The 72,089-nt window shown below is 39.7% G+C and overlaps 2 protein-coding genes across 3 annotated transcripts; one reads left to right on the forward strand and one right to left on the reverse strand.

Moving 5' to 3' along the window:
- Positions 1-11,035: 11,035 nt before the first annotated feature.
- On the forward strand, positions 11,036-23,289 carry LOC104229882 (WD repeat-containing protein 26 homolog). 2 transcript variants are annotated; one of them, XM_009782607.2, is made up of 5 exons: positions 11,036-11,123; positions 16,694-17,579; positions 20,040-20,141; positions 21,504-22,133; positions 22,929-23,289. In XM_009782607.2, the coding sequence occupies exons 2-5, from the start codon at positions 16,794-16,796 to the stop codon at positions 23,148-23,150; spliced, it is 1,740 nt and encodes a 579-aa protein (XP_009780909.1). In that variant the 5' UTR covers positions 11,036-11,123; positions 16,694-16,793; the 3' UTR covers positions 23,151-23,289. The 2 variants fall into 2 exon arrangements, with proteins under 2 accessions (XP_009780909.1, XP_009780908.1); XM_009782606.2 differs by having other exon boundaries at positions 11,069-11,325.
- Positions 23,290-28,339: 5,050 nt separating this feature from the next.
- LOC104229883 (polygalacturonase) lies at positions 28,340-33,134 on the reverse strand. Its single transcript, XM_009782608.2, has 4 exons — positions 32,936-33,134; positions 31,809-32,108; positions 30,310-30,825; positions 28,340-28,956 (listed from the first exon to the last, which is right to left on the reverse strand). The coding sequence occupies exons 1-4, from the start codon at positions 33,062-33,064 to the stop codon at positions 28,693-28,695; spliced, it is 1,209 nt and encodes a 402-aa protein (XP_009780910.1). The 5' UTR covers positions 33,065-33,134; the 3' UTR covers positions 28,340-28,692.
- Positions 33,135-72,089: the final 38,955 nt, after the last annotated feature.

The raw sequence follows: 72,089 nt of genomic DNA on the forward strand, positions 1-72,089 counted from the left end.
AGCTTTAAGGGAAGTAGTCTTTGAAGGAGGAGAATAACATATTTTTGAATGAAACACCGGAGTTATCCCCAGCAGTTTTCAGAGGAATGAAACACCAGTTTTGAGGGAAGCAGTTATGAAAGAATATGATTCAAGTTAGAAGGAAAATGGTTCAGGAGGAAGGAAGGAACAAACGGCAATAGAACACATTTTAAAAAGTAGTTGAAGTCAGGAGCCCGCCTGGAGAATGGAGGTGTTATATTTTTAAATTATAGTCGAAGTCAGGAGCCCGCCTGGAGAATGGAGGTGTTATATTTCAAATTATAGTCGAAGTCAGGAGCCCGCCTGGAGAATGGAGGTTGTTATATTTTTAAGTTATAGTCAAAGTCAGGAGCCCGCCTGGAGAATGGAGGTGTTATATTTCAAATTATAGTCGAAGTCAGGAGCCCGCCTGGAGAATGGAGGTTGTTATCTTTTCAAGTTGTAGTCGAAGTTAGGAGCCCGCCTGGAGAATGGAGGTATTATCTTTAAATTGTTTATTGAAGTCAGGTGCCCGCCTGGAGAATGAAGGTGAGAATGGAGGTATTATCTTTGAGTTGTTTACTGAAGTCAGGAGTCCGCCTGGAGAATGGAGGTGTTGTATCTTTAAGTTGTAGTTGAAGTCAGGAGCCCGCCTGGAGAACGGAGGTATTATATTTTAAGTCATAATAGAAGTCAGGAGCCCGCCTAGAGAATGGAGGTGTTATATTTTAAGAAGTTGTTGAAGTCAGGAGCCCGCCTGGAGAATGAAGGTATTATCTTGTTAAGTCATAGCATAAGTCAGGAGCCCGCCCAGAGAGCGGAGGGTTGCAACAAAGATCCCCAGCATAAATTAAAGTTCAGAAGTCGGAAGGATGGCAACATTGTTCAAAAGAAGGCAGTTCAAGCTTCGAAGGATAAATAATGCGAAGCTCACAAAAAGGAAATAAGCAGTTCAAGTTTGGTAATCAAGAGAGAATACAAGTCAAGTCAGAAGTAAAGAAACATCGGAGGAAACACAAGGCAACAAGACAGTGAGGCAACAAGTTAACAACAGTCACATGACCAAGTTTGAGAATAAACCTTTGTAATTCATAGACTATAGTTTAGTTTAACTTCTTGTTCTCTTTTAGCATGGTGTAATAAGGAAGTCAATAAGTAGCGGAAGCAGCAACAACAACAGTAACAGTAAATCCACAGCTCCATGGTAGTCCCAGCTACCAAAACTTCCCGAACTACATTGACCCGATTCCCTTTTAGCCAGGGATATGTAGGAAAACTTTGAAGCAGAGGTTCGGTCAAATCTTTCAAAAATGCTTCACACGGAGTAGCCGAACGGGCAAAAATCGCTCGTATCCGCTCACTTTATCTTTGCACGAAAACTCTTCATGTTTCCGGACAAAGAGGGACAGCTGTGAGCACGTGATTTTTGCCCTACGGGAACTACTCCCAAAAATTCAGAATAAAATGGTTTTGTGTTGTTTGTGATTTATTTGTATTTTGTTTCTGCATGTTTATTTCTACTTTAATTAAGAAAAATACAAAAATATGTGTTACATGTGCATTTAGGATTTAATTTTACAATTAGGAATTAATTAAGCAATATTTGGATTTGCGAGAATGAAAATCACAAAAATGTGTACTTTGCATTTTTTGGCATTTAATATCAAATTGTGTGATTATCCTTGTATTTAATTTTGTGTGATAATTATCATTGAGGGCTAATTAGTATTTTTCTAAGTTAATTTTGGCTTTACAATTTATTTTGGAATTTTTGGTAATTAGGAATTAAAAAGAAAATAAAAGGAAAAAAAAGAAACAAGAGAAGAAAAGAAACTCGGACCAGGCCAAGTTCCACATGCCAAATACCACACCCCCGACCAGGCCCAAATCGATGCCCTTTTACCCGGTCCAATTAGGCTGGCAATACGACCGTCCAAACGACGTCGTTTTTGTCACGATCAATCTGGCCCGTTGATCTCAATCCATCAACGACCAAGATCATCTCTCCCTTACCCGTTCCTATACCCGCCCCGACCCCATTACTACTAAATGACCCCGTTTGGTTTAAGGGAATTAATCTGGACCGTTGGTTCCCATCATCCAACGGCCCAGATTAATCAACTTATTTTTGATATACCAAACACCCCCCCCACTCGTCTCTTCAGAGACCAAAAAATACACCACCCCTACCATCGTGCTCCACCCCACCGGAAATCGCATCACTGCGGTTTCGGTGGCCCAAACAGCCCCAAAATTACACCACAGCCTCCCCACGACGTCCTCTTTCCAAATCCCGAATTAGTTTTCTTCGAATCAGTACCATACGCTTCAAATCTTCAATCGAACATCAGTCCCAAAACCCTAGTTCGTCCGTTTGACCCCAAAGTTACACCATTGAACCACCTAGCTACCCTCGTCCCAAATCCCACCCCATTTCTATCCGAATCTTGTTAGAGCCTTTCGAATTTCAAATCGAAGGCAAACCCTAAAAGAACCAAACTTCAGATTGTGTACGGAGTTAAAAATTTGAGGTTTTAACCGACTTTAGTCGAGTGTTCTCAGTCGAGAACACTCGATTAAGGTCCGTTTTGGCTTCAAAATTTCTAGACGAAGTGTCGACTGAAACGGATTGGGTTTGGTCTGAAATTTCGAGGTATTTCTTTTGTTTCCCTTTTTCTTTTGTTGTTTAATTTTGACTGATTAATTCGTCATATTTGTCAAGTAGTTCTTCCTCCTCTTTCGGACCTTTTTCTTGATCCAATTTTCTTCTATTGATTAACATATGGTATAAATAGTTTCGTCGATTAATCCGTTCATGTTTGTAGTTTAGTAGTCCTCGTCAAGATATTTGATATCGATTGAATCATTTTGTGATCCGTATATTCTCAGCTGTAGGGGTTCATTTTGATAAAATTTTCGCACAAAGTATCCTATTGCATATTCATTGAAATTATATGTGCGTGCGTTTTGACGACTTTCCTACTGTTTTGAGTTCAATTGATGATTGTGTTTAGTGATTTGGATCTACTTGTTTGTTCTGTTAAGTTTGTTCTGATATGAATATGGCATTGTTGAATTGTCCTAATGTTGTTGATTGGGAGTTAGTTTCATGTGTTTAATTAGTCAATTGTTAGGATTTCTAACTTAGTTGAATTGGTTATAGCCGATGGATTTGGTACAGATTGAAAGGGGTTGAGGTAGGATAGTTCAGGGCATTCAGGAGGGTAGTTTGGGATTTGAGAAGTTTGAAATGGTTAATGAGAGTGGTCTGACAGTAAAGGTACCAATATAACCATTAAACTAGTGTATTGTCCCATAATAGTGGGATGTGAATCAATAATAGTATGAGAGGTTTATTGGTAGTAATTAAAATAAAAAGTACCCATAACATGTGAATTAATTATTGAAACGGGACATATAGTAGTGGGGAACAAGGGAATTAAATAAAGAAAAGACAAGGGTAGTGGGGAACAAGTGAATTAAAAAGAGAACAAAACATGTAGTAGTGGTAGAGGAATATCATGGGCAGAAATACTTTCTTAATTAGCTTAATGTTCCTAAGAGCTGGAAAGTTAATAAAGTTTGGCTATAAATGAGAGAAACTTTACACAGTTTAAAAGGGGGTCTCTTTTGGAATCATTTTTTTTTTTAAAAAGGAGTGAGCTAAAGCATGGATATTCTTTGAGAGCTTGAAAAAAATAGAGAATTGAAGAGCATAAGAGTGATAAACTGGTTCTTAAAATTGAGGACCTACTGTTCCATTAAAACCTGAAGTGAAATTCTTGACTTTTAGTTACTGAGTTATATTTTCCAGTTCAGTTCGGTGTACTGAAGGGTTTGAGATTCACTGGTTGATTTCCTGTTGATTTTGGGGTTCAATTAGTTGCTTGGGGTTATTTGTTGTTGTTGTTTGGTTTCACAACTGGTTCTGGGCGGTGGTCAAGTGTTTATTCTGGTTTAAAACTGGGTTTTGAGTTGTTCTGAATTCCAAGCTGCTGCTGCCGGTTACCTGCTGTTGCTGACCCCTTTTCCTCTTCTTATTGTTCTCAAATTTCCAGGTATTTGCTTCTTTCCTGATGTATTGGTGCTGATTTAAAGTGGAAATGCAAAAATGGAAAACGCTTACCTTTCTTGCCTCTTGAACCTTACCTGTTTGGACTCCATGTACTAATGCCTAAATAGTTTAGACAAAATAGCTTAATGTAGTGTAGTTCTGATTTGTATACAACTGTATAACCGGACCGAAATCAGAAATAGACGTTTGGACCGATTAGCTGGTAGATTGGTGATAATCGCCAACTTTGACGTAGTATGGTTTACTTGTGTAGTTTAAGTTCTGGAAAATTAAAATAGTTCGAAGCATGAAATGAATTCGAGAGTTATGATTTTATCTTGTAGTAACAAGCAGAAAATGAACAATTAATTAGGACATGAACAGTAGTTCAAGGCTATTAATTAGGATATGGGTATCAGTTTAAGGAAAGCATTACGACATTTGTTTTCAATAGTAAGTTCAGTAGTTCAGCTTTAAAATCACGGATATTTGAATATTGATCTACTAAGGTTCATTTGAATCAATCAATCAGTTGCATCATATTTTGGCAATACCACGTTTCCAGCTCGACTTAAACGACCCCAAACGACCCATTTGCATAATTTGAAGTAATCCCAGTGATCATTTGCTCAATTGGAATCAAGGCGGGGATTGACAGTCCACTTCGGATACTTTGGGCCTCCGTGCCATCCCAAATGGCCCAGGTCTTGCTCTTGATTACATGTTCATTTGGACCTGGGCCCAGTCATAGGTTTGGCCTGCCCTTTTAAGCATATTCGAATAACTATTCTTTGTATGGTTAAGGATCAAAAATTCAAATGACTTCTTGAACCCCAAATGTAGTAGTAGTAGTATTAGAACTAATAATAAAATTAGGACTTTTTCTTTTATTTTTAGAGACAAATAAAAATAGCAATTCATAGTCGCTTTTAGGTTTGCCCTTTTAAATAATAAATGAGACGAGCCTCGCCAAACAAAATACATAAATTGCGGGGCCCTCAATAAATGGTTAAAATAAAGCATTTAGAATTCGGGATGAGCCGTTTAGTGAATTTCACGGCCCTCCCCAAAGATAATAACGTGCAAGTCACTTTAGGCGCGCTTTAAATAATTTACTTTCTTAAACTCGGGTGCACATTTATGTGACCCAAAACCAAATCTCAACGGAGTCGAAATATGTCCATAACCACGGGTGCATTGATGTGACATGGTTCGAGATGTGTTTTCACGACGTTGCAATTCTCTTAAAAATAATAATAATCTTAAAAACGGTAAAGAGTTAAAATTTGCACATAGGTTCATAATTGTCAAAATCAGATAAATAAGCCGAATATGACAGTTGAGCGACCGTGCTAGAACCACGGAACTCGGGAATGCCTAACACCTTCTCCCGAGTTAACAGAATTCCTTATTCGGATTTCTGGTTTGCGGATTGTAATACATAGTCAATCTTTTCCTTGATTCGGGATTCAACCGGTGACTTGGGACACCATAAATCTCCTAAGTGGCGACTTTGAATCTTTAAATAAAATTCCGTTTCGATTGTCCTTTAATTGGAAAAAACTCCCCTACGCCCCTTGCGGGTGCAGGTAAAAAGGAGGCATGATACTTAGTACTAAGGAAGGTCACACTAAACACCCATAATCCAAACGAAGGAAAGTTGGGTCCGAATTGGGAAGGACCGTACCAAATTCTCGAGGTCACCGAGAAAGGATCCTATAAGCTCGGAATGATGAACGTGGAATAACTATCGAGCAATTGGAATGTACCTCACCTACAACGATATTATTGCTAAGGTACGACCCCATTCATTTTTTTTTCGGACTAACACTTGCAATGATCGACAAGGAGCGACACAAAGTCTTTATGTCTGAAAGTACGTGTTGCACTCTTTTTCTCTTGAACTGGTTTTTTTCCCAAATGGGTTTTCCGGCAAGGTTTTTAACGAGGCAACAATGGATCGTGCTAACTTAGAATCAAGGACCGATCACAAATTGGTGTCAAAGCTGGCATTAACAGTATCCGAGTTTCCTCTACAATCAACCTCAAATACTGGGGGGCATCCCCTTCAGATGCCGACTTTAGGAAGAAAGAAACTTTGTAGTTGAAGGGTATCGATCGGTAGGATGTATTGTAAGGGACAAATGATTAAACGAACTGTGCCTACATAGGTTGATCGAACCCTAACACAAAGCATGTATACATATGTTATTATCTTACACAAAAATAAAGAGAAGTCTCTTCCTTGCAATCATCTTATGTTTTAAAAATTTCTTCTTTACATCCCTTAAAGAATTTCATACTTCCGATATCTTAAAGGTAACGAGATCAAGGGCCTCTTATAATCGGAGTTCGAATGATCACTCCCTCACTTGGGGACTGTCGTCCGAAAATAAACTCGAGCGGCCCAAGCCACTTGATCTCGGGGGCATGGGACCTATCAGGCAACTCCCAAATTTTGAAGGCCACGACCATCTCCACTCAGAGACTGTTATCTTGGGCAAGCCCAGATAACTCGGGAAAACAAATCCACTGGGCGACTCTGGAACTAAAAGGCTACAACCAAATTAACACGGCTCGGAGACGTCCGAGACCCATAACAAAAGATAGGCCTTCAAAAAAGAATTTTTTTTTCATAATCGGTTCTAAAGGCTACCTTCGGCAAGCTATAATCTGAATTACTTTGGGAGAAAGTTTCCGGTAACACCGAACCCCCAAGGCACTGAAAATTAGAGTAATGTATAGGCAAGGTTTGTTCGAAGTTTCGAACATAACCTAAGTTATTTTATGCTAAGGCACTTTGGCCTTTGTGAATACAACTAATAAAGCAAAGGAAAAAATTTGAAAACCGAAAGGAAAAGAAAGCCTTATACATATATTTATCCAATAATATTTTTACAAAGGCCAGAATAGCCCCAATACATAAATCTACAATGGCCAAAATGGCCCCAAAAAGATGCAAAAAAAGCAAAAAATAAAAACATCTAAAGGCCTAAATGGCCTGGTCCTTATCGGAGGCAGCATCACCCACAGAATCTTCCCCGCCTTCGGACTCGCTTAAGCCCTCGGAGTATTGTCATCCTCGGGACAAGCCAACCTTTTAGCCTCAGCTTCGAGCTCTTTGGCGTTCTCGACCTCATCCGGTAGGTCAAAACCTTGAGCATGGATTTTCTTAAGGGCCTCCCTTCGAGATTGCCATTTAGCATGCTCGGTGATGTCTTTTGCTTAAACCTGAGCCATCTCGCCATCGGTCTTATAAACGGCCACCACCTCATCAGTATTGGCCTTAACTACGTTTGCCTCTGATTTGGCTGCTTCAAGCTCCATGGCCAAACTTTCTCGATCAGAGATGGCCGAATTCAGCTGGGACTAGAGCTCCTCGATCTTCTTGGCCTGCACCAAGGACTTCTCTTTTATACCTCGGAGCTCGACTTCGGCCGAAGCTAGTTGGGCTCGGGCGGTCTCCTTTTCTGAGGCTAGGCGATCCATGTTTTTTTCCCATTCTTCGGCCTTAGCCTTCACCGCATCTACCTCTTCCTAAAGATGTCCGATCTTGTCGACCTTCTATTGGACCTGTGGTTTCGGACCATTAGTCACCATGTATGATTTGTCTTCACTAACTTCAAAAATTCTTCTTACCTACTCAGCCGGGTCAGCATGCTCTTTCCGAGTCACCTCCAACTCAGCCCGGAGGCCCTTAGCCTCCCCTTATCTTTGCTCACTGAGAAGTTTGTAAGTGTCTCTTTTCTTAGTGATCCCTCGAAGCTCGGTCCCATATTGGGTCAGCTCCTCCCGGTAGCGGAGGAACATTTTATGGTGGAGTACCGAAGCCTACAAACACAGGAAAAGGAGTTACAATCATCTACAAAATAATCTAAGTACACACTAGAAATTACTAAAAGGTATCTGGGGTTACCCGATTTAATGCCTGTTGGGCTTCATTGAACAAACAAGGCACTTCTACCTCGTTAATCCTGGCCTAATCCTCCTCGGTCACCAAGATAACGGGCCACTCCCAGGGGGGCACAGAGAACCCGAGCATCTTCTAGGATGGACATAACAATTGACCACTTTTGGTCAGGATTCAAACTCGGGGCTGGGAACTGATTGACTAATTTCGGGAGCTTTAACTAAAGTTCTCCCGTCGACCTTCCCAAATTGAGACGATTCAGTTTCAACACCCGCTGGTTCGGAGGCCTCTCGTATCAAGACACCTGCCCCCACGCGGGCAACCAGCTTGGATTTCTCTTCTTCTTCATCGAACTCATCCCTTAGCCAATGGACTGAGTCCGGGGTAGAGCGCTGGTGTTTCCCTTGGGTTTGCGCGTCGGCCTCCTCTTTGGTTTTTTCTTTTCCAAGTTCAGAGAAATCGGTGCCCTTTTCCTTTTCTTCTCATCACTCTGCCTCGGAGCAGGGGACTCAAGAGGCACATCCTCATCACCAAATGAAGGCCTTATAGAAACATCTTTGGGGAGACCAACAAAAGAAAATATAACCAATGAGAAATCAACGACATGAGGAAGAAATCAAATATTATTGAATCAGAAAAAGAAACTTTACCATGGGAACGGGCCTCCCACCGACCCTTCGACAGGTCACGCCACGCGTACTCGGAATAGGGTTTCTGCAACATGAGGTCCTCGATCCACTCCTTGAGTCAAGGAACCGCATTCGGTATTTGAGCAACCACAAAACGTCGATAATAAGGGAGGAAAAAAGGAAAAACAATAAACAAGATCCTTCAGGCAGAGTTATACTTACGTTTCATGTTCCATTTCTCGGGAAATGACATGTTCTCGGTCGAGATTAAGTCCGAGGTCTTCACTCGAACGAATCGGCCCATCCAGCCTCGATCCCAATCCTTATCTACACTCGAGAATGGGGCCCTATTGGCCCAACGAGTAAGTTTTATTAATCCCCCTCGATAGAGTCGGGGACTATACAAATGCATGAGATGATCGAGGGTGAAGAGACACCCCTCGATTTTGCTTACAAAAAAGCGGAGAAGAATCACTATCCTCCAGAAAGAGGGGTGAATTTGATCGAGGATTACCTTGTACCTCTTGCAGAAGGCGAGAATGACCGGGTCTAAGGGACCCTACGTGAAGGGGTAAGTGTAAACACTTAAAAACCCTCCATGTGGGTAGTAATTTCTTCCTCAGGCAAAGGCACCACCACGTACTTATCGGCCCAGTTGCAATCCTCTTTGACCTTGGAGAGGAGATCATTGGTGATCGAACAAATATATCTCGAGACCGACTCGCATCGACCCGGTACCAAGGAAGTTTTTTTTACCTTAAAATCAACACCGGTCGAGCTCCCTCCAAGAACGAACTTTTCAGGGTGTGGTTCCGCCGCAGTCCCGTCACCGGCAGGTCGTGATGAAGAGGCGACCTCCTTTTGCGGAACTGTCTTTGAAGTTTTCGCCATGTCTCTTTGGATAGAGATGAAGATGAGGAAGTTAAAAGGCCGCGCTTAATGTTTTAAAGTGAAAATAAGCAGAAATTCTTGCAAAGGCCTCAAGAAATCTGATGGGAGTGTTAGAGAACGTAGAGGTTTTTTAAGAACAAGAGTAGAAGAGGTTCAAACATAAAGTTTGAATGAATGAAAGTTTGGGTATTTATAGCTTGCAAACGACGGTTCAAAACACGTAATGATCAACCAACAACTGACAGACATTTAATGCCTTGGAAACTGGACCGACAGGACGTTTTCAATTTTTTGTCGCTTTCGTCATGGTTTATCGAAGCAAGGCTCAGAAGTTCATATTGTTTCTCGTCATCTTCTCTCCGAAAAATGAGGGGACTCTTTGTATACGGTCGAAACTGGGTTCGTCTATTGAATGACCAGCCGAGGTTGAAACGTGACAGGTCAAAGCTCGAGCCCGGGTTATATCGAACCAAAGCGCGAAGTTAAAGCGTTTAGCTCGTGACTCCAGGACCGAACAAGATCGAGAGAACTTTGTCGAGCCAAATAACAGAAGGCCAAAATATCCGAGATCAATTGGAGTTCATGGCAGAAATCTTGGCACGTATCAAGGAGAGGCCGATCAATTAGCAAATCATGAGATCGGTTACCTTTTATAGAATTGTATCAAGAGTAGGATTCCCCTACTATATAAATGGAGGTTTGATCATTTGTAAAATACATTGTAATACGCAGCAAAAAGTAATATCTGTTATTTCTAGCTCTTGTTATCTTGTTATTCTGTTCTTACATCAGTTGAGGCATTTCTTGGTTCGAGGGTGATCAAATTCAAAGGTCAAGGTTGTTTAATTTGTGTGGTTTGCATTTATTCTCGTATTATCAATTTCAATATTAATTTTCTTAATTTGTATCAAGTTATATCACGTATCCTTAAAATCGCGTATAAATTTAACTATTATCTAATTTTAAGGGTAAACAATATTTTATCTCGTTCATCGTGCTTCTCATAATTTTACATCCTATGAAAAATGATATATAACTAAAATAATATTTGTAACATGTCATAAAATTATTACCCCTTAAACTGTAATTCGAAAAATTAAGGAGAGGAGGGGAATTATCCACGGTAAAATCAATATTTGTTAGCACCAAAACTTACTTCTTTGTGATATTTATAGAAGGTTTTCATATCATAGACGTTAGTTCAATTCTCACAATTTCTTCCTTCTTAGATGTGTAATATAGATAGATATCTTCTGTTCAAAGCAAACAAATAAACAATACATTCCCTCCAGAGGTGGTTTATTGAACCACGCAAACAGTAATTGTAACAGTAATACTTTTTTTGTCCGGTATTCGAATTGAAGTCCGATTATATTCGGAGCCCGACTATACTCAAATTCGCTTTCATATCCCCGGCACGAATTTGTGAACTTTAGTTAACATTCGCTCCACATGATAACAGTATTACTTTTTCATTAATACTTAGAAACACCATATTATATAGTAGTAGTAATAAAAAATTATATAATATAATATAATATATATAATACAAAATAAAAACCAACCCTCCTCCTCCACCATTTCTCTTTACATCTGCCCCTCAAACCGAAACCGCCATTAACACACATAGCTCCCAACAGTCAGTCATATTTCTCTTTACCCGTTTTTTCTTTTTTATTTTTTTAATTCCCTATTGAAAATCCTTAGCGTTGCTTACTCACCTAATCTAGTATTATTAACTGTTGGGTTTATTACAAATTCAGTGACTTTTTTTATAATTTTGTATACCCATTTTGATCTGTAACCTCAAATCATTTCGGGGTGTTGGAGATTTCATTGTGGTAATTTCATTTTTTTTTTTTTTTTGCGTTTATTAGTTATTGATAATCAATATTTAGCGAGTTTTTGGGTAACTAAGTATTAATTTGTTGGATTTATTTACTGGTATTTGGATTATTTGTAGTTTTCTCTTTCCCAATTTGGATTATGGAATGATTATTGTAATCTGCTTATTAACTAAGAAAGACTATACTTTTGAAGAACTTAAATAGTTGTTTATACTAATTTGGAACTTTAGGATTCGGTCTGGTGCTTTAGTCTAGGTGACATGATGTGTTTCGAACCCCGTCATAGATAAAAAGCCTGGTATTTAAGTGTAGAAGGATAGAAAAGAAGGCCGATTATCTACCGAGTTTTGAACCGTGCGCCCTTGGTTCCTGGGGATTTATTGTTTAATTTTTTTTGGAACTTTAGGAGTCTGTATACAGACGGATATAGAGTGTTCATATAGCCGATCCTTACTACTCCATCTATCCTAGTTTATGTAATATACTTTCCTTTTTAGTCTGTACTAAAAAAGAATAATACATTTATATATTGAGAAACAATTTAACGTTTGAACTTTCCGTTTACCCCTAATGAGATGATTTATGGCAACACAAATGTGTATGGCTTGTTTATACAACAAGTTTCAAAAGTCAATCTTTCCTTCTTAGACTCTGTGTGCACTCAAACAACATTATATGAAATGGGACGGACGGAGTAGTTTGGGTTTGAGGGCTAATTGAGTGATAGTCAATTAAGGTCTTTTCCTAGCAGCTGCTTTACCTTAATGAACTAGAATCTACAACGTGTAACGTTTTTCCCTTTTCTGACTATAGCACTAAGTTTTATGAAGCGAATACTTCAGTCTGTTGTTGGATTGCTTGGTTAGCTCCTCATTAAATTTCAACAGTCTGATCACTAGACATTGTAGTTGCTGGAGTGGATTATGATTGACCTTCAAGTCGGGTGACATTAAAGTTATTTAGCAAATGATAATAGATGTAACTTGAAATAAGAGAAGTATGTTTAACGAGAATTTATTCATTGTTGATCATTGTTTCATACATAAATAGATACATAAAAATGTCCCATCTCTAATAATGTTAAGCTTTTAAAGAGGTGGTACACACAATTCAATAGTTTAGAGCAAGCGAAGGTACTGGTTCGACTCTGACTGCCTCTAATAAATAAAAAATAATCTTTAGGTGCTTGGTCTAAGAAAAAGAATCAAATCTACAAGTCAGTGGCCGTGTTGCAGGCCTAATTGAAAAAAATAAAAATGTCCTCTCTCTAACAGGTTAAGCTTCTAGATGAGGCGGTACACACAATTCAACATTCATAAAGCAACAAAGTTACCTAAGACTAAATGCAGTTATTGTCATATGTTCCTGGAAGATGATTCAACTTTTTCTGCTCAAAGCTTGTTCAACAGAATTTTGACGGGGTGTAGGGTATGGCTTTAGTTGTGCAGCATTTGGGGAAATTGGCTGTGTTGTGCAGCCAAATCTTGTAAAGCTCTGCACTTTAGGTGTGTGTTTGTGCGCTCACACTGCACACTTTAGAAATATGCCTTATTTTCTGTATTTCCTTTTAGGGGAAGGAATTGATGTTTCTTTATTTTCATCTAGTTTCTTATTCTGGTTAGGGAAACAGCAATAGCTGGGAATGCCACCTGTTTGGAGGTTGATAGTCCAAAGGCTGATTATGCATACAATGAAAAGAGTGGAGAATTATGTAAGAGAACTTGTTCAATAGATGGAAAAACGGAAAGTAAAAACACTTTAACCAAAAAGAGGAAAAAAGAATCTCTGTCTGAGAACTTATTAAAATAAATTAAAAGAAAAAAAGCGTAGACAGTGGGCCTTTCATATTATGTGGACTTTGTGGAAGGAAAGCAACAGGCAGGTCGTTCAATGGTTTGATATTTATACTTAGATAATAGTTTCTAATAATGAAATCTGATAAAAAAGAAATCTTTTTTTTTTGAATTGGTAACTATTGTATATATTAAAAACATCAGTACATAGGTTGAACTAAAAACCAGATTTACATGGAGGGGATTAGTAGATGTTCTAATTCGAGACCTAGCAAGATCCTAGTATGTCTATGATTGTCAATATATCTTCTATGTAAATCTGTTTGCACCACAAACAAAAAAGAAGAATACAATTGAGTTTGATCTTCTGCACTGGATAACTTCTATCTTCAAAACATCTATTGTTCATTTCCCTCCAAACTGTCCACCAGATACAAGCCGGGACAGTCCTCCATCTATCTCTACTAGTTGCTTCAGCTCCAGCTTCTTCCCAGCTATAAAGGACATCTTTAAGCCTGTATGGCATTGACCATGAAATACCCCTAAGACTAATAAAGATTTTTCATAGTTGGTCTGTAATCTTGCAATGTAGAAACAAATGTGTGACAGTTTCAGCATTTTCCCCGCACAGAAAACATCTTGAGCACAGAGAAATTCCCCTTTTTATGAGATTATCCTAGGTTAATACCGCCTCCTTTGCTAGTAGCCAAGTGAAGCAAGCTACCTTGTATGGAATCTTTGTTTTACATATATGTTTCCAAGGCCATGGGTCCACCTGTTGATTATTATGATTCAAAATCTTATATGCATCCTTCACCCGGTAAACCCCTCTATTGTGCCTCTTCCACCAAAGTGAATCAAAACCTTCCGGTAATCCTTTAAACGCTTCCAGCTCTTTGTAAAGGTCAGCTAGTCTTGTTATCTCCCGGTCATTCAACTGTCTTCTTAGAGCGATTTCCCATCCTTGATGACTCCTCATATTAGCTACTGTCTTATGCTGGTTTTGTGCTAAACCAAACATATCGGGGTATCTTTCCTTTAAGCTTTCGTTTCCTAACCAATTATCATTCCAGAATGATGTGTTCCTTCCGTTGTTCACTCTTATGGAGGAGTGATTCTTCATTATAGGCCAAAGTTCTTTGATGGATTTCCACACACTTACTCCATATGATGTTCTGACTTTTTTTGACGCCCATTTATTTTCCTCACCATACTTTGCTTTGATCACTTTGCCCCATAAAGATTGGGGTTCTTGAGAGTACTTCCATAACCATTTCATTCTAAGAACCTTGCTATGATTCTTCAAATTCCTTATTCCTAAACCACCTTGTTTTTTTATCCATTGTGAGTGTTCCATTTAACTAAATGGAAAACCTTTTTCTCTTTATTACCTTGCCAAAGGAATGATCTTCGGAGTTTGTCCAATCTCTGTAAAATGCCTGCTGGAATTGTGAACAAAGACATCATATAAGTAGGAAGTGAGTCTAATACTGAGTTGATTAGAACTAGCCTGCCCCCCAAAGATAGGTATTGTGATTTCCATCTTGACAGCTTCTTCTCACACTTTTCTATGACTGAATTCCAGATTTCTTTTGATTTGGATCTTGCGCCAAGGGCATCCCAAGGTAAACAGTTGGTAGGGACCCAACTTCTCCTCCCAATATCTGTGTCAGTTGCTCCATGTTGTTAACCTCATTAATGAGAAAAATATTGCTCTTTCTCCAGTTGATGTGTAATCTTGAGACTCCCTCAAATAAGACCAAAATGATTCTTAGGAATCTAAGTTGGTCCTTTTCGGCGTCACAGAAGACTAGAGTATCATCAGCATATTGGAGATGTGTGATCTCTAGATTGTTTGCCCCACTCCTGTTTACCTCAACATCTTTAACCCATCCACTGACTTTAGCCGTTTTGATCATGTTGTTCAATCCATCCATGGCTATAATGAATGGAAAGGGAGATAAAGGATCACCTTGTCTTAGACCTCTGTGTGAATGGAAAAAACCTTTAGGAGATCCATTTATGAGAATGAAGAATTTTACAGTAGATATGTAAAATTTCATCGATCTATTCCATTTCTGCCCAAAACCCATTAGTTCTAACATTCTGAGTAGGAAGCACCAATTTACATGATCATAGGCCTTCTCAATATCTAATTTGCATAAGATTCCAGGTTCCTTCTTTTTTATTCTTGAATCCACAGCTTCGTTGGCAATCAACACAACATCTATTATTTGTCTTCCTCTGATGAAAGCCATTTGTTGAGCATCGACAATTTTCCCTACCACCCTCTTAAGTATTTCGGTTAAGACTTTTGAGAGCAATTTGTAGAAGCTCCCTATCAGACTGATCGGTCTGAAATCTCTCAATTCTTTCGCGCCCGTCTTCTTTGGAATCAAAGCTATATATGTTGCATTGAAGCTTTTCTCAAACATCTTCTGAGAATGGAAGTTGTTGAAGGCCGCCATGATGTCTTCCTTCAAAATGTCCCAACACTTTCTGAAAAAACCCATTGTTTATCCATCCGGACCTGGGGCCTTGTCACTTGCACACATCTTCAGATAGGTCAAAACTTCTTGTTCCTCAAAGTTACTCTGTAAAAACTCCCTTTTTGATTCAGAAATTCTTGAGCTATTTTCGAAATTGACCGTTGGTCTCCACTCTTCAGGTTCTTTGAATAACTCCTTGTAGAATTCAGTTATCTCAATCTCTATTCTGTCTGTATCCTCGACTACTTCCTGTCGAATCATTAGTTGATCAATGTTGTTGTTTCTCTTGTGTGCATTTGCAGTACGATGGAAAAATTTTGTATTCCTGTCCTTCAAAATTTTGTATTGATAAAAAAAGAAATCTAATAGTCTGAATTATGCTATTTGTTGATTAAGCATTTAATTCAGTTTCCTTCACCCTATTTCTTTCTCCCTGTCGCGCCCTTAAGGTGTGAATACGATACTTTTTAATCTTGTTTATGGATCCATTTCTCTTGTTATTGCTTTGTACACAAGTGTCACATTCTTGGCATTCAATTTTAGCTTAAGCAAGATTTATTCAAGAAGAACCGTTTTGTATAAGAAACAATTGCTGGTAACTCAGATCAAGTGGTCAAGAAAATTTTGTTTGGTTTTGTAACGGCATTTTATTTAGTAAATCTCCTTAAATGCAATTGTCTTCGTGAGGGTAGGGGTTGGTGGGGAGGCTCTTTGCCATTTTGAACTGGTAGAAATATTGGATTGTAGTGAGAGTGTATTTGACCGAAATGTTTTTTTTGTGTGTATATATATATAAAAGAGAGATATATTTTAATAATCGTGGTGTCAGGGCCAGCTTGCGTAAAAGTGTTTAGTATAAAGTAGATGAGATTATGTGAATATAAGATTGTTTTTAATCTATGCTGTTGTTAAACGCAGTTTGTGTCTTTCGCCTCTCTTTCTCCGTCTCTGGCTCCAGCTTTATTTCATTTTTCATATCTTGGGTTCTTTAAAGCAAGTGATCCTCTGCTTTGCTTTTTTCTCCTTATGCTCTTTCCAACTTTGTTGATTTTATGTTCTTTCCTTTCTGATGTTATGCAGGTACAGTCGCGTTTTGTCCATTGAAGGATTGAGATTGGGATATCATCTTCTCAGATCCGTTTACCGACCTGCTTTATATATGGGCTGAGATATACATTTCATGGGAGGCGCAAAGGATGATGAGCCACCCTCAAAACGTGTGAAAGTATCATTTGGGGAATCAGCAGATCATTCGAACGGCACATTTCTTAAGGATCCTGCAAGTTGCTCATTGAGCGAGTCTATGGCTCGTCCTCTAGCCGTTCAAGGGGACGACGAGATTGTTGGTACAAAAGGAGTAGTCAAGAAAGTTGAATTTGTTCGAATCATAGCCGATGCATTATATTCTCTTGGCTATAAGAAGACGGGAGCGTTTCTAGAGGAAGAGTCAGGGATACCTTTGCACTCTTCTCAAGTACATTTATTCATGGAGCAAATCCTTGACGGGAGATGGGACGAAAGTGTAGCCACATTACGTAAAATCGGTCTCGTGGATGAAAAAATTGTGAAGTTAGCGTCTTTTGTGATACTGGAACAAAAGTTCTTTGAACTGTTAGACAGAGAAGAAGTCATGGATGCTTTGAAGACATTGAGGACTGAGATTGCGCCTCTTTGTGTAAACAGCGATAGAGTCCATGAGCTTTCATTGTTCATTATATCACCTTCTGGTGTATCATCAGGTCAAGATATAGTGAAAATGAAGTCAAGGACAAAGCTACTAGAGGAATTACAAAGACTTCTTCCCCCAACAGTCATGATTCCTGAAAAAAGATTGATCCATCTTGTTGAACAGGCGCTTGAATTGCAAGTAGAGGCTTGTCTATTTCACAACTCATTAGTCAGTGAAATGTCATTGCTCACTGATCACCATTGTGGAAGAGATCAGCTTCCATCTCAAACTTTGCAGGTTAATAAATCCCCTAATAATTAATTCCTTCTGCATTTGAGTTTATATTGGTGATAGTTGTGATTTGATGTGTGCTAATCAAGTTCCAACTCTGTGCTCTCTATTGTTTAATATTTTGGTTATTCCATTTCTAATTATGCTGTCATTGTGTCAGCAATGTTTTTCCTGTTTGTCTTCTTCTGCAAGTACAAGTATGTGTATAAGGCTAATAAAATCACTGTGGTGCTCCAATTCAAGCGTAAAAGAGCAGCACGGTGCATAAAGCATCCCGCGTTCACGCAGGGTACGGGGAAGGGCCGCACCCCAAGGAATGTGATGTAGACAACCTACCCTGATGCAAGCATTAGTGGCTATTTTCACGGCTCGAACCCGTGACCTATAGGTCATCCATGACCAATTTAAGTGTGTATTACTATTGTAAATTTTTTACTATAATGAGGAACAAGAAAAGATATATTCCCTCCACTCTAATTTATGTGGTACTCTTTCCTTTTTAGTCAGTACCAGAAAGAATGTCGCATTTTCTTATTTAGAAACAATTTATCTTTAGAATTCATACTTTACCTTAAGTGAATTGATTTACAAATACACAGATATCTATGATTTGTTTTAGACCACAAGTTTCAAAAGTCTTTATTTCTTTCTTAAACTCTGTGCCGAATCAAACAACGCCTCATAAATTGGGACGGAGGGAATATCAATTTTTTACTACTCTAGATCTCTTTTTGGTGGGTGTCGTAGAAGCCTAGACATATTACTACCTTTCCTATGATAATCCTATATTTCTTATTTAATAATGCAATATACCTTCCTTGCCTTTGCTGATATTTGGGGGGGGGGGGGTTTGAAATCCTAAGATTCTAATAGTAAACAAGAAATGCATGTGTACATTGTCTATGGATGAAAACTATACAATAGCTTGTTTTGTGTTACAGAATAAAAGCTAGTCAATTTCTATTAATACTCTCAAAATCACAGCATAAGGTTGAGGCCCTCAAATTTTATCATGATATAGTGCTTTCTTTAGGATTGAGATCGTTGTAACAGTTTGGGGTAGTAAGGTTGTAGGATCATGAGAATTGAATTGAAATAGTGACACCCTTCTTCCTCTTATTCCTTCTCGCTTCTCTCTTTTTGCCATAAAGATTTTGTTGTCCTCTGCCTAGGCCTGTTATTTACTTTATATTTTCTTACACGTATTTTGCTCATTTTGGATCATCTATTAGAAGTTTTAAATTTACAAGACTTGCCAAAGTGGATTATTGATTCTTCCGTAAATATAAAAAGAAAGTTGTATGCACATGTACTTCCTCCATCATTGAAATGATGCAAAAAGTTTCTTCACGTGTGACAACTTGGTTTGAGTTTTTCTAGTAGTGTCCTTGTTAGCACCGGAGCCAAGATTATCACTAAGGGGTATCAAAGTTTTAAAAAGTAAATACATGAAGAAGTCAAGAGTATTCAACACATAGTATGTATGCATAAAAAAAGTTTTACCTATCAAAACAGTGTAATTTTTCGGCGAAGGGCGATTGACACCCTTTAAAGCCGTATGGCTCTGCCACTGGTCCTTGTATACAGCTTGATTGCATGTATCGCTCATATACGGAAATGAGGATGTTGAGATGGATGTTTGAACATACTAGGAGAGATATGATTAGGAACGAAGATATTCAGGATAAGGTGGGAGTAGCCTCCGTGGTTGACAAGATAAGGGAAGCGAGACTGAAATGGTTCAGGCATGTTAAGAGGAGATGCACAGATGCTCCAGTGAGGAGGTATGAGAGATTGGCTATTGTGGGTCTAAGTAGAAGTAGAGGTAGACCGAAGAAGTATTGTGGAGAAGTGACTAGACAGGATATGACATATCTTCAGGTTACCGAGGACATGACCCTAGATAGAAGGATATGGAGGTCGATGATTAGGTTAGAAAGTGAGTAGGTAGTTGAGTTTGGGACACCGTATATATTCTGTGTTTTTCATATCAGTATTATTATTATCATTCTCGTATTATCTTAGCCTTCGATTTCTATTACTACATGTTGTTTCCCCTGTGTCGATTTTCTTATTGATTTGTTATTTTGCTGCTGTTATTGTTCTTTTCTTCATTATTTTCAACATTGCTTCTTCACTATTCTCTTTCTTTCTGAGAATTGTTTTTCTTGAAACCACGGTTTATCGAAAACCACCTCTCTATCTCCACAACTTAGGAGTAAGGTTTGTGTACACATTACCCTTTCCTGACTTCACACTGTGAGAATATAATGGGTAAGTTGTTGTCGTCGTTGTTGTTGTTGTGCAGGATTTTCCTTCTTTTAACAATGGATATCCAAATTGACTTGACTATGATTAGAAGAAGGGTTTGAATGAATTGTTAAATATTAAAAGAAAAAAAAAGAGAGAAGGCTTTGTCGATCACGTTGTGCTCTAATCATTTCTTTGTTGCTCGTAATACACCAGATATTACAAGAACACAAAGACGAAGTCTGGTTTTTGCAGTTTTCTCATAATGGGAAGTACTTAGCCTCATCATCTGCTGATTGTTCGGTGATTATATGGGAGGTAAGTTTAAGTGCTCTGAATATTTCTCAGTCGATTATTGCTTCGTCAAAGGTCCTCTTGATTATTGCTTGTTTAATCCTCTATTAATTTTCATTTAATATCACTTCTTTCCGTTACTTCTCTCTTTTTGCATTTGATGCCATTATTCTCTTGCATGGCCTTTCTCTTTTGTGCTTTAACTACTAATTTAGGAGGAAAGTAGCACTGTTTTTGCTTCACTGTCCCATGTAGTGCCACGAATGAAGAATCTTTGTAGTTTCCCCTTACATATCTTTAGTACGATAGTAAAATGTCCTTTAGTTTTTATAACTGATAAACAAATAGAGAAAGTAGCTCCTCCTTGACCCTTGTGGGACTCCATTGGTTGTATTGTTGTTGTTGTAGCTCCTCCTATCTGGAATTCAGATAGTACCGTCTCCTTTCCTTTTCATCGTTGCACTTGCTGTCTTTCCTAATTCCTTTCTGAATCAATGGTGGAAGCCACATCTTGCAGTGTGGCTTATGCTTTGAAGCTAGCTAGCTTCGGAAAGCTCTAGCATTTTATGTTGTAGGTGGTGGAGATAGAGCAACTATATGAATAAACAAAATTTTTGGTTATGGAGGATTTGTTTGAGTTGAAGCCTTGTAAGGGATTTAAAGAACTATTTTCATCCCATAAATAGTCTCCAAATGGGATAGGCTTTCCAATTAGGTAGGCTTGATATGGTATACAATGTGCAAACCTTTAGAATTCTATTATAGGTGCATATGATGTTTGGTAAAAGATCTAAAACAGATGGGTTTCCTGGTTCTTTTCCCTGGGGAAGTTTAAGTTGCTCGGACTCGGGTGCTGGTGTCCATTACGGGTGCGGATCTAGAGGTCGGATCCTTCACGATTTAAATTTTAAGCTTTGGGGGTATGGATCCATGGACGGATACGGGTGCAGGGATCCGGCTAAAAATAATTCAAATATCTAAAAATAGAGTTAAAATAATAAGTCTAAATTATGAGACATTATGTGGTAAACTTACAATCTATCCGAGAGGGAGATAAAAGGGAAAGGACTGGCGTAGAAATTTCTATATACAAGGTATTCCATTTTCTTCGATTTTACTCTGGCTTTTATTTTGATATCAGAAATCATATCTGCCCGAATTTCTCCGTCGATTTTGGTCAAAGTACCCAAAATCAGTTGATCGGATCCGGTACAAACCCCACACCCATACCCATGTTAATGTCGACACGGGTGCGGCACCGAAAGTGAAAAGTCTGAGCAACTGAATGGGGGGAAAGAGAGCTGTTGAAATTGAAATTCTGATTTTTTATGATAGAATTATAATGAAGATTTAAGTTCCACCTCTCAATTGTTTGCCTTTATGCAGGTGAAGTTGGACGGGAAGTTCTGCCTGAAGCACCGATTTTATGGTCACCAGAAACCTGTGTCCTATATGTCGTGGGGACCTGATGACCGTCAGCTTCTCACTTGTGGAGTAGAGGAGTTTGTTAGACGGTGGGATGTCGACTCCGGCAAATGTATACGTATTTACCGGAAAAACGGTGTTGGTTTGGTCTCATGTGGATGGGATCCCGATGGCAAAAGGATATTTTGCGGTTTTACTGACAAAAGCATTAGCATGTGGGATCTTGAAGGGAAAGAGCTGGAGTGTTGGAAAGGCCATCGGATTAGTAGGATAGCAGATTTGGGGATTACTAGTGACGGGAAACACATGGTCTCTGTTTGTAAAGACAATATGATACTATTATTTGAATTGGAATCAAAAGCAGAGCGAATAATTCAGGAGGATCAAACAATAACATCATTTGAATTATCCGCAGACAATAGATATGTATTGGTAAGTCTTTGGAACCAAGAAATTCATCTTTGGTATATAGAGGGAAGTGTAAAACTCGTAGCCAAATATAAGGGGCATAAACGTTCTCGCTTCGTTGTACGGTCTTGCTTTGGTGGACTAGATCAATCTTTCATTGCCAGTGGGAGTGAGGATTCACAGGTACTTCTCTTGTTGATTTAGAAGTAGAATCTTTTTTTGTGTGGTTATGATTTTTATGCCTATTTTCACATTCAAGCATTTCGACAATTGTACTATCAACAGAGTCTGTTTGTACAATTATCATGAACATAAAGAGAAATGTCTTCATACTTAAGTTAATGTGAAATCAGAAATCCTTGCGTATGTGCGAAGCTGCATCCATAGGCTATACTGGTAAAAACAACAACAACAACATACCCAGTATTATCCCAAACCGTGCGGTCTGAAATTCGTGATGAATTTCTGAGCTATAGCTTGGAGTACGAAGTACTCTCAATTACTTGCCACCAGTTAAAATGCTGCGGCCCTAAGTTACTCTTATTTTTGTGGAGATATAGTTTCAAGTTTGTGCATTAGAACGCAATTGTCAATAACAGTTAAGGCAGGTATACTTGGATGGTTTTTGAGTTGGATATGTTGCTAAATAAATATTAATTGCTGATTTGGAGAATCAAAGTCCATATCTTTAGAAATTATATGTCTGAAGAAAAAAGGGAGTGTTATTCAATGTATATTTTAGAATGGGAACTATTATTTCTTGTGCCTGAAAATGTAATTTTTGTGGAATCCATTGTTCCTTTAAAATTTACGATAGGATATGTAAACATGTACCAGAAAAAAGGTTCTTGTTCTCCGTTCCCAATTACTGGGCAAAGAACGCAGAAATACTTTGTGATATACTGGATCTTGTTCTAATACAATTTCAGGTATATCCGTGAGAGATAATTTGATCTTGATCTAATACCCCTATGTCAGGTATATATATGGCACAAATGCTCACAAGCACTCCTCGCGACGTTGGCCGGACATTCTGGGACTGTCAACTGTGTTAGTTGGAACCCAGCAAATCCGCACATGCTGGCATCAGCAAGTGACGATCGAACTATTCGCATATGGGGCTTGAATCAAGCAAACATGAAGCACAATGGCAATGGCGCTATTAGTAATGGTGTGCACTACTGCAACGGCGGAACTTGAAAACATCTCAAGATTTCTTTCCTTGACCATTTGCTTGTTCTGTACATTCTTTTATATCATCAAGTTATAACATTGTGGTAAACAAGAAAGTGCAATTTGCATTCAGTCCAACAATAAAGCATGAACTTTTCCATTTCTAGTTTTTTGCTTTTTGTTGATTTCTAGTGTGTTTTTCTGTTTGGTTTACTGGTGTTGTCGTTGTTGCTTGCTGTTACTCCTTCCTCTCCATCTTTCCTGAGCCGAGGGTATTCCGTAAACAACCTCTCTACCTTCTTAAGATAGGGGTAAGGTCTGCGTACACTCTACCCTTTCCAGACTCCACTAGTGGAATTATATTTTGTGTACCTATAGTTCTATCATTTAACCATTGCTAAGTAATGTCTATTTTTACTTCAATATATCGTTTAATCGTGATTAACTATTGTGATATAAGCATACATTGAGTGTGAATTTTGTTTTTCCTTTCAATTATTGACAAGCATGTTTCTGCTCAAGAACTATGTGTTACCCGTAATTGTCTTTTAGATGATCTAACTGTACTTTAAAGAACTTTTGTATCAAAGCTCGCTTATGATCTAACAATAGCTCTTACAATTTTAGTCTGTCAAATGTAAAATTCAGTAACTAATTCAGAGCTTAGAGTCATTGGTTCTCGTCTTTTATATATGTTCTGAAGTTCGAATTGAGTCTAGCTTAGATCCGTCACTAGTAAGTAAAAGTTAGTGTTATATTCAGACTAAATGGAGTCTGCTCTTTATATATGTGCCAATTTCTTTTATGGACATATATTCTGAGCAAGACTCGGTGAATTAGGAGCTAACTAGGCCATGATCATAATTATGCATCACCATCTCATTTCGTGGAGGGTATTAACAACTCTTAATATCACGACCTAAAATTCAACTAGTCGTGATGACACCTAACCCAACCCGCTAGGTAAGTCAATTAACAACTATCCAATTCAATGAGAATTATTAAGAGAAGAAATGATAATACATCTGCATTTATACAAAGAATTTCCCAAGGACTGGTATTACAAATCATGAGCTTCTAAGTTTTAGATTTTTACAAGACTGAATTGAAATAATTACAACATCTGTTTGAAATATAAATGAACATAATTCGAATCTAATGCTACCAAGGACAAGTGATAGTCATAACTGGAACGCAGGTACATCTTCTGATCCAGCTCCCGCCGTACGCAGCAACATCAACATCCAACTTCTGCACGCAAGGTGCAGAAGTGTAGTATGAGTACAATCGACCCATGTACTCAATAAATAACAAACCTAGCCTTAGGTTGAAAGTAGTGACGAGCTGAAATAAAGGTCGAAGTCTAACACCAATAGCCAACAATAGTTCATAACAACATAATAAAAATGGTACAAGAAATAATTCAGAGGTACAATGCTCAACTCGTTCATAGTTACGGAAAAATAGGCATGTTTTTCAAAGATGTCAGTAAAACTCAGATCCTTTTACCAAATCACCAGAGATATGAGTAAGTCTGAAAACTGTAATTTTTCCCAAAAATCTTTCAATAATAATTAAGATGTTTCATTTTTAGATAGCATGAGGAAAGTACATCTCTATACCTACATGTCAATATGCAAGTGAAATCATGAATGTCACCAAAACTGGGTAGCATGAGGAAATGCATCTCTATGCATGTATCTTAAGTACGTATGTCACATGCAATACACCTCAGTTATGAACTCATGTACTCGCACTCTCAAAGTATTCAATCTCACTGTCTCGTATTCTCACTCATCATGCTAAATACTTAGCACTCAGTCACTCGGTATTGTATAGGGAAGATCCAGCCCAAACATAAATAAATCCAAGCAGATCCAACCCAAAAATCAATAGCAACTGTGGCCACTGTGGATGTGCAGACTCCGGAGCGGCCGATCCAGCCCAAGCACTATAATAAGCCGAATCCTGATATGAATCAATAAAGCATGCTGCGGCGTGCAACCCGATCCCATAAATATGACTCACAACAGGCCCTCGGCCTCACTCAGTCATCAAACTCTCCAGTTTCTCGAGCTCACAACACTCATGCTAAGCAGCCCTAATCAATGATACGAGATGTGACAATATATGATAACAGAAACTGGGATATGATGGTTAATGATGAATGCGACTAAGTACATAACTGCAATAAAACAAATAATTTAACAACAAAGAACGACCACTATGGGTCCCAATAGTATCGACATATAGCCTAAACATGATTTCTGGCATAAATCACTGCTCAAGTGCTCTAACACATAGAGTATAGTAAAAATGTTCAGAATAGATAGCTACACAGCTCCATGGAATCGACTAAATCACAATTTTTATGGTGCATGCTCACATGCCCATGACCTAGCATGTGCATTACCTCAATATCAATCACATAACACGTAATTTGGGGTTTCATACCCTCAACACCAAGTTTAAAAGTGTTACTTACCTTGAACAATCCAAATTCAATACCAAGCAAGCCAAACGATACTCCAAAAATGCCATCCCGTGTGTAACGACCTTCGAACGACTCAAAACTAGCAAAAAACAACTCAAATACATCAAATAATGCCTGCAGAAATAATTCCAAATGATAAAGGTCAAATCTTTAATCAAAAGTCCAAAGTCAACCAAAAATTCAAACCCGGGCCTGCACCTCGGAACCCAATAAAACTCATAAAATCCGACAACTCATTCAATTATGAGTTTAACCATACAAGTTTCATTCAAATCCGACCCCGAATCGATGTTTAAAACTCTAAATTTTACTCTATCAAACTTTAGACAAAATTCCCAATTTTTCTCTTTAAAATTCACAATTCAATTACCAAAAACGAAGGTAGATTCACGAAATACAACCAAAATCAAGTAGAGAACACTTATCCCAATCCAATTAATGAATCATGATTGCGGAAACATCATCGCGATCGCGAAAAAGAAGGATGAGCTGCCCCAGAAATTTACTCTATGTGATCGCGGCAAAAGCCACGCGAACGTGGTACACAAGGCTCATAAACTATGTGATCGCTGAAACAAGACCGCAAAGAGAAACTAGCCTCTGCGCAGCTCAGCCCAAATCACTATGCGAACACGTGTGCACCTGCGCGAACGCGTTGCTCAAACTGCAACCACCTATGCGAATGCATCTGAGGACTTGAGAACGCGAGGAACAACTTTTTCCTAGCCATCAAACAACTCTACGCGATCGCGATTAACTCTACACGATCGCGGACAAGGAAACCAAATGCTCAGCAGAACCAGTAATGCCAAAATGAAGGAAAATGATCCGAATTCGATCCAAAACATGCCCGAGCCCTCAGGGCCACGTATGAACATCCTAACAAGTCCCATATCAGAATAGGAACTTACTCGAGGCCTTAAATCACGCATAACAACATCGAATCACACCTCCACTCAAACTTAATGAACTTTCAATTTTCAATTTCCAAAATTCGCACTGAAACATATCAGTTCAACCCGAAATGAACCCAAATTTTGCACACAAGTATCAAATGACATAATGAATATATTTCAATTCCCGAAATCACAATCCGGATTCGATATCATCAAAGTCAACTCTCAGTCAAACTTATGAACTTTCCAAACCTTCAAATTTCCAACTTTCACCAATTTGTGCTGAAACCTTCTAGAAACATCCAAATGCAATTCCAAAATCACCATTCGGACCTAATAGAACCATCAAAACTCCAATCCGAGGTCGAATACTAAAAAGTCAAACTTGGTCAACTCTTCTAACTTAAAGCTTCAATCATGAAATTCATTCTTCCAAATCGATTCCGAATAACCTGAAAACCAAGACCGACGATTCACACAAGTCATAATATATCATACGGAGCTACTTATGCCCTCAAACTACCGAGAGAAGTGCAAATACTTAAAACGATCGGCCGAGTCGGGTCATGACACTTAACCTTGTCAATTCCCGGAGAGAAAGTTTAATTCTTATTTAATTTGAGGTAATTTAAAAATCTTCCAATTTTCAATTCATTGCACCAAAGTCATAAGATAATTTTTGTAATGGAAAAAATAATTCGACTTTGCCTATATCCATAGAATGTGAGAAAATACTAAATTCGATTAGTACAGTAATGTCGATAACTCACCTTACATGATATACACATGGTACCATTTAAAAAAACGAAAATAATCTTTCTCCCGACTCACTTAAAAAATAAATTTTCATGTAGTGCATGGTGAAGACTTTGGGTATTAGGGTGTCTTTAAAAATGAATATATTTAAGTAGTGCCATGTGGATATTATATAAGGTGAGTTACTTATTTTTTTTATTTATTGAATTCAACAATTTAAATTGGTTTTATTTATGTAATACACATGTGAAGTTAAGTTATTTAACTGTATTGATGATCTTATAGGTAATCTGATCGTTTAAATATCCTCGTTGTAATACTGAGGATGTTCTAGCTAGGGTACTTAGAATGCATGCTAGTGCAAGAAGCATCGAGTTATTGTTTGACGTCGAACGACCTCTAAAACTAGTATAGCAGAATGGTATAATTATACGACTGGAGCCTTCTTTCTTTCGTAGGCCTCCTCTTTGTTTTATTTATTTAGTGATTCATAAATGATGTCTGGGAAGTGCCTGTGTGTGTTTTACATATTCTGATATATGAAGGAAAGTGAAATAGTGTCAATTATATCTTTGAGTAACAAGTCATAAAAGTTGCAAAAATTAATATAGTAACTTTACTTTAAAAAATCGATGTCTATATGAGAAATTAAGTCGCGCTTATGACTAGGGAGAGCTAGAGTTCTAGGTTTGGGTTCGGTAGAACCGAATAGACAATAACTTTGACCAAATTTTGTATTTGTGTTAAATTATTCACTCAATATGTATAAATTTTTTATCCATAATATAATTGTATAAAGTAAGTATACAAAGTAAAATAAATATTTTAATTGTATATAGTATTAACTGATTTTTCAATGGGCATACCACGTAGATTGTCCTTTAACTTTATTGACGTTATAGGTAACCTGATCGTTTAAAAAGTCGATATCTATATGAGAAATTAAGTTGGGGTTTGGCTTGGGGAGGGGGGGGGGGTTGAGTTTTAGGCACAGGTTCGATAGAACCCTATAGCTTTGACCAAAATTATATATTTGTGTTAAATTATTGACTCAATATATATATAAATAGTTTCTTCAAAACCCAGTAAGCTGCCTTTTATAAATTTCAAAATTCATAAATTCAAAAATTCTGAATCCACCTCTGTTTTTTTTATTGAACACAACAATTACATGTTCAACTAATTGTAGTCCAATCATCTACCTAACGAATAGCCAACAAAAAGAAGAAAAAAGTCCTACAAAAGCTAATCCATTTGTTACTTTTTTTTTTAATTGAATTATAATTTTTTTTACATTTGTTTTTCACGTTCATTTTGTAAACCTTAGAGTACACATCCTATTTTATGGACAAGTACAAAAAAGGTGGGAGAACAAAATGAACAAAAATAGTAAAATACACTTAACAATATGAATAAATCTTAATTAAGAAGAGGAAGCAGCAGGCGCAGAAGCAGCAGTGGCAGTGCAAACAGGTGGATTTTGTTTGCCTTTTAAACTTGGCTTAATATTTTCACAGCTTGATTTTGCTGGCCCTTCTTTTCCACTGTAAGTTATATCAATGTCTCCAACTTCAATACCCTCACAAGGTACACCTTTACTGCAGAGAAGTGACACTGCATCTTGAGTTCTTGATGTTCCCTTTATGTTTTGGAAACTTACTTTACTGATCTTCACTTGTGATGGCAACTGCAAAAGAATGAAGAGTAGTGGTTAGTTTTGCAAAAAAGAAGAAGGAGGAATTATGGTTAGGTTTGCAAACATTTCCATTTTCTTCAATTTTGGGTGATCCAAGTTGCTTTACTGGTCATAATAGATCCATCTAAACTGGGAATGATAGATTTCTGGGGTAAATGCACAGATAGCGATTCATAAGGATGCTATTTACTGATTAGCCAGTACTTATTTTGTCCTGAAATTTTAAACTAAAAATCTTAACTTCAAGACAATTTTGTCCCTAAAAAGTAAACTAAAAAACTGAAATTCAGGACGCACCGACTAATTCCTAAATAGCAACCCTTTAAATTGGCTATCTGATGTCATTTCTACAGGATTTCCACATAACCTTTATGGCCTATGATGGTTTATATGCACTCTATGGCCTTTCTTGAGGCCAACTTTAAATTCTATCCCCGTTAGATCAGTGGGCGATACTTTGTTTTTAAAAATGGTTGGATGATTTTTCTGGTTTGCAGACAAATTTAGCTCAGTACATTACAAAGAACAAAATTTAAATAGTAGCCTCAGGCCATTTGTGCAAATACCCTGCCTATGAGTCTATGACTAGCTTGACTGGTTTCCAAAATTGCTCCTAGTAATATTCAAACCGTTGGTTTCATCAACATAGTTTAAACATACGAGCCTATGAGCTCTACCAACCTATTCGAAGATAAACAATCCTTTTTTGTAGACATCTGATATTTGTAACTCACTTATCTGACCAATAAGATTTCGTGTTTATAGGACCGCTAAGAGGAGTAAAACATTCTCTATTAAGAGAATTTTCATTCTTAGGACTCGAACCTAAATGTTACTTATATCAAATGACCACTTTTGTGGCTTTATGTTAACCACTTTTTCTTTTAAAATTAGACTAACAGGCTGAATTTTAGTTTTTAATTTTTAATTTCAAGCTAGGTGGCCACTTACGAGCATCAGTAACTCACTAGTACAATTTTGAAACAGTGGCCAACTTCTAAATATCAGACCACAACAGAGGCTATTTGTGCAAATCGGCTTGAAGCCGAGACAGTTGATTAAGGGCGTATAGATCCCTACTATCCACCACAACTCTTGGTTATAAGAAGAAAAAAAAAAAAGGTAGTCCGGTGTACAAAATATCTTGCATTCACATAGAGTCCAGAGAAGACCGCAAGAGATGTGACATAAATAGCCTACCCTAATGCAAGCATTAGTGGGTGCTTCCACGACTTGAACCCATGACCCATAGGTCACCGTCACACGGAGACAACTTTACTGTTGCTCCAAGCTTCTCCTTATTAAAATTTTAAAAAAAAAGAAGCTAGAGTGCAGGATACTTACATCTTTGTTGCATTTGTTGAATGGGCAATAAACTTGATCAATGACAACAGGATTGCTAACATTTTGCACAATAATATCCTCAAAATGAACATCATTAACAACACCAGGATGTGAAGCAGGCCATGTCTTAATTCTAACACCATTATCAGTGTTAGTAAAAGTGCAATTCCTAACAAAAACTCCAACCACTGGTTTTTCATCTGGATTTCCACCTAGACTTCCAACACTAATACCATGTCCAGGTCCACATGTAACTCTAGTAATATAAAGTTGTTCTGTTTCATCACCAACTGATATACAATCATCTCCTGTAGAAAAATTTGAATCTGTAATATTCACAGAGCTCGATCTCGAGACATGAATTCCATCTGTGTTTGGGCTGTTGGCTGGTGCACTGACGTTGAATCGAATGAATGTTAGATTTTTGCATTGGTTTACGTTGACATGGAATGATTTGCTGTCCAGTGTTGTTATGTCCTTGACTGTGGAATTTGTGAGGGAGTTGAAACTCAAGTTCTACACACATGGAAAAGTTAGAGAAATTAAAATAAAATAAAATCAAAGAGTTGTTTGAAAGATGAATTAACCTAAATAGCCGCCCAAGTAATCACTTAAACTAAAAATAGCCAGCATATATTAGTGTGTGTATATATATATATAATCGTGTATAATCACTACATAATTTATATATACACCGGCTAGAAAAAGTAAACGGTAAATACAGCCGGCTATTTGTGTAAAGATCCCCTTGTTTCAATTACTCAAAAGGAATTTGTTTGGAAAAACGACATTGTATAGCCGCTGTAAAAATAATAGTCAAAAAATGTAATACATTTTGTGTGTATATATATATATATATATATATATATATATATATATATATATATATATATATATACACACACTTTTTTGATTACCAGATGTAAATAGTTTTTTGCACGGGCTAAAAGTGATAATACCTCAATTTGTTTTGGTACATCTAATAAGTTTGGTGAAACTTTTAGAGGAAAAATAAGTGTTTTTGAATAATAGCAGAATCCATTTTTTTGTTGCAAAGAAAATGATGGAAAAAGTAGCTTCTCCTCAGTAAAATCAGAAGCAGTTTTTAAAACTTTCGAGACAAAGTACCCCTACTAAAATTTATTTTACATCAATGACCAAAGACTTGTAAACTTTCTATGTCTAGATCTCTACTTTGTGATTCTAATTTTGTACATGTTTATTAAATAAAATTGAAAAACTTTACTAAAGTCTCATATAATAAATATTTTTAAAAAAATATTTCAGTGAAAAATACTAATTATTTTACTTAACTTGTACTTTTTTCTATCATTTGACATCCAAAATCACTTTTGGAACGATTACCAAACACTTTTTAAATATTAAAGAACTCCATTAAACGGTAAACTTTTTTGAGATAAGTAGATTATAAAAGCTTGGCCATACAGGCTAAACATCTCAACTAAAACTATGCAACCATTGAAAAACATTGGACTTACATTGGGAAGTTTATTGCATTTTTTGGATTGTTTGCATTCCCAAGCAGCTGCAGCTTGACCATCAAGAATACCACCACCAGACATGGTGAACTGATCAATTTTATTTACAGTTAACCATTCACCAACCTTGAGTTGGCTAGGATCTGAAGGAGCTTTCAAAGTGGCTTGGATTTGAAGTTCAAGTGGGGATTTGCATGGGCCTTCTAGCTTTACTTGGTTCATTGTAAATGTTCCCTTTGGAATCACAATTGTGCTTGGGCTTGTTGATTGACATGCTTCTTTAAAAGCATTCAACAATGCCTAAACATTGCAAAAAAAAAAAAAAGATTTTAAAGCACCAAAAAAAAAAAAAAGAAAAATAATAATAAAGAATCACAGTTAGTTTTGAAGATATGTAAGGTGGTTTGTTGTTTGTTGTTTCTTGTTTTCTTTTTTCTTTTTTAAAATAACGATAAAGTTATTTTTGTGTGACCTATACGTTACTGGTTCGAGCGTGGAAGGAGTCACTAATGGTTGCATTAGGATAGGTTATCTACATCATAACCTTTGACTGCGACCTTTCCCCGGACCTTTCATGAACGCGAGATGCCTGTGCACCGGGCTGCGTTTTTTATTTTTTTATAAAATAGAAAAAAATAACAGTGGTGTTGATTTGGTTAGCTTGTATGTATTTCGACTATTTCAGCGATATCTGCTACATTCCACAAGCATAAGTACCATGTAACTATGCCATCCAAAGATTAGACAGATGAAAAGAAATTAAATTACTTAACGTGTTTTTGTATGTGATTTGAATGCAACGATAGTCTTACATGATTTTTACTCATTTCATTTACCACTGGATTGCGCAACAGAAAACTTGAAATATGAACCTATGATCTAAAGCAAATTCTAAAACTCCTACGCCACCCTACAATCTTTCTTTATGTCAAGGAAATATATATGCAAAAGATTTCATTTTCACATTATTTACCCTTATATTTTCAAATGAAGGAGATTCAATTGAATCGCTTTCTGTCCACCTAGCTCAGCCACATGGTTGGTGCTTATTTTCTTAGGTGAAAGTAGGTACAGTAAGTTACACAACGCAAATGAACCAAATAATGAGAAAAGAATGCATGACTTACCTCACTAATATCTGCATTGCTATTAGCACCATATTTAGTTATATCAAAAACTCCAGTTTGAGATTCCCCAAAGTGTGCTAGAAATAGCAACACCAATAATGCAAAATTTACCTTGAATTTCAAATCCATCTTTTCATGCCCCTCCAACCTCCTTTTTTATGTTTTTTTTTTTTGAAGTTTTTGGGGTAGGTTTTTAACGTTTTCTGAAATGTAAACTGAATACATTGATGCCCTTTTATAGTGTCATCACGACAAATTTGGTACTATACAACAACTTTGTACCTGTTCTGTACCACAGATTAAGTAGCGGAGAAAACGTTGGAAATTAGTTGTTCAAGGCAGTTTTTTTTTTCTTCACTCTCAATATATATAATTTGGCACATGCTAAAAGTGAAAGAGGAAATTGTATGGGTTAGGGGTGCGCATTCGATTTATCGATTCGATTTTGACCCTTATCGATAATTACTTATCGATTATCGATTTGTACAAATGCTTATCGTTATCGTTTCAATAAGATTTCAATTTTTTCGATTTCGATTTATCGATTCGGTTATCGATTACACCAATAAAAAAATTTGCGGGATTTCACGGAAAATATATCGCTATAAGAAATTGAAAAACAGGAAAATTAAAAAAGAAAGAGAATCAACCAAATTCTATAGGTAGAACACAGAAAAATATGAGATTTATAAATTGCATCGCTGAACAACAAGTGATGTATTCTTCAAACATCTTTTCAAAATCTAACTACTCCAAAATGCCTAAACATGGTAAACAATCATCAATTGGTCATTAATTTTCACAAATTAGATGTGACGAAGTAAAAAAAAAAGTATCTTCAAGAAAAACGTCTTGCCATATCAGAAACCGCTGTAGTTCCCATTAGGGAATAGCGGCTCTAATACCAAAACACCAGAAAGACTTTGAGGTGTATGATGATCGATCAACAATAACTCTCATGTCCGTAACAATTTTAAAGACTGAGATACTTAAAGAGATATCAGGAGAGCAAAATATAATTAGGATATAAAAGATTTCTTCTCAGTTAGAAGTTGGACAACAAATCTTGGTTTCTGTTGCATCAACCATTAGTATTCTCTCCTCTCCTTATCTAATGACGAGGCATAAAGATTGTCATCCAAAACATACTAATGACAGATTCGACAATTTGTAGGGTGATTGGCCTGAAGAGAGTAGTAAAAGAAGCCAAGAATATCCTCTATCTTATCGATTTATCGATAAACCGATAACCAAAGAGGACAAAATCGAAATCGAAATCGAAATTGAAATCGATAACTCGATAAGGAAAATTTCGAAATCGAAATCGATAAATCGATAAACCGATTCGAATGCACACCCCTAGTATAGGTCAAAATCCGGCTTAGGAAATCAGGCGTGTGAGGGTAGTTAAGTGAGAAGACTGTGTTTCGATTTGGGCGGCCAAGCGAGGTCCATCGAAACCCGGCAAGCCGTTGAAGCCGAGGTCGAGTAACGAAGAGTAGAAATAATGGCTAGTGTAGTCTTGGGACTAGCGATAGGAATATTCTCTTTGTTTTACTTTTTTAGGATTTTTAGAGAACATCTCATATAAATAGAAAAGGGGAGATAAGAAAAGGGAGGCGTGGGATTCATCCTGAGAAAAACTATTATAAGAAGTTGACTCTTCAGAGAAAATACAAAGTTTATCTTTCTACAGTGATTGATTGTATCGATTATTCTTCCTTTCTACTCACACGATCCAAGAAAGCATTATTCATTTTCCTACTTGTTGCCATATTTTGTTGTCAGGAGGAATAATCTTCCACATCATTTGATATTTGGGTGAATTGTTCTTCCTATTTACATTTACTACCATTTTTCATATCTATTGCTCATCATTCATTCTTCATTTATTCTCCAAAGCGTGCATTTAATAATTGTATAACCAACTTTGGACATTAAGTAGACGGTACCATTTAAATACTTAGCTAGATCTAAGAATTATTATGCTTGACTAGGATTCATCTTTCACCTTAGTTATCTTTTAATTAGTTTAGCAAATAGTGCTATACTTTTTGGTCAAACAAATTGAAACCGTCTGTGTGGACTTTCTAATCAAAATCATAGTCTTTCTAGATCTACAAAAACACACCAATAGCAAAATACATGACTTTCTTTCCCCTACTTGCATAATTTAACATGGCAGAAAATGGAGAAGAAAGACTAAAAGTAGTGGCAGGCCTTACTACTAATCTCCTAAACACCATCAATGAAACTCACGGAGAGGACGAGGAGAACGTGACACCAAAGCACCTCACCTAGGCGAAGTGATTCATCCTCTCTTCATGGCAGCGTTACCGCTTCTCATGGAAAGAGAGCCTCTACGTCCATTACGGAAGAAGCACCACCAGCGGTAAAAAAGCTACTAGAAGCATGGCTAACAAATACACTGAACAATATACTCGATAAACCCGCTTAGAAGGTGAGCAGACAGGGTGTGCGAGTCGACATCACCACAACAACCAATGAGCAACACACCCAGCCTCCCTCGACACCACGAATTAACAACATATTTGCGGGATCTATCGAGTGAAAAACTGGGATGTCGATACACCGAAGAGCTACCAAACACGATCACCAACAAGAGAGTAGTAAGTGCTGGCTTGGGGCTCAGAGCTCCTTAAGCTTGGGTTCGCTTCGAGCTTGCGTTCGACCTTGGCTTCGGGGTTGGCTCCTAAGCCCAACTAACAATAAACTACAACACCAGATCTCCAGTGGATAATACCCTAAAAGAAAGACTGGTGATTCATCGATACCAAGGTTGAGGCTCCTTTACAAGCTCAAGAGAAGAACAAGAGGAATCCTAGCTTCATAACATAGGAAAAGAGCTACAAGAGCGGGTTACTAAACCACTCGAGATGCAGAAAATGGATCAAGTTACTAGGGATTTCTCTCCAGTGTCTGCTAAGATGCTCCGGTCTTTGGTTGACGCTATTATGTGGAAAAGAAAAGCCTCCGCGCGAGCGGTGGTGGACGAAGCGGAAGCGAGAATGTCGGCTTGAGTAACGCAAACATTAGTGAGAATCCAATGCCCCGAGAACCTAAGGGTTCCTCCGCAAGGTTCGTCCACGGAGGGTGAGTCAGGGCCTAAAATGAGGCCGAAACCTCCACCGATACTTCTGGATTCAAAGGTATGAGAAGAGGAACACCGTTTGCTGCTCAAACCGTAGCAGCAAACGATACTGTAGGGGAGGTCATGCGGAAAAATAGCTCGATGCCAGGATGATAAAAAGCTTAACACCTCTCATTCTTATTACTTTTTCAATATGAAAACGAAAAAAAAAGATCCAGTATAAGTGGGAGTGCCGCAAGGCTCTTGAGTTAAATGATGCTCAAGATTGAGGAAGATCTCTGTGCAGGCAAGAGAAGTTGCCCGTGAGCAGGGAGGAGTGCAGGACGAACTCATGCTGGAAAAACTCGTCGACGCCATCAAGTATCTTGCAGACATGGGTATCGCTCACTCTGTTATTGATGCAGGTAAGGAATCCCTTGCTACCATCTTTAGAAAAATTGAGGAGATGGAGAACGAGAACAAATCACTCCACGACCAAATGAGAGAGCATAAAAAAAGGGTAGATAGGATACCGGGCGCCCCAAAACTCCTACCAAAGCGAGACGCTAGTTTGTGGAACAATCATATAGCAATGAGGCCGCACCACATGCTATACCCAAAACATTCAAGATTCGACCATACTTGAAGATATACGACGACACAATGGACCCTGAGGATCACATCATCCATTATGTCACCGCAGTGAAAGGCAACGACCTCGCTAAAGAGCAGGTGCCATCTATATTGCTGAAAACGTTTGGTGAAACCCTAACCGGGGGAGCATTAACATGGTACTCGCAACTGCCCGCATGATCCGTACAGACATTTGAAGAAATGGTTGATAAGTTCGTCACCGCCCGTGCAGGGGCCAAGAAAGTGGAAGCCAAGGTGAATGACATATTCGCCATTAGACAGTCACCTAGAAAAGGGCTCAAGGACTTCCTCACCCGGTTCAACAGAGTGAGAATGACCTTCCAAATGTATCAGAGGGGATGCCAATAGCAGCTTTCTAAAACGGGCTTAACAGGAGCGGGTCGAGGGCGACCAAAAAACTGTTGAACGAACTCATGAACAACCCTCCCACCACTTGGGAAGAAATACATAACTCTTATTGTGCTGAGGTGAGAGTGGACGAGGACGAGCTTAATGGGCCAATCCAGAGGTTGACGTCAGTCCAGATGGAGTCGAGAAAAGATCGCAGAAATGAAAACAGGACGGATCATGTAGGTCCGCACCTCAATCGTGAAAGACACCAGCTTTACACTAGAACAGCCACCGTACCACCTCCTCGTCACAGCGACGTCTCACCGAGGCGAAAGAGGTATGCCTCTACTGTTATATGCTCATAACTTCTGTGTTTCTCCTTCAGAGATAGTCTACGCTCTAGAGAAGCTCGTCCCTAAGGTGAAATGGCCATAAAAGATGAAGTCCCACCCAAACACCAAAAAATCGAATGCCCTTTGTGAATTCCATCAGGAACGAGGTCACAAAACCAAAAACTGCATCACTTTGAGGCAAGAAGTAGTAAATATGCTCAACCAGGGGCATTTGAGAGAACTGATGAGTGACCGAGGAAGAGCGAACTTCGCTCACGAACGAGAACAACACCAAGAGCTGCCCAAACCACCTTCCCCAGTTTGAACCATTCAAATGATCATCAGAGGAGACGGCGACACATCTTTCAACAGCGTGAAGTTCACCACCACCCACAAACTCAAGTGGTTAATCATCCACGAATGGTATGACGAACTCGAAGAAAGTATCATCTCCGATAAGTCAGATACCCACGGTTTGGTCTTTCCTCACTATGACTCCCTTTTCATTACTTTATGTGTTTTTGATACTGATGTAAGACGTATTATGGTCGATAATGGAAGCGACACGTGCATCATCCATCCTCGAGTTCTCACCCAAATAAAGCTCGAGGACAGGATAGTGCCATGTTGCATCACGTTAATAGGTTTTAACAATGCAGTTGAGTAGACATCTGGAGAAATCACAATGCCCGTCTTGGCTGGTGGCGTCACCTTGGAGACCACGTTCCATGCTATCATAGGCCGACCACGGATACACACCATGAAAGCCGTCCCCTCCAGTTTGTACCAAGTCATTAAATTTCCCACTCCCTGAGGAGTATTCTGCATCCGGGGAGAACAACACACGACCCGAGAATACTACCGCATCGCCCAAGACTGCACATACACCTAACAGTTGAAAGGAAAAGTTGAAGAAGCATAGCAATTAACGAAGTCGGGGTCGGATGGTGATGAAAAGAAAGACGTCATAAACGACCCTAAAATCATAGAAGCCACGGGGTCAACTGTAGAGGAACTCGACCCCGTCCAACTAGACGATGACGACCCCAGCAAGAAAGCTTTCATCAGCCATAAACTCCAAGATCCAGGTAAATTTCATCAATTCTTAAAAAATAACGTAGACCTATTTGCTTTTTCCCATGCAGACATGCCAGGTATCCCAAAGGAGATAAAAACTCACAAGTTGAACGTCGACCCATTTTACCCCTTAGTAAGGCAAATCAGACGAAAGTTCAACTCTGCAATAAACGACGCGGTTCGTGAAGAGGTTGAGAAATTTTTTGTGAATGGTTCTATCATAGAATCGAAGTACCCTTAGTGGGTCGCCAATGTAGTCATGGTGAAAAAGAAGAATGGTAAGTGGAGAATGTGCGTGGACTTCACAGATCGGAACAAAGCCTGCCCAAAAGACTCATTCCAGCTGGCCCACATCGACCAACTCATCGACGCCACAGCCGGGCATGAATTGCTGAGTTTCTTGGATGCCTACTCGGGCTACAACCAAATCCCCATGGCGGAGGAGGACCAGGAAAAAACCACCTTCATCACCCCACCAGGGGATGTACTGCTATTGAGTGATGCCGTTTAGGATAAAAAATGCAGGGGCAACGTACTAGAGTCTAGTGACCAAAATGTTCAAAGATCAACTCGGCAAGACCATGGAAGTATATATAGATGAAATGTTGGTCAAGTCAAAGAGAAAGAAATATCATATCGACCACTTGAAGGAAGCCTTTGACATACTCAGAAGGTACGACATGAAATTAAACCCCGAAAAAATTGCTTTCGGTGTGACATTTGGAATATTCCTCGGCTTCTTGGTATCACAACGAGGCATCGAGGTCAATCCCGACCAAATCAAGACCATAGAAGGAATCCCAAAAAATTTAACCAGCAAAAAGCAAGTGCAAAAGCTGACCGGCCGGATAACCGCCCTGTCAAGATTCATCTCGCGATCCTCCGATAGGTGCCACAAATTTTTTTGCGTACTCAAAAAGGATAACAAACTCCAATGGAATTTCGAGTACGTCAGTGCCTTAAAAAACTAAAGGCCTACCTGTCTTTGCCACTGTTGCTCACTATAACAGAACTCGGAGAGCGCCTCCTCATCTACTTGGCCGTGTTTGACGTCGCAGTAAGAGCTATCCTGGTACGAGAAAATAAAGGTACTCAATTTCCGATCTATTACATTAGCAAAACTTTGGTCGAAGCTGAAATGAGGTACCCCCACCTCGAAAAGTTAGCTCTAGCCCGGGTCGTAGCTTCACGAAAGCTTAGACCTTATTTCTAGTGCTACCCCATCTCGGTGGTCACAACTTTTCCTTTAAGGAGTATCTTGCACAAACCCGAATTGTAGGGCAGATTGGCCAAGTGGGCCATAGAGCTGAGCGAGCACAATATAACCTATTAGTCACGAACAACGATAAAGTTGCAAGTACTTGCCGACTTCGTCGTCGACTGCAGTACGAAGATAATATCCGAAGTTAAAAGAGAAACTGCCATTATTTCCACCAAAGTACACGACCAATGGGTTTTGTACACCGATGGCACTTCTAATGCATAAGAATATGGACTGGGACTCATGCTCGAGGTCCCAACAGGCGAAATGGTTTGCCAGTCTATACGATGCCCTGATATGACTAACAACAAGGCCGAGTATGAGGTGGTGGTTGCAGGGCTAAAGTTGGCACTCAAGTACGAAGCGCAACGAGTCATCCTTCGATGCAAATTGCAACTCGTCGTCAACCAAGTCACATGAACTTTCCAAACTAAGGAGCAACGACTACAAAAATACCATGCCAAAATTTTCAAACTACTACCTGAGTTCGATGAATGCCAGCTCGACCAAATACCCCGAGCGCAGAACATTGAAGTGGATGGCCTTGCCAAACTGGCAGCAACTACCAAAAGCATAACCGGATAAGGGGACATGGTCACTCTCCTCCATTCATCAATAGATCAAATTGAGGTACGATCTATAAACCTGAATTGGGACTGGCGCAATCGTATTATCTCATACTTGCAGAACAGAGTACTTCCACTCAAAAAAAAGAAGCCAAGAAGCTTCGAATGCAGGCGGCCAGGTACAACATTGTCAATAACGACTTGTACAAAAGAACATTTGTTGGTCCCATGGCAAAGTGATTAGGACCAAATCAAATGCGGCACATCCTCGAAGAAGTACATGAGGGACATTGCGGAGTTCACACTGACAACTTAGCCCTCATCAGATGCATCATACAAGCAAGCTACTACTGGTCCACAATGAAAAAGGAAGCAGTCGATTTCGTTAAAAGATGCAAACCATGCCAGAAGTATGCTCCCATGATCCACCAGGCTAGAGAACACATACACTCAGTCATATTGCCCTGGCCCTTCATAAAATGAGGAATGGATATCGTCGGCCCGCTCCCCCTAGGACGAGGTAATGTGCGATTTCTTTTGGTTTTGACTGACTATTTCTCTAAATGGGTGGAAGTAGGTCCATTTGCTCAGATACGCGAACAAGAAGTGATCGCCTTGATATGGAAGAACATCATATGCCACTTTGGAATTCCCAAGGAAATCAGTTGTGATAATGGACCTCAATTCACAGGGAAAAAGGTCGCCGAGTTATTCGAGAAATGGCACATCAAAAGAATACTCTCCACGCATATCATCTCGCCGCCAACAACCAAGCTGAATCCTCCAACAAAATAATATTGAATATCATGAAAAAGAAACTCGAACACGCTAAGGGACTGTGGCCAAAAGTGCTGCCAGAAGTGTTATGGGCATATCGCACCACGCCAAAGACGAGCACATGGGAAACACTTTACTTTTTGGTCAAACTGGATACAGTTTGTGGTTGCTGAGTCTGTGCAAAATACTTCTTCCCAGACTCCAATATTAAACGAACCTGGTCGTTAGACGGCCATTCCATCAGCGGAGGTCTCGGTCCGCCCGGTAGTTCATTTAGTGGACGAATCTTCCCCTGGCAAGGAGAAAATGATGCCATTGAAGAGGCGACGAGTATAGGCCATGCCACACCTGAGCGGGCAATGATTGTGGATGTGGAAATGGCGTGCCCTTAAGCTATGAGGACTACTCCCCCATCAGAGGTTATCGCGGAAGCTAGGCCGTTGGAGACGGCGGAGACTGCAGCGGAAAAGGAAACATCGAGGGCAACCAAGGTTGGCTCCTCGTCTGCTAGTGGTAGAGGAAAAATGGTCGATGTGGAGGATGACGGGTCCAGTTCTGATATTGACCCTGAGGAGGTGCGGACTTTCGAGGAGAGATTTACTCGAGTGGAAGTGAGGACCGAGGGATCAACTCAAAATATTGTCATCCCCCTAGATTTCAACTTGTTGGTCAACTCGGAGCGTGTAGTTCTGGATTTGGCCCCCTATGCGCGGAGTTGGAGAACAAGACCTTGTAGATGTTGAAGGATGCAAACCTGTCATTAGGCATTTCCGGGATGGCCCTACGAGTAAGTCCTCTCTTAGCGTTTTGATTTTTTCTTTCCTTTACGTTATTTGCCTTTGCTGACCCCTTTTTTGTCTCTTTATAAGACTCTCATCCTGGAGATTGAGAGAGCCTGTCGGGAGGAGAAGAGGACGACTCTCTATGAGAAGATAGAGTCAAAATACAGAGAGTACCGTACCAAACACAAGGCCCTGGTCCGCATGCTTGGTGAGGACGCTTTGTTCCTAACTCTCTATGAAGAGCTGAGACAGAAGAACAAGGAGTTGAAGGAGAAGGATGATGAGCTCATGAGGGTTATTGGCTGGCACAACGAGCTCGAAGAGACATTAAGGACCAAAAATGATGAGCTTAAGGTGAGCAAGGGGGTCATGGCCGAGTGCATCGACCTCCAAGCTCAGGTGACGTCCTTATGAGCTGAGTTTGAGTAGAGTGAAACTAGAGCTAGCGACTTAAGGGATGAGTTGGCTGCCAAAGCTGCGGAGTTGGAGAGAATTAAGAGAGCTAGATCGGCTGTTGTAGTGGAGGCAGCGGCGCTAGCGGGCACCCTCTACGTCCTTAGATCAAAGCGGGCTAGTAAAGCAGAGACTTCTACTCTTAAAGAGGCAAGGCTCGAAGACCGGATAGGTGGACTGGAAGGGGAAGTCCTGGATTTGAAAGAGCATATAACCGTACTCAAGGCCGAGAAAACACAGCAGCAAGCTCAGTCGTCTACCTTTCATGCTTCCACTTATACCAACATCCCACAAGACTTGTATGAGAAGTGGGTCCATGTTGAGGCTTATCTTGACATATATAGGGGTTTGATGGTGGCCAAAAAAGCTTCTGAGGCGGAGTTGAGGACGCACGTGTTAAGGTACGCGCATCTCATGCCACTTGCAGCTATAACCCTAGCACACCCGGGATGGATGATGACAAAGAGGATTTGGACAGGATTGAGCTAGATGCTTGATAAGATGACGAGTATTCAAATGGCGAGGGCGTCAGTGGTGATGGGGTAGATGTGGCCGAATAGTGTGATTTTCTTTGTACTTTTGTTGTCTTCTCTTTTGTTTTTGTTTTGCGGGCACTTGTTTGGCCCCTATAAGATGACATTTTGCAATGATAATACTTTTGTTTTCTGTTCTTGAACTTCTTATTTTTCCCTTGAATGTTTTCTGCCTTGGTTGTGATTTCACTTGTGATTTTACTTAGGTCGACTGCGAGTCGAGCCGGTTCAAGGTTGAATGTCGACTTGAGTTTTTAATCGAACAAAGTTGAAACATAAGTTTTCTCGAGCAAGGTCAAATATTGATTTTAAATTGATACTAATAATGTCGAATGCGAGTTAATATGAGTGAAGTCGAATGTTTAACTCTGATGAGAACGAAGACAAATATAAGTTGATTCGAGCGAAGTCGACTGTTAATTAATTCGAACAAAGTTGATTGTGAGTCAATTCGAGCAAGGTCGAATGTTTGACTCTGAATGATTCGAGCGAGGTCAAATATAAGTCGATCCGAGCGAAGTCGTCTGCTAATTAATTCAAACAAGTTGATTGTAAGTTGATTCGTGCGAGTTCGAATGTTTGACTCTGAATGATTCAAACGAGGTCGAATATAAGTCTATTCGAGTGAAGTCCACTGTTAATTAATTCGAACAAAGTCGATTGTGAGTCGATTCGATCGATGTCGAATGTTTAACTCTAAATAATTCGAACGAGGTTCAATATAAGTCGATTCGAGCGAAGTTGACTGTTAATTAATTCGAACATAGTCGATTGTGAGTCGATTTGAGTGAGGTCAAATGTTTGACTCTGAGATTGGCATAATATATGAACTTGTCAGAGAAATGAGAAACTCATGTGTTCGCTTATTTCGCTTTGTTTGTGCATTCATTGAAGAAGTTTACATGTTTTTGTTATGTTCATACATGCATTGGAGAAGTCCCAGTCTATCTAGTCCCTTCATCGGCCGACGTGGAGAGGTTGTCAAGAGGTCGGGCAATGAGCTTATACTGAACTTCGAGATGCCCTCTTCGTCGCCTCGTTAAAAAACCTTCCCAAGAAAACCCAATTGGGACAAAACTCAGGCGAGAGAAAAAGAGTACGACTTGGAAGACGTCTTGTTTTTAGAAGTTGAAGTACTTGAGGTAAGCGATGTTCCAATTATTTGGTAGCACTTTTCCCTCCATTGTTTCCAGTTGGAATGACCCTTTGCTTGCTGCCGCTGTGATTTTGTATGGGCCGTCCCAATTGGTCCTCAGTTTGCCTTCTCGCAGATCTTTGCTTGCCTACATTTTGGCTTTGAATATGTAGTCCCGACTTTGAGTGGCCTAACCTTGGGATTTTTTGTAGTATCGCTCTACTTGTTGCTTCTGGGCCACCATTCTTATGTAAGCTATGTCTCTTTGTTCTTCGACCTTGTCGAGATCTTGCCTTCTATTCTCATCGTTGTTTGGCTCACTTTTATTTGAGTATCTTAGGCTTGGTTCCCCGACCTCAACTGGTATCATTGCATCAGCCCCATAGACTAGTGAATATGGCTTTCCCCTATGCTCGTCTTTGGCATGGTGCGATATGCCCATAACACTTCTGGCCACAGTCCCTTAGCGTTTTCAGTTTCTTTTTCATGATATTCAATATTGTTTTGTTGGAGGATTCATCTTGGCCATTGGTGGCAGGATGATATATCGTGGAGAGTATTCTTTTGATGTTCCATTTCTTGAAGAACTCGGTGACCTTTTTCCTTGTAAATTGAGTCCTGTTGTCAGAACTCATTTCCTTGGGAATGCCGAAGCAACATATGATGTTCCACCATTGAAGGCGATCACGTCTTGTTCGCATATATGAGCAAATGCACCTGCTTCCACCCATTTTGAGAAATAGTCAGTCAAAACCAAAAGAAATCACACATTACCTCATCCTACGGGGAGGGGTTTGACGATATACATTACCCATTTGATGAAGGGCCAGGGAGACATGACTAAGTGGAGGTGTTCTCCAGCCTGGTGGATCATGGTAGCGTACTTCTGGCATGGTTCACATCTTTTAACGAAATCCGCTGCTTTCTTTTTCATTGTGGTCCAGTAGTAGCCTGCTCGTATGAGGCATATGACAAGGGCTCGGTTGCCGGTGTGCGCTCCATAGTGGCCCTCGTGTACTTCTTAGAGGACGTGCTATGTTGGATATGGTCCTAAGCACTTTGCCAGGGGACCATCAAATGTTCTTTTGTACAAATCATTATTGACAATGCTGTACCTGGCCGCCTGCATTCGAAGCTTCTTGGCTTTTTTTTTTCTCCGGTAGGAGTACTCCGTCCTACAAGTATGAGATAATACTATTGCGCTAGTCCCAAGTAAGGTTTATATATCGTACCTCGATTTGATCTATTGATGAATGGAGGATAGTGACCACGCCCCCTGTCCGGTTATGCTTTTGGTGGCTGCTGCAAATTTGACAAGGCCATACGCTTCGATGTTCTGCACTCGAGGTATTTGGTCGAGCTCGCATTCGTCGAACTCGGGTAGTACTTTGCAAATTTTAGCCTGGTATTTTTGCAGCCATTGCTCCTTAATTTGGAATGTTCCTGTGACTTAGTTGACGACGAGTTGCGAGTCGCATTAAAGGATGACTCGCCGTGCTCCGTACTTGAGTGCCAAGTTTAGCCCTGCAATCACCGCCTCATACTCGGCCTCATTTTTAGTCATATCAGGGCATTATATGGACTAGCGAACCATTTCGCCTGTTGGGACCTCGAGCACGGGTCCCAGTCCAGATCCTGATACGTTAGAAGCCCTATCGGTGTACAAAACCCATTGGTCGTGTACTTTGGTAGAAGTAATGGCGGTTTCCCTTTCGACTTCGGACATTATCTTCGTACTGAAGTCTGCAACAAAGTCGGCAAGGACTTGCAACTTTATCACTGTTCACGACAAATAGGTTATATTGTGCTTGCTCAGCTCTATGGCCTACTTGGCCAATCTTCCTGACAATTCGGGTTTGTGCAAGATACTCCTTAAAGTAAAAGTCATGACAACCGAGATGGGGTGGCACTGGAAATAAGGTTTAAGATTTTGTGAAGCTATGACCCGGGCTAAAGCTAACTTCTCGAGGTGGGGGTGCCTCATTTCAGCGTCGACCAAAGTTTTGCTAATATAATAGATCGGAGATTGCGTACCTTTATTTTCTCGTACTAGGACAACACTTATTGCAACGTTGGACACAGACAGATAAACGAGGATGCGCTTTCCGGGTTCTGCCTTAGAGGGCAATGGTGGCGAAGACAGGTAGGCATTTAGTTCTTTTAAGGCGTTGACGCACTCGGAATTCCATTAGAGTCTGTTATCATTTTTGAGTACGCCAAAAAATTTGTAGCACCTATCGGAGGACCGCAAGATGAATTTTGATAGGGCGGCTATCCGGCCGGTCATCTTTTGCACTTACTTTTTGCTGGTTAGATTTTTTGGGATTCCTTCTATGGACTTGATTTGGTCGGGATTGACCATGATGCCTCGTTGTGATACCAAGAAGCCGAGGAATTTTCCAGATGTCACGCTGAAAACACATTTTTCGGGGTTTAATTTCATGTCTTACCTTCTGAGTATGTCGAAGGCTTCCCTTAAGTGGTCGATATAGTCTTCCTTTCTCTTTGACTTGACCAAAATGTCCTCTATATATACTTCCATGGTCTTGCCAAGTTGATCTTTGAACATTTTGGTCACCAGCCTCTGGTATGTTGTCCCTGCATTTTTTTAACTCGAACGGTATCACTCTGTAGCAGTACGTCCATGGTGGGTGATGAAGGTGGTTTTTTCCTGTTCCTCCTCCACCATGAGGATTTGGTTGTAGTCTGATTAGGCATTTAAGAAACTCATCAGTTCGTGCCTGACTGTGGCTTCGATGAGTTGGTTGATGTGGGACAGTGGGAACGAGTATTTTGGGCAGGCTTTGTTCAAATCTGTGAAGTCCACACACATTCTCCACTTACCGTTCTTTTTTTTCACCATGACTACATTGGCGATCCACTGAGGTTACTTCTACTCTCTTATAGAACTGTTCACTAACAATTTCTCGACCTCTTCACGAACTGCGTCCTTTATTGCAAAGTTGAACTTTTGTTTGATTTGCCTTACTGGGGGTAGAATGGGTCGATGTTCAACTTGTGAGTTGCTATCTCCTTTGGGATACCTGACATGTTTGCATGGGAAAAAGCAAATAGGTCTACGTTATTTTTTAAGAATTGATGAAATTTACCTAGATCTTGGAGTTTATGGAAGATGAAAGCATTCTTGCTGGGGTCGTCATCATCTAGTTGGACGAGGTCGAGGTCCTCTACAGTTGATCCCGTAGCTTCTATGATTTCAGGTTTGCTGATGACGTCTTTCTTTTCGTCACCATCGAACCCCGACTTCATTAATTGCTATGCTTCCTCGGCTTTTCCTTTCAACTGTTAGGTGTATGTGCAGTCTTGGGAGATGTGGTAGCATTCTCAGGCCATGCGTTGCTCTCCCCGGATGCTGAATACTCCATGGGGTGGGAAATCTAATGACTTGGTACCAACTGGAGGGGACGACTTTCATGGCGTGTATCCACGGTCGGCCTATGATGACGTTGTATGCCGTATCTTGGTTCATGATGTGGAACGTGGTCTCCAAGGTGATGCAGCCAACCAAGACAGGCAACATGATTTATCCAGATGCCCGCTCAATTGCATTGTTAAAACCTGTTAACATAATGCGGCGTGACACTATCCTATCCTCGAGCTTCATTTGGGTGAGAACTCGAGGATGAATGATGCACGCGTCGCTTCCATCATCGACCATGATATGCCTTACAACAATATCAAAAACACGTAAAGTAATGACAAGGGCGTCATAGTGAGGAAAGACCAAACCGCGGTTATCTAACTTATCGAAGATGATACTTTCTTCTAATTCATCATACCGTTCATAGGTGATTGATCGCTTGAGTTTGTGGGTGGTGGTGAAATTCACGCTGTTAATAGATGCATTGCCATCTCCTCCAATGATCATTTGAATGGTCTGAACTAGGGAAGGCAGTTTGGGCGGCCCCTAGTGTTGTTCTCATCCGCGAGCGAAGTTCGCTCTTCCTCGGTCACTTATCAGTTCTCTCAAATGCCCCTGGTTGAGCATATTTGTCACGACCCAAACTGATGGGCCGCGATGGGCACTCGGTACCTTACTCAACCGAGTACCAATGTAACGTATCTTTCTTATTACATCATCATATACACATGACATACAGGCCTAATATGCCAACATGATCTTTTATAAACACGAAACATAGGACGACAAAGCCGCACAATCTTTCACGTACACGACATATATCTACAATCCTTTAAGAGTACATAAATGTCATAAAGATCAGGACAGAGTCCCACCATACCAAGCAATACACGTCTAAATCATTCTAACCAAACACGCAACTCCAAAGCAAATGGAGCGCACCAACATCTTCCGCTGAGCTGATAGCCTACTTGGAGGGATCTCGACCTGTCTATATGGACTTGCAGGCATGAAACGCAGTGTCCCCAAGCAAAAGGGATGTCAGTATGAAAAATGTACCGAGTATGTAAGGTACATAAATAAGTACATAAGAGACATGGAAGAAATATAGGGTACATGACTCAACCTGTAAGTCTGAATAACTTTGTAAATTATAATTTACTTTTAGCGTCATGCATATGCGTATGAATATCATGTCGTGCATAGGCACATGTTTCATAACATCATCAGCCTCTAAGGGCATCCCATCATATCATATCAGCCACTGTGGGCAAAATCATCATCGTATACCAGCTGATCAGGTAGTGGTGTGTATATAATGCCATAAACTTTCCCGTATCCCATATACATATATATATATACATATACATATACATACATATATATGAGTATATAATGTTTTTTGAATCATATTTCGGCCACTATGGGCAATATCATCATCATATACCAGCTGATCAGGTGGTGGTGCATATATAATGCCGTAACCTTTTTCCATATCCCATTTACATATACATACATATATACGCGTATATAATGCCGTCTGGTCATGGGTCAATGCACATGAATGTAATGCCTGAAAAGTACGTTAATAAAATCTTTCAGAGTTTCATAAGACCATTTTGCCTTTGAGTAATATCATAAAGTAAACTCTTTTCAACTTGCGTATTTTTTTCTGAGACCCATGAAAATATGATAAAATATTATGACACACGGAAATTCAAGAACATAGATATCTCTAATACTTCTATGAATAGAGTCATTCATGAAATTTGTGCATTTGCACGTTTTATTCGTATGGTATGGATCATGCCAAAAGAAATAAGGGATAGCCTTAACATACCTGTTCCTTGAATTATTTGATCGAAGTGAAGCTTCTGCTTCTGAAATTGGACGAAACTTTGCTTAAATTGTTGAAGTTGGACGAATTGATTTTGCTTTACGTTTTTAAGACTTCTAACATTTTTGTGTATGGAATTTGCTTGGAATTGAGACTTGTTTGAATTTAAAATTTGCTTCTGCTTCATATGTTCTTAGTTTCAAGCCAAGACATTAAAATGAGGCAAAAGACAGAATGGTAAAGTCTTTATAAGACTTGGTCTTTAAGTCACTATTAAGTTATCCCTAGGTAGACACCTAGATGTATGACTTCTTAGTCATGTTCCAAGCTTTGTGGCTTCTTGCCATGTTGGGGGGGGGGTTAATTTATTAATTTTTATCCACTTATTAGTTAACTGGGTAATGTCCTGTTACCCGATAACTAATCAATTACCCACATAATTTAAAAATTATCAAAAATTAATTAAAATTCTATTTATTTTTAAAATACTTCATATATACATTATATATTATACTACCATGATCATATGGTACCTTGCATGGTACTAGTTCATAATTATCGGGTATTATCGCTCGACCCGTATTTTATTCCAAATTGGACACTTCCAACGAAACTTGTTTTCGTTAATCCGTGTACCCCTTTATCCTTCATAATACTTATTTATTGCTCGTTATAAATAGCGTAAGTACGTTAACATCAAGATGATCTCATTCCCGATTCTACGTCGGTTAACTAAAAATGAAATTTTTAACGTACAATATTTCAGGGTGCAACATCGTTGTAACTTAATAATGTGAAATGTGACATCACCGTAATGTAATACTGTGGGACGTGACATCTCACTTCTGGGTTTTCATTAATTTATTTATGGCGTATTTTCATGTACAAAAATATGGGGTGTAACATCATTTCCCCCTTTGGAACATTCATCTTCGAATGTTGACTGATGCGTTTATCATTCTCATATCCCATAGCTCTTGCGAATACTTTAGTAGTCCTCTTGCCATCTAGGCAACTATTCTGTGAATAAGTCCAAAGGCCAGGGTATTCCCCCCTTTAGGCCTCTTTCCCACGCCATGACTTATGATCAAATTCCTTCCAATCTCATAACTGTTGCTACCTCCCATCATACAGTTTCTACGATACTATCCTTGTTAGTGTGTTTATGCGATTCTCCTCTTCTTTTTCCTCCAGTTTTTAACCAATCCTGAAGTTCTTCGCTTTTTGTTGAACTTACGAATATTGCTATATCTTATTTTATAGACGTGGTTATCCATTCGTATGACTTTTCTAGATCTACATAGGTCATACTATACCATAACTCTTACCTCGACTTCTCGTTACTAACGTCTGCTACCAAATCCCAGGTTACTTTCATGCTTATCCCATACGTATAAATCTATATTCTCTAATGCTTCCACATTACTGTTCATCTTAAGAATGACAACCTAATCTTTTCTCATACTTTATAACTTTTATCCACCCATTGTTGATTCACCTCATTTTTGATCCATAATCCACCCCTGATAACTTAACCTTTTATGTAATATCGCTGCTAGGATTCACGTTTTATCGGGGAACATTTGAAATGATTAGATTGATCCACCTGGGGCGATACCCTGCTTTTATAACCATATCTCACGTCATCCCAATATGATTTACCTTGCGTGGGTATTTTAATCTTGTCCAATTCATGAGATCCCTTTCTTTTATTCGTCAGATCATTACTCAATCGAAGGCCCAAACATCATTTTTTTTCTATAATAATTACACCCTCATTCTATTAACAGGGAAACATTCCATCTCTTCTGAACGTTATTAGCCTTAGACTCCTTTGAGTTTATGCAGGCTATACTAAATTTTCTATATCTTAGAGAAACCATTAGCTTTCTTGTTTTCATGGGTTTCATCCCGAGGACTTATCCGTTCTCGTCACCCTTTCACTTGCCTTTCCTCATCCTTACTCATGTTTCGTTAAAACTTTGTCGCTCTACTATACTTTAGCTTGGGACATATACATATCTATTTATTCTATCCGCGGCCTTCCTTCAACTTGCTTACACCATAGATTTCCTTATATTGTACTGGAACATCAAGCGAGACATCACATCGTCTCTAACTATCCTTTACTCTCATAATTAGGCTTTTTATACCTAGTCCATAGGCTGGAAGATATGCTACTGACACCGCTGCTATCCTTTCTGCATATCGAATCCTCGTGCTTATAGACTTCTATCCGAAGTATGGATTATTTATGATCTTCTGCCTTTGAGTATCTCGTACGTTGTTCACCTTTACATTACTTACCTTAGAATTTCGTATCGTATCTTTTATCTCTTTCATGACCTTCCCTCCACATAGGTATAATTCACGTCCATAACTTGAAGCTCTATTATAATACTTCACCTCTACTATATACACTATCCGATAGGAGCTTCATACTGACTTTTTATGAGGCTGGTACTTCTTCTAACTGGCTTCCTTGTAGAGCCATTATAGATTATAGTTGTTGTGTTATTTTTCTTGAACATCTGATATTAAGAGTGATTCTGTCATGTTCTCAAGCACAATTTCTATAATTTTTCTAGGTCCAATAATCAGACTTCTGATTTACTTGGGTGATGTAATTCTTTAGTTTCCTCTTCCTTCTGATCAGCCTTTACGTAGGCTTAAGCTATCTTCCGATTTGTGGCTCATGGTATCAGTTATTACCTTAGCCTTTCATGGGCGTTATGGAATATCCATGATACAATCTTCTAACAAATTCAATCCTTTGTCTATGCCCTGGGCTCAATATTTTCTTTTAACTTATACCAGAGTCTTCTATGGATATATAATTGTCAACAAATATGATGCCTGGATAATGCTCCAAAATCTTGAGTGTATCCATAATGTACTAACTCTGGATCATTGATCAAATAATTCTTTCATTCCATCTTAGCTTTCTTTCAACGTAAGCTATTACTTTTCCTAGTCTTTCTGCCCCTCGTTGCGTCTATACTTAGCTTGTCTTAGTGCCCACACTTGCCAGAGTTTTCATACAACTCATATGATCTCGAATATTACTTTTAATTTTTACTTCCCGTTTATTAGCCACGGTAGGTACCACTTTCCTTTGGAATGCTTACAATGTTGTTGCGAGATTGTTATTACACGACCATTTCCTCTTTAGGTCGTTGTGCTTAGGTTGGAGCCTTATTTCTTATCTCCCCAGCTAGTCTTTCGCTGTAGTACTTAGGGAGAACCCTTGACTCTCGTAAAGATGTGAGCTTATTATAGACCTTTTTGATATCCTTACTTGCCTATAATCATTCGTAGTTGCTTACTTCCATGCCCTTGGGCTTGTATGGTTGCTTCTGAACTGATATTTTGACTGCCTTCCCAGTGGCACTTAATTTTATCCCCGTAACACTCATACGATACCTTTAACTAGGCTGAATTCTCCATGTTGGGTTCTACTATGTTTATCTTACACGATCTGATGACTCGTCTGTAACCTCCTGTTTAGCCATAACTGGGATCTTCCTGACCAATACTATCTACCCGTTTGCCCATTCTCATATCAATATCCCTCGTAATCTTTCTTGGGTTATTTACTTTGTTTTAACTTACGTCTCGCACTGGCTCCTTATTTACTAATAATAGCTCAGGCAGGAACCTTTACTTCCTTTCCTTGACATCGTGCTTGCACAATATTCTTGAATCGTAGTGTATCTGTAAGATTTGGATAAGTGTCATCTCATTCCTCTTTCATTTATTGCATTCTTCCTTTACCACTCCATAGTCACTAGAACCACTTAATTCTGACTTAATGCCATATCACTCCATATTTCCCCTTGAGGGGTGTACTAAAAGCTGAAGCCACGCGGATCAACCTATAGATGTTTTACTTCTTCATCTTTGATGTAGTTTCTCAATATTAATGATCCTTACTCGCCTTGCGGCAATCCTTCTGTACGAAGGATGACAAATTACCTTACTCGCTAGGGTGACACTTAGCGTAACTAGAACATACAATCTCTTAAGCTTAACTTTGCTCACATTTCTTACTCTATGGAAGCGTTTCCCTGAAGACCATTCTCTAAATTCATCATGAACCTTCTTCTGTTGTCCGTCCTATTATTGCCGGAATGCGATCTGAAATTCTCATGATGCTGACTATTACCAAATCACTCAGTCCCTAATTCATATTTAGTTTATCTTATTCACCAGCCCATAGTGTTTTCTATTGCTCTGGGGTCTATCCTTTCCTCTTGGTAATCACGCTAGAGTTGCGAACTTATTTCCCGAAATGAGGACATGATTGTATGGCCTATACTCTTTTGTTGTCCTAAGGCATGTCATTTATCGTTTCTTCCTTTACTTGACTATAGATTTTGTAATATTGTCATCTTTTGATCTACCATTGTCATCCATGTATCACATCTTACTCATAATGCTTCATTAACTCTTTTCTTATTTCCCGCTAACATTTATGCCGATCACTTTATTCTGAAAACTTGAACAAGACATTTTTTTGCTTTTAGCTTCCCTTTGCTCCATCCAATGGCTCTTCAAGTTGCTTAACGTTCTCACTTTACTAGGGGTGCGAGCCACACTAAGGTAATATTTATCTCTTCCAGGCTTTTAGTGCCTATCTTTGTAGTACTTATATCTAGCTGCACTATTTTAGAGTGCACTATCTGAGTGTCTCACATGGAGATCTATTAGCACATTTGCAATATTCTTCGGCAATGTTAACTAACGCAAACAATCCATCCACCATTATGGGTCACTCTAACCCCAGCCGGATCGTTATTATGTCCTTCTCTTAAACCATATTTGTTAGCTCCCATATAACATAACCTAGATCAGTGCGGTCAATAGTACATACCTCCGTTACTGTTGAAGGTAACTCAAAAGGCTTATATTCCTTTGTCTAAGTTGTAAATAATGTTAACCTTCATTAACTGGGTGCCTCGTACCCTTCTTCATCTTGCTTCTTTTGCTTCTTGAAACTTGTATTTATATTTTGACTCTCTTATTGTCTTTCACCATAAAGATGGATAGATATTCTTACCTTAAAACTCTTTATCAAGAGGCTTATATGTATTAGTCCACACATGATCTACTGAAGGCCTTACATTTACTTATCATAAGCATGATACAAAGTCGAGTTCCTTTAATTCAACACTTCCACAGCTATATCTCTTATTGATCATCTTTCTGAATGTAGGCATCGTCTTATTACGAATAAAATAGAAGTTCGGGACTTGAATTCTTGTAAGTGAGCTCTATCACACGATCTAGAGTAAGAAGAAAAAGTGATAGTCCTAAATGCCCTATAGCCTCCTGCTTATAAGTGTGGTGCACAACACACCCATAAATAAGACTCTACTAGACATGGCTTGTAGACTCCCTAGGACAAAACTGCTCTGATACCACTTTTTTTCACGACTCAAATCGATGGGCCGTGAAGGGCACTCAGTACCTTACTCAACCGAGTATCAACGTAATGTATCGCTCTTATTACATCATCATATACACGTGACATACGGGCCTAATAGGCCAGCATGATCTTTTATAAACATGAAACATAGGCCGACAAGGACGCACAATCTTTCATATACACAATATATGTCTACAAGCCTCTAAGAGCAATACACGTCTAAATCATACTAACCAAACACGCAACTCCAAAGTAAATAGAGCGCATTAATATCTTCCGATGAGCTGATAGCCTACTTGGAGGGCTCTCGACCCGTCTATCTGGACCTGCAGGCATGAAACGCAGTGTCCCCAAGCAAAAGGGATGTTAGTACGAATAATGTACCGAGTATGTAAGGCACATAAATAAGTAAATAAGAGACATGGAAGAAATATAGGGTACATGGCTCAACCTATAAGTCTGAATAACTTTGTAAATCATAATTTACTTTTAGCGTCATGCATATGCATATGAATATCATGTCATGCATAGGTACATGTTTCATAATATCATCAGCCTCTGAGGGCATCCCATCATATCATATCAGCCACTATAGGCAAAATCATCATCGTATACCAGCTGATCAGGTGGTGGTACATATATAATGCCATAACTTTTCCCGTATCCCATATACATATATATACATACATATATACGCGTATATAATGCCGTTTGAATCATATTTCAGTCATTGTGGGCAACATCATCATCGTATACCAGCTGATCAGGTGGTGGTGCGTATATAACGTCATAACCTTTTCCCATATCCCATATACATATACATACATATATATGCGTATAATACCATCTTGTCATGGGTCAATGCACATGAATGCAATGCCTAAAAAGTACGTTAATAAAATCTTTCAGAGCTTCATAAGACCATTTTGCCTTTGAGTATTATCATAAAGTAAACTCTTTTCAACTTTCATATTTTTTTCTGAGACCCATGAACATATGATAAAATATTATGACACACGAAAATTCAAGAACATAGATATCTCTAATACTTCTATGAATAGAGTCATTCATGGAATTTGTGCATTTGCACGTTTCGTTCGTATCGTATGGATCATGCCAAAAGAAAGAAGAGATAACCTTAACATACATGTTCCTTGAATTATTTGATTGAAGTGAAGCTTCTGCTTCTGAAATTGGATGAAACTTTACTTAAATTGTTGAAGTTTGACGAATTGATCCTGCTTTTACGTTTTTAAGACTTCTAACATTTTTGTGTATGGAATTTGCATGGTATAGAGACTTGTTTGAAATTAAAATTTGCTTCTGCTTCATATGTTCTTGGTTTCAAGCCAAGACATTAAAATGACGCAAAAGACAGAATGGTAAAGTTTTTCAAGTCTTTATAAGACTTGGTCTTTTAAGTCACTATTACGTTATCCCTAGGTAGACACCTAGATTTATGACTTCTTAGTCATTTTCCAAGCTTTGTGGCTTCTTGCCATGTTGGGGGGAGAGGGGGGGGGGAGTTAATTTATTAATTTTTATCCACTTATTAGTTAACTGGGTAATATCATGTTACCCGATAATTAATCAACTACCCGCATAATTTAAAAATTATCACAAATTACTTAAAATTCTATTTATTTTTAAAATACTTCATATATACTTTATATATTATACTACTGTGGTCATATAGTACCTAGCATGGTACTAGTTCATAATTATCGAGTATTATCGCTCGACCCATATTTCATTCCAAATTGGCCACTTCCAACGAAACTTGTTTTCGTTAATCTATGTACCACTTTATCCTTCATAATACTTATTTATCGCTTGTTATAAATAACATAAGTACATTAACGTCAAGATGATCTCATTCCCGATTCTACGTCGGTTAACTAAAACCAAAATTTTTAACGTACAATACTTCAGGGTGCAACATCGTTGTAACTTAATACTGCGAAACGTGACATCACGGTAATGTACTACTGCGGGACGTGACATCTCACTTCTGGGTTTTCATTAATTTATTTATGGCGTATTTTCATGTACGAAAATATGGGGTGTAACAATATTTACTACTTCCCGCTCAAGGCAATACAGTCTTCGGTTTTATGGCCTCGTTCTTGATGGAATTCACAGAGGGCATTTGATTTTTTGGTATTTGGGTCAGACTTCATCTTTTGTGGCCATTTCACCTTAGGGCCGAACTTCTCTAGAGAGACTATCTATGAAGGAGAAACACATAACTTATGAGCAGATAACAGTGAAGGGATACCTCTTTCGCTTCGGTGAGTCCCTGTTTGCGGCCTAGGTGAACCGTCGCCGTGACGGGGAGGTTGTATGGCAGCCGTTCTGGTGTACGGCTGGTATCTTTTGCTATTGAAGCGTGGACCTGTATGATCTCTCCTATTATCATTTCTATGGTCTTTTCTCGACTCCATCTGGATTGATGTCAACTTCTGGGTTGGCCCATTAAGGTCGTCCTCGTCCGCTCTCACCTCGACACAATAAGCATTATATATTTCTTCCCAAGTGGTGGGAGGGTACTTCATGAGTCTGTTGAATAGTATTTGCTCGCCTTCGACCCGCTCCAATTCAGCCCATTTTAGAAAGCTGCTACTACCATCCCCTCTGATACATTTGGAAGGGTCATTCTCACTCTGTTAAACTGGGCGAGGAAGTCCCTGAGCCCTTCGCCAGGTGACTGTCTAATGGCGAATATGTCATTCACCATGGCTTCTGCTTTCTTGGCCCCTGCATGGGCGGTGACAAACTTGTCGGCCATTTCTTGAAATGTCTGTACGAATCGTGCAGGCAGTTGCGAGTACCATGTTAATGCTCCCCCTGTTAGGGTTTCACCAAATCTTTTCAGCAATATAGATGGCACATGCTCTTTAGCGAGGTCATTGCCTTTCACTGCGGTTACGTAGTGGGTGATGTGATCCTCAGGGTCCGTTGTGTCGTTGTATATCTTCAGGTATGGTGGCATCTTGAATGTTTGGGTATAGCATATGGTGCGGCCTCGTCGCTATACGGTTGTTCCACAAACCAGATGGTGTCCCACTTTGGTAGGAGTTTTGGGGTGCCCGGTATCATATCTACCCTTTCTTGATGCTCTCTCATTCGGTCGCAGAGTGCTTTGTTCTCGTTCTCCATCTCCTCCATTTTTCTAAGGATGGCAGCAAGGGCGTGCATTTAATAATTGAATAATCAACTACGGACATTAAGTAGACGCTACCATTTAAACACTTAGCTAGATCTAAGAATTATTATGCTTTACTAGGATTCACCTTTCACCTTAGTTATCTTTTAATTAGTTTAGCAAAAAGTGCTATACTTTTTGGTCAAACAGAAATTCCATAACAATCCCTGCCACAATTTTGGATCAACATTTTTGTAATGTCGAATCTCAAGTTAAAGAATTTTTAGTAAAGATTTATTTTCCTTAATCTAATTTTTCCTACAAATAGAAAACAAAATATAACATGTACGAATTTTTAGGTCTTGTTATTACATATTTAGGAGACTAGCAAAGAAAAGATGGAAGAGCATTATTTTATACACGATATTTATTCACCTATTCTTTATATCAAATATTAAAAACATCATTTATTTTTGAAATAAATTTTACGAAACGATTAATATGTAAGATCAAAGAAAGTACATAATTCATAGCCTAATAAAACACGAGTGTCTTGATCATAATTCCCTAACCATAAGCACTAAACTACTAAAGTTTCAATTACATTTACAACAATTTGAGATTTTTTAGCTCAACATGACAAATTGCTCTTCAGTGTCTGTTCACGCCCAACTATGCCTTATAAAAAGGATAAAGCAGTCACTGCAAATATATTCTGATTAACAAGTCCGGAGTCGAATCCCACAAAGAACTAACCTATCAATCACAGCTATTGGACTTATATAAATTCACGTATTCAACCTTCGAGATATTTAAATAATAGATTGGATGTTTACTAACTAAATATTACGTAATGAAAATTCAATAATTAAGAACTAACTACGAACGGGTTGTAGACAAGAATTGGAATGATCTAAGGTTCTGATTTCCCCTATTGTCGAAATCCTTTCCGCTATGTTTCCTATAAATTTGCCTAAGTCTTATCTATCGATCATGAGAACTATGACTGTCGTAACTATTTCCCAAGTAATTACCACAATATACTAGACATATTCTCCCGAATTACGCTAGCTAGCCTTAAGTACAACTCACTTTGATCGCACCCAAGATTTCGTTATCCCTAATCCCACCTTTAAACCCTTCGTATTGATCTCTCATATACGTTAGGAGTGATGTTGTTCAGCAAATACCTAAATAGGCACTCTTTCCCAAGTAGTGCACACTAAATAGGAACAGTTAATTGAGGGCCGTTCAATCAACAACAATAAGCATATGGTTGAACAAATAGAGATAATACTATTGCAAATCTATATTAACATAACGAGAAAATCATCCTTCAACAGGTTCCATCAAAACTCTATATTAGGAGTTTAGCTACTCATACTCATAGTAACAATATCCAAAGTAATTTGCATAATTAAATTATAGAGTAAAGATAAAGGGATGTAGAAATCGATGATTCTAACTCCCAAGTAGTGTTCCACGAGATATTCTTACCTCCAGTTGCAAAAAGCCTTTCAAAGTGGCATTTTTGAGTCTATTTATATGTTTGGAACAAGCCCTAAATATGTAGGTCAAATTCTAGTCAAACCGGGAAACAATTTAAATCTTCAAAACTCGGACTGGACCTAGACCTAGGCCTGGCGTCACTGGGCTAATGCCAGCCTCAGCCTGGCTTTATGCTGGCCTCGCCAGGCTAAAGCTTGTTCAGCCCGGCCTTATGCTGGCGTCGCTAGGCTAACGCCTGGTTGGGCCTGGCCTTTGGCTGGCCTTGCCAGGCTAAAGCTTGGTCGAGCTGGCTTTTACCTGACCTCTCCTATTTATCGTTCTCAAGTGCACTTTTGACGTTTAAGTATCCCTTTAGCTCTTCTTTTATCTCCAATTCACCTACACATAAGTAGACTCTATTATGCTAAAATAAAGTGTAATTTATCATTAAATCATGTAAAATGCAAGGCACATAATGTGCTAAACCATGAATTATAGCCACACATCAATACCCCACACTTAAACATTTGCTCATCCTCGAGAAATCAAACTACACCCACGGACACAACCTATTAAGCAATTCCCTTAACTCATTATACCAAGAATCTTTAAAACAGTTTAAACACAAAGGTGTGACATCCTCGCCTCAATAATCGACTCACAAATACCGAGCTTTGTTCACATTTCACTTACTTACTCTAACATAGAGGTCAACAACGTTACCTCTCCTTTATGAATCATGTGACCTCACCCAATCAAAGAGCTTAGTTCCACACACCACGAATTTTAATAATGTAGGAACTCAAGATAGGAAAAATTCACTCGCTCTCAGAAATAACATTCATATACCCCAAATGACGTACCATAAGCTTGCCCTTAGTGTAATACTCCACTAATCGAGTTCATTCAGTCTAAGATCAAATAGGACTTTCATTGGTTGTAATGTACGCTGTGGGTCGGGTAGGATACATTTGGATATAAGTGACTACACCTCCCTTAAGCACTTTAATACAAACACTTCCACCTTCAATCCCATACTTATGTCAAACCAAGATTCCACCTTAAATTCACTATATTTCACCCCCTACTTCAAGCACCAATAAATAAGAAGTGACCACCATCAGGTGTAACGACCCGACCGGTTGTTTTGAGAATTAACACCCCGATCCCCTATTAACTGCTTTCCCCGTGTTTATTTCTTCTATTGTGATTTTCTAGGAGACTCGTTCTGAGTTTCGGAGTGTTTTGGGATACTTAGTCCCTAAATGAGAGCTTAAGCTTTAGAACTTGGACCGTAATTGGAGCAATGCAAAGACGATCTCAGAATGGAATTTTGTCGATACCGTTAGCTCCATTGGGTGATTTCGGGCTTAGGAGTGTGTTTGGATTGTGTTTTGGAGGTCCGTAGCTTATTTAGGTTTGAAATGCTAAAAGTTGAATTTCTGAAGTTTTCAGATCGATAGTGAGATTTTGATATCGGGGTCGGAATCCAATCCCAAAAGTTGAAATAGTTTCATAGTGTTGAATGTGACTTGTGTGCAAAACTTGGGGTCAATCGGACATGGTTTGGTTGGTTTCAGCATAGGTTATAGAATTCTTGAGATGTCAAGTTTATTAGGCTTGGATTGGATGGTGATTCATGGGTTTAGCATTGTTTGATGTGCTATGAGGGTTCGACTGAGTTCGTATGATATTTTAGGATTGGTTGGTATATTTGGTTGAGGTCCCGGGGGCCTCGGGTGAGTTTCAGATGCTTAACGGATTGGAATTTGGACTCAAGCAATTTCTGAATTGCTGAACCTGTTGTTTTCGCACCTGCGGATTTTGGACCACGAATGCGGCATTGCAAAAGCGTTTTTGTGACCGCAGATGCGGTCTAAGGCATGAGGTCAGTTGGTCGCAGATGTGGCTCAAGGACCGCAGAAGTAGGAGCGCATCTGTGAGGAGAGGAGCGCAGGTGCAGTGCCTGGGGGTTTAATGAGTTTTCGCAGGAGTGGTTCCCTGGTCGCAGAAGCAGGACCGCAGATGCGGCCACATGACCACAGAGGCAATTATATCTTGGCATAAATATGAAATTTCGAGGGTTTAACTTCATAACTTCTAAAATTGATTTAGAGCTCGGTAGGAGGCGATTTCTTGAGAGATTTTGAAGGAAAACTATTGGTTAATGAATTCTAACTCTAATTTGGTTCTACTACATTAATCTATTGTTATTTTCCTCATTCAATCTAAGAATTTGAGTGGAAGAATGGGGATTTGGGGGAAAATTTCCCCAACCAAATATTGGGGTTTTGATTGGGTTTCAGTTGTTGGAATTGAGTGATTTTTGGACGAGTGGTCTCGTGAGTGAATGAGTATTTTAAATTGGTAACTTTTACCCGATTCCGAGACGTGGGCCCGAAGAGGATTTTTGGGCGTTTTTCTTATTTCTCGCCGTAGCTTCAAATTCATTAGTTAAATTAGTTGCTTGTAGTTTTATTTATGTTATGTAATTGATTTGATTAGATTTGGGCCACTCCGAGTTGGATACTCGTGGCAAGAGTGTGATTTCGAATTGATTTTGATCTGGTTCGAGATAAGTAGCTTGCCTAACCTTGTGTGGGGGAAATTCCCTTAGGATTTTTGTACTGTTGTTATTTGAATGCCATGTACGTGAGGCGACGAGTGCGTACACGTGCTAATTATTGGAAACCCTGTTTTCATTAAACACTTATCTATGTTTTTCCTTTAATTGAGCAATACTAGTATGTGAAACCTTCTGTTTAGCTTAGGAAAGCATGATTATGTGACTTAACGGTCATACCTGCTTTAACTGCTTACTTGGATTTTGTGTAGCATGTTTAGAGTAGAAATTTCCTGTTTTCTTGATATGAATTGAATAGATCTGTAGGATTCTTTCTTGAGACTGTTGTGTATTTACTTTGGGACTACGGATCGGTATTCTTGGAGATCTCCTTGCATGTATTCTTTGGGACTACAGATCGATATTCCGGGAGATCCCCCTGCACATTTAAAATTGGGACTACGGGACGATATCCCGAGAGATCCCCCTGTACTGTATATTTACTTTGGGACTACGGATCGGTATTTCGGGAGATTCCCATACATATTTACGATTTGGACTACGGGACGATATCCTGGGAGATCCTCTGCACACTTACGTTTGGGACTACGGGACGATATCCTAGGAGATCCCCTATTGCTATCTCTATGTACTGAGTTATTTCTTTATGTGATTTCATTCTTTATCGACTATTAGTATTTTACTTATACTGTCAAATTTCATACTATTTTACCTTGTTATATGTATATAAACAGTAAGGCCCTGACCTTCCTCATAACTACTTAACCGAGGTTAGGTTTGGCACTTACTGGGTATCGCTATGGTGTACTCATGCCCTTTCCTGCACATGTTTTTCGTGTACAGATCTATGTTCTTCTGCTCAGCCATACTATCCGTGAGGCGAGACGATTCAGAGACTTCAAGGTATATCTTCCGTGTCCGCAGACCTAGAAATCCCTCTCTATTCTCCCTTTAGTTATAGGCTTTTCCTTGTATTTCCTTATTATTAGACTTCTGGAGTTTGAAACCTTATGTATTTTCTTTAGCTTGTGATTCGTGATATTCTGGGTTTTGGGAGTGTTATTATTGGTTGAGAGTATTATTATTGTATATACCGAGTGTCATTTTAAAACACTTTAACTATATTTACCTGTTAGTTGGGTAGTTGTACTTTTAAATTCCTTTTCCGCAAATTGTTAGGCTTACCTAGTCGTAGAGACTAGGTGCCGTCACGACAGTTCACAGAGGGAGAAGTTGGGTAATCACAAGTTGGTATCAGAGCTCTAGGTTCATAGGAGTCATGAATCACAAGCAGTTTATTAGAGTTTCGCGGATCGGTATAGAGTCGTCTGTACTTATCTTCGAGAGGCTATGTAACTGTTAAGAAAATTCCACTTCATTGATTTCCTTGTCGTGCGAGATTTTTGATATAAAAATTCTAAACCTCTGTCTTCTATTCTCTCATAGATTATGAGGACATGTGCTACCAGAGATGACTAGGCACCCGGGCCTCCTGCTAGAGCCGCCAGAGGTTGGGGCCGGGTAGAGGCCGAGGACGCGCACGTGGTACAGCCAGAGCACCCGTGCGAGCTGCCACAGAGGAGCCACTAGCATCTCCAGCTGGAGCCCAGACACCTTATACGCTTAGTGCTACTACTACTCCAGCTCTCTAGGAGACCCTTGCACAGTTCATGAGCATGTACACCACTCTAGCTCAGGCAGGGTTGATTCCCTTTGCTGCAGCCACATCCCAGGTTGGGGGAAGAGCACAGAATCCCGTTGCCCACACCCTAGAGTAGTGGGTCCAAGTTGATCAGATCCTAGAGGTTATACCGGTACCACCTGTAGCCCCAGTTCAGCCCGAGGACAGGACAACAACTTCGAAGGATGAGCAGTGGAGGCTTGAGAGGTTCAAGAAGTACAAGCCTCCTACATTCATTGGTCTAGCATCAGAGGATGCACTGGGATTTTTGGAGGAGTGCTACCGTATCCTCCGCACTATGGGTATATTGGGATCAAGTGGGGTTTCTTTCACTGCCTTCCAGCTTCGAGGAGCAGCCTATCAGTGGTGGTGTACTTTTGAGTTAGACAGTCCAACTGAGGCAACTTCCCTCATATGGACCCGGTTTTTAGATATGTTTTTGAAGGAGTATGTTCCTCAGAGTCTCAGGGACGCATGGCACACATAGTTCGAGCATTTGCGCCAGGGTACTATGAATATTTCGGAGTATGCTGTGCATTTCACCGACTTGGCTAGACATGCACCGGCCTTGGTTTCTATAGTTCGTGAGAGAGTTTGCCTGTTTATTGAGGGGCTCATTCCCAGCATCAGGTTCAGCATGGCCCAGGAGTTGGAGATGGATATTTCTTATTAGTAAGTGGTGAGCATTGCTGGGAGAGTAGTGGGCATGCTTGCTTGGGATAGAGAGGAGAGGGAGGCCAAGAGGTCTCGAGAGTCAGGCCATTATTCTAGTGCTCGTGCTCCAGCTGCAGTTCGTCATAGTAGGGGTTATATGAGTCGCCCCATTCATTCAGCTCTTCCAGCAGCCAGTGGTAATCTAGCTCCGCGTAGACCTCAGGAGACTTATTATGCACCTCTAGTATCTAGTGTGCCTCTTGTATGGGGTGCTTTCAATGGTCAGTATAGTAGACCTGTTTCGAGCCCGTCACAGCAACCACATCCTCCTAGAGCTTTTTTGAGTGTGGCGACACATGCCATATGGTGAGAGATTGCCCCAGGCTTAGGAAGGTGCACCTCTATAGATTTCTCAGCCATAACGTGCTCCATAGAGTTCCCACTCTATGATTACAACACCAGTTGCTATCCCACCTGCTCAGCCAGCTAGAGGTAGAGGTCGGGGAGGTAGAGGTCTCCCTAGAGGGGGAGGCGAGATACTATGCCCTTCCTGCCCGTACTAAGGTTGTTGCCTCTAATTATGTCATCACAGGTATTGTCCTAGTTTGTCATAAAGATGCATCGATTCTATTAGATCCAGGATCCACTTATTCTTATGTGTCCTCTTATTTTGCCCCGCATTTGGGCGTATCTCGGGACTCTTTGAGTTCCCCTGTTTATGTTTCTACTCCTATGGGAGATTCTCTTATTGTGGACCGCTTTTATCGGTCTTGTTTGATTGCTCTTAATGGTTTTGACACCAGAGCTGATTTATCATTACTCATCATGATAGATTTTGATGTTATCTTGGGCATGGACTGGTTGTCGCCCCATTATGCTATTCTTGATTGTCACGCCAAAACCGTGACGCTAGCTATCCCAGGTGTACCACGAGTAGAGTGGATGGGTACTTTAGATCACACTCCTAGTAGAGTTATTTCATTCCTTAAGGCTCAACGAATGGTTGAGAAGGGGTGTGACGCGTATCTAGCCTATGTGAGAGATGTCAGTATTGATACCCCTATAGTTGATTCAGTCCCAGTAGTATGGGACTTCTCTGATATGTTTCGAGCTGATTTTTCGGGTATGCCACCCGATAGAGATATTTGTTTCGGCATTGATTTGTTGTCGGGAACTCAGCCATTTCTATTCCTCCTTATTGTATGGATCCTTTTGAGTTGAAAGAGTTGAAGGATCAGTTACAGGAATTGCTTGATAAGGGATTTATTCAGCCCAATGTGTCATCTTGGGGTGCTCCCGTCCTGTTTGTGAAGAAAAAGAATGGTTTTATGCGTATGTGCATTGATTATTGCCATTTGAACAAAGTAACAGTAAAGAACTGGTATCCCTTGCCTCGTATTGAAGATCTATTTGACTTTTTATAGGGTGCTCGAATGTTTTCTAAGATTGACTTGCATTCAAGTTATCATTAGTTGAAGATTCGGGGGCCAGATATCCCGAAGACTGCTTTCAGGACTCGGTATGGTCATTATGAGTTCCTTGTTATGTCATTTGGGCTGACCAATACCCTAGTAACATTTATGCATTTGATGCATAGTGTATTCCGACCATATCTTGGCTCGTTTGTCATTGTCTATATTGATGACATCCCGATATACTCCTGGAGTCGGGAGGATCATGAGCAGCACCTAAGGATAGTGTTTCAGACATTGAGGGAAAAAAAATTATATGCAAAGTTCTCGAAATGTGAATTCTGGTTGGATTTCATGGCATTCTTGGGTCACGTGGTATCGAGTGAAGGGATCAAGGTGGATCCAAAGAAAGTGGAAATAGTGCAGAATTGGCCCAGACCATCCTCAGCTACAGAGATCCGTAGTTTTCTTGGCTTGGTGGGTTATTACCGTGGATTTGTTGAGGGATTTTCATCTATTGCAGTACCTATGACCAAGCTAACCTAGAAGGATGCTCCGTTCCGGTGGACGGAGGAGTGTGAGGAGAGCTTTCAGAAGCTCAAGATAGCTTTGGCTACAACTCTAGTATTGATATTACCTATAGGTTCGGGGTCTTATACTATCTATTGTGATGCCTCTAGGATTGGCCTTGGAGCAGTATTGATGCAGGACGATAGGGTGATTGCCTACACTTCCAGACAACTGAAGGTGCATGAGAAGAATTATCATGTCCATGATCTCGAGTTAGCTGCTATTGTTCACGCCTTGAAGATCTAGTGTCATTATTTGTACGGTGTTCCATGTGAGATCTATACTGATCACCGGTGTTTGCAGCATGCGTTCAAGCAGAAGGATCTTAATTTGCACTAGAGGAGGTGGTTAGAGCTACCGAAGGACTATGATATCACTATCTTGTATCACCCGGACAAGGCCAATGTGGTAGCTGATGCTTTGAGTCTCCGAGTGGAGAGCTCATGGAGTTTGGCTTATCTACTAACAGCGGAGAGGCCCCTAGCAATGAATGTTCAGGCCTTAGCTAGCTAGTTTGTGAGATTGAATCTTTTGGAGCCCAGTCGGGTTCTAGCTTGTGTGATTTCTCGGTTTTCCTTGTTTGATTGTATCAGAGAGCGTTAGTATGATGACCCTCATTTTCTTGTCCTCAAGGACAAGGTTCTGCAGGGTGATGCCAGAGATGTGACCATTGGTGATGATGGGGTATTGAGGATGCAGGGTCGGGTATGTGTACCTAATGTTGATGGGCTTCGGGAGTTAATTGTAGAGGAGGCCCACAGTTTGCGGTATTCCATCCATCTGGGTGCCGCAAAGATGTACCAGGATTTGAGGCAGCACTATTCGTGGAGGTAGATGAAGAAAAATATAGTTGGGTTTGTAGCTTGGTGCCTCAATTGTCAGCAGGTGAAGTTCAACATCAGAGACCGGGTGGTTTGTTTGAGCAGATAGAGATTCCGTAGTAGAAGTGGGAGCGTATCACCATGGACTTTGTAGTTGGACTCCCACGGACCTTGAGGATATTCGATGCCATTTGGGTGATTGTGGATCGGCTAACCAAGTCCGCTCACTTCATTCCTGTGTGCACTACCTATTTTTCGGAGTGGTTGGAAGATCTTTATTTGGGAGATTGTTCTTCTGCATGGTATTCCAGTTTCCATCATTTCAAATAGAGGTACTCAGTTCACATCACGGTTCTAGAGGGCCGTACAACATGAGTTGGGTACTCGGGTGGAGTTGAGCACAACATTTCACCCCCAGATGGACGGATAGTCCGAGCGCACTATTCATGGTGATCCATCGCACGTGTTGGATTTCAATTCAGTCTAGTTGGACAAGGATCTATCTTATGTTGAGGAGCCAGTGGCAATAATGGACAGTCAGGTCAGAAAGCTGAGGTCAAAGAACATTGCATCAGTGAAGGTTTAGTGGCAGGGCCAACCGGTCGAGGAGGCGACCTGGAAGACCAAGCAGGATATGTGCAGCCGTTACCCTCATCTTTTCTCTAGTTCGGGTATGTCTCTATGCTCGTTCGAGGACGAACGAATGTTAAAGTGTAGGAGGATGTGACGACCCGGCCGGTCGTCTTAAGAATTAATGCGTCGATCCCCTATTAAATGCTTTTCCCGAGTTTATTTCTGCTATTTTGATTTGCCGGGATGTTTGGTTTTAAGTTTCGGAGAGTTTTTGGACACTTAGTCCCTAAATGAGAGCTTAAGTGTTAGAAAGTTGACCGTAGTCAGAACAGTATGAATAGGGCCTCAGAATGGAAATCTGATGGTTCCGTTAGCTCAATTGGGTGATTTTGGGGTTAGGAGCATGTTCAGATTGTGTTTTGGAGGTCCGTAGCCAATTTAGGCTTGAAATGCCGAAGTTTGAGTTTTTTAAGTTTTTAGTTCGACAGCGAGATTTTTATCCGATGGTCGGAATGGAATTCCGAGAGTTGCAGTAGTTCTATTGTGTCATTTGGGATATGTGTGCAAAATTTCAGGTCGGTCGGATGTGGTTTGGTTGGGTTTTTAATCAAAAGCGGAATTCGGAAGATTTTAGAAACTTAGGCTTGAATCCGATGTGTTTTGGTTGTTTTGATGTTGTTTAAGGTCTTTTGAAGATTGGTATAAGTTCGAATAAGGTTTTAGGATATGTTGATGCCTTTGGTTGAGGTCCTGGGGGCCTCGGCGTGATTTCGGATGGTTAACGAGAAGTTGAGGAAATGTTGCAGCTGCTGTGTTTTTGCTGCTTCTGGTATTTTTGCATCTGCGGTTTGGGGACCGCAGATGCGGCGCCGCAGAAATGGCTAAAGAGATCACATAAGCGAATTTTGGTCCTTTCATCAGGTTCCACAGATGCGAAAGGAATACCGCAAAAGCGGTAGCGCATCTGCGAAAGGGTGATCGCAGATGCAGTTTCTGGTCATTTAATGAAAGTCGCAGATGCAACATAGTTTTCGCAGAAGTGGGACCGCAGATGCGGTCCCAGGGTCGCAAATGCGGAAATCGCTGGGCAGAACATATAAATAGTTGCCTTCGCGAATTTGAGTGATTCTTTCACCATTTTCATCCGGGTTTGAATCTTTTAAGAGAGATTTTTGAGGAAAACAAAGGGGAATCACTTGGAGGTAGTATCCTTGACTTCATAACTCATTTTATGTGATTAAAGACCTAATTAGTGGTGAGAAATTTGGGAAAAATGGTTAATTAGGGCTTGAGTTTAAGAGGCCTTTAAATGAGGATATGAGGGGACATTTGGACTCCGATTTCAGTGTTCTTGTTATGTATAGACTCATGAGAGTACGAGGTTTCTGAAAATGTAAATTTTACCTGATTCCGAGACGTGGGCCCAAGGGGAATTTTGGTCATTTTAATTGTAGATCAGTTACTTAAAGTGTTATTTACATTATGCAATTGAATTGAATAGATTTGGGACATTTGGAGTCGAGTACTCGTGGCAAAGACATGGTGTTGGGTTGATTTTGAGCCGGTTCGAGGTAAGTTGCTTGTCTAACCTTGTGTGGGGGACCTTCCCCTTAGGATATGCTATATTTGGTAATTGAAATGCCTTGTACGTGAGGTGACGAGTGCGTACTTGAGCTAATTGTTGAAAATCCAGTTTTACTTTAAATATTTCAAATTTTTTTTATAAACAACAACTGGAATTGATAATCATGAAACCAAGGACATTTTTTATCCAGGCACATAAAACTATAAAGTCATGCATCAATTTGAAATAAGATAAGCAAAATTGAACCTTTCAATGTAGCAAAGTTCTTTCAGATTTGAAAAATGGCAAAAACACCAAAGCAAAGGTACAACAAATGCTCCGGTTCACTTAAAAGTGCGATAGTGAGCTTCGATTGCAAATCATCCGAAGTTGAACCGTGACCGGAGTTCGAACAAAACTCGTCGACGAACTCGGGCTCGAATGTGTTTTAACAGTGATGAAGACGAACTATTTTTGTAGCTGAAAATTGATGGAAAATCCGCTGGGTTTGATGTCCATTTTCGGACTATTTTTGAACTTAAATTGGTAGCGGTTGAGCTGCTGTTCTGTTGCTTGTTTGGGGTAAGTTTTAGCTTATTGTTGCTGAGTTTGGGGTTGGATTTTGAGATAAGTTAAGGCTGGAGTTGAGCAGAGTTTTTTGGCTACTAATTTGGGTGATTTTGGGGCTGTTTTGATAGTGAAAATGGCATGAGGGAGGAGCTGGATATTGGGCCTTTCATGGCTACATTTTTACTGAGTTTGTAGCAATGTTTACAAGGGTTTTTCCATCCAGCTTATGGAAGAGAAGAGAAATGAAATTAAAGAAGAGGAGGATCCTTCTTCCTTGCTTTGTGCGACTGAGCTCTTTTTCCTGCTTTATTCTACTTGCGAATTTAGCCTATTGTAGTTTAGAAAAGTATGTTTAATTGATTTAATTACCTATTTGCTTAAACTGCCTTAATTACATTACGTGAAGCATGTTAGGCTAGAATTCACTATTTACTTGGTACGAAATTTTACATTTAATTGAGTATTCTTGTGTTGCTTCTATGTGTTTTAATTTAGGACTACAGGACGACATCCCGGGAGAACCCCTGTACATATTTATGATCTGGACTGAGGTGCGGGATACCAAGAGATCCCTGACACATATATTGAGGATACCAAGAGATCCCTAGCATATATTGAGGATACCAAAAGATCCTCGGGATACCAAGAGATCCCTAGCATATATTGAGGATACCAAGAGATCCCTAGCATTGAGGATACCGAGAGATCCTCAGGATACCAAGAGATCCCTAACATATATTGAAGATATCGAGAGATCCTCGGGATACTAAGAGATCCGTAGCATATATTGAGGGTACTAAGAGATCCTCGGGATACTGTGAGATCCCCGGTTACTTCCTTGTGGTTTGTCTTCATCTCTGCTTCTGTTATTGTACTGTTATTATCATGTGTATTCTTACTGTAGATTTTCAATTGTACTGTTTATCTTATCCTGTCATCTTTATATTTATTTAATCTCAGTAGGGCCCTGACCTTCCTCGTCACTACCCAACTGAGGTTAGGCTTGGCACTTACTGAGTACCGTTGTGGTGTACTCATGCCTCTTCTGCGCATGTTGTTCATGTGTAGATCCAGGTACTTCTACAACAGGCCTACCATCCTTGAGGGAGGAGACTACTTAGAGACTTCAAGGTACATCTGCCGTGTTCACAGACCGACGAGTCCCTTTCTATTCCTGCCTTTTAGTATTTAGCCATTCTTCACTCTCTGTTCTTATTACATAAATTCCGGAGTTAGAGCTATGTAGTACTTCCTTTTCTTAGCTTGTGATTCGTGGGTTTCCGGGTCTTGGATTTGGATATTGGTTTGAGATTTATATATAGTGTATGCCGAGCGGCACATTTAAACACTGTTGATGCCTTATTTCTGTTTTTAAATTGTTTACTTCTGCAAGTTTTGGTTATCTTCCGCAATTTAGGCTTACCTAGTCGTAGAGACTAGGTGTCGTCATGATGGTTCACGGAGGGCGAACTGGGGTCGTGACAAGTTGGTATCAGAGCTCTAGGTTCATAGGAGTCATGGATCACAAGCCAGTTTATTAGAGTCTCGCTGATCGGTACAGAGACGTCTATATTTATCTACAAGAGGCTATGTAACTATTAGGAAAATTGCACTTCATTTGATTTCCTTGTCGTGCGATATTTTGACATCACAAATCTAAACTTCTATCTTATATTCTCTCACAGATGGTTAGGACACATGCTACTCGAGATGATCAGGCACACACACCCACTACTACAGCCGTCAGAGGGTAAGGCAGGGGTAGAGGCCAAGGACGCGCACGTGGTGCAACTAGAGCACCTGCACGAGCTGCCGCCGAGGTACCACCAGCAGATCCAGCCAGAGTCCAGGAACTTGACACGCCTGCTGCTACTACTACTCCAGCTTTTCAGGAGACTCTGGCACAGTTCATGAGCATGTACACCACTCTGGCTCGGGCAGGGTTGCTTCCCCTTGCTGCAGCTATATCTTAGACTAGGGGAGGAGCACAGACTCCTGCCTCCCATACTCCTGAGCAGCGAGTGCATGTTGAGTAGGTCCTTGAGATTATTCCTGTACCGCCTGCAATGCCAGTTCAGCCCGAGGATAGGGCAGTGGCTTCCGAGGATGAGCAGTTGAGGCTTGAGAGATTCAAAAAGTACAAGCACCCTGTATTTAGTGGTCTAGCATCGGAGGATGCTCTGAGATTTCTTGATGAGTGTTACCGCATTCTCCGTACCATGGGTATCTCAGGATCGAGCGGGGTTTCTTTCACTACCTTCCAGCTTTTAGGAGCCGCCTATGAGTGGTGGCATACCTATGAGTTAGATAGTCCAGATGAGGCTACTTCATTGACTTGGGCTCAGTTTTCAAATTTGTTCCTGAGGGAGTATGTTCCTCAGAGCCTCAGGGACACATGGCGCACAGAGTTTGAGCATTTACGCCAGGGTGCTATGACTATTTCGGAGTATGCTA

Source organism: Nicotiana sylvestris, chromosome 6 (genome assembly GCF_000393655.2).
Source record: "Nicotiana sylvestris chromosome 6, ASM39365v2, whole genome shotgun sequence".
Lineage (NCBI taxonomy): Eukaryota > Viridiplantae > Streptophyta > Magnoliopsida > Solanales > Solanaceae > Nicotiana > Nicotiana sylvestris.

Bases quoted from the DNA above. Each gene is read 5' to 3' on its own strand.
- LOC104229882 (XM_009782607.2), top strand. From the start codon at position 16,794: ATGGGAGGCGCAAAGGATGATGAGCCACCCTCAAAACGTGTGAAAGTA. The intron at 17,580-20,039 runs GTTAATAAATCC...GTAATACACCAG, and splicing joins TTCCATCTCAAACTTTGCAG to ATATTACAAGAACACAAAGA. The intron at 20,142-21,503 runs GTAAGTTTAAGT...GCCTTTATGCAG, and splicing joins GTTCGGTGATTATATGGGAG to GTGAAGTTGGACGGGAAGTT.
- LOC104229883 (XM_009782608.2), bottom strand. From the start codon at position 33,064: ATGGATTTGAAATTCAAGGTAAATTTTGCATTATTGGTGTTGCTATTT. The intron at 30,826-31,808 runs GTAAGTCCAATG...CCATGTGTGTAG, and splicing joins AATGCAATAAACTTCCCAAT to AACTTGAGTTTCAACTCCCT. The intron at 28,957-30,309 runs GTAAGTATCCTG...ATTCTTTTGCAG, and splicing joins TCAACAAATGCAACAAAGAT to TTGCCATCACAAGTGAAGAT.